The 53,704-nt window shown below is 33.3% G+C and overlaps 6 protein-coding genes across 7 annotated transcripts; 1 reads left to right on the top strand and 5 right to left on the bottom strand.

Moving 5' to 3' along the window:
* Positions 1 to 7,676: 7,676 nt before the first annotated feature.
* Positions 7,677 to 17,871, top strand: LOC122580239 (ubinuclein-1). Of its 2 annotated transcripts, none has more exons than XM_043752516.1 (13): positions 7,677 to 8,161; positions 8,822 to 8,908; positions 9,064 to 9,156; positions 9,287 to 9,363; positions 10,402 to 10,978; positions 12,762 to 12,870; positions 13,339 to 13,448; positions 13,571 to 13,657; positions 15,184 to 15,309; positions 15,842 to 15,973; positions 16,065 to 16,112; positions 16,602 to 16,700; positions 17,157 to 17,871. In XM_043752516.1, the coding sequence occupies exons 1-13, from the start codon at positions 7,820 to 7,822 to the stop codon at positions 17,631 to 17,633; spliced, it is 2,364 nt and encodes a 787-aa protein (XP_043608451.1). In that variant the 5' UTR covers positions 7,677 to 7,819; the 3' UTR covers positions 17,634 to 17,871. The 2 variants fall into 2 exon arrangements, with proteins under 2 accessions (XP_043608451.1, XP_043608452.1); XM_043752517.1 differs by having other exon boundaries at positions 7,678 to 8,161; positions 12,765 to 12,870.
* A 3,139-nt stretch (positions 17,872 to 21,010) lies between these two features.
* On the bottom strand, positions 21,011 to 25,554 carry LOC122578488 (proteasome subunit beta type-3-A). Its single transcript, XM_043750462.1, has 7 exons — positions 25,408 to 25,554; positions 24,654 to 24,835; positions 24,348 to 24,455; positions 23,783 to 23,872; positions 22,938 to 23,022; positions 21,605 to 21,699; positions 21,011 to 21,305 (listed from the first exon to the last, which is right to left on the bottom strand). The coding sequence occupies exons 1-7, from the start codon at positions 25,411 to 25,413 to the stop codon at positions 21,257 to 21,259; spliced, it is 615 nt and encodes a 204-aa protein (XP_043606397.1). The 5' UTR covers positions 25,414 to 25,554; the 3' UTR covers positions 21,011 to 21,256.
* A 2,985-nt stretch (positions 25,555 to 28,539) lies between these two features.
* LOC122578886 (probable membrane-associated 30 kDa protein, chloroplastic) lies at positions 28,540 to 35,268 on the bottom strand. Its single transcript, XM_043750935.1, has 11 exons — positions 34,856 to 35,268; positions 33,795 to 33,898; positions 33,590 to 33,700; positions 33,410 to 33,474; positions 32,938 to 33,019; positions 31,757 to 31,831; positions 31,250 to 31,320; positions 31,060 to 31,142; positions 30,153 to 30,217; positions 29,638 to 29,712; positions 28,540 to 28,814 (listed from the first exon to the last, which is right to left on the bottom strand). Exons 1-11 carry the CDS (start codon positions 34,992 to 34,994, stop codon positions 28,695 to 28,697), a joined length of 990 nt encoding a protein of 329 aa, XP_043606870.1. The 5' UTR covers positions 34,995 to 35,268; the 3' UTR covers positions 28,540 to 28,694.
* A 1,211-nt stretch (positions 35,269 to 36,479) lies between these two features.
* On the bottom strand, positions 36,480 to 42,229 carry LOC122610576 (probable membrane-associated 30 kDa protein, chloroplastic). The gene is made up of 11 exons (XM_043783553.1): positions 42,112 to 42,229; positions 40,804 to 40,907; positions 40,184 to 40,294; positions 40,015 to 40,079; positions 39,527 to 39,608; positions 38,828 to 38,902; positions 38,212 to 38,282; positions 38,010 to 38,092; positions 37,458 to 37,537; positions 36,783 to 36,845; positions 36,480 to 36,599 (listed from the first exon to the last, which is right to left on the bottom strand). Exons 1-11 carry the CDS (start codon positions 42,227 to 42,229, stop codon positions 36,480 to 36,482), a joined length of 972 nt encoding a protein of 323 aa, XP_043639488.1.
* Positions 42,230 to 43,042: 813 nt separating this feature from the next.
* On the bottom strand, positions 43,043 to 47,933 carry LOC122578982. The gene is made up of 14 exons (XM_043751055.1): positions 47,862 to 47,933; positions 47,069 to 47,472; positions 46,938 to 46,972; positions 46,776 to 46,854; positions 46,610 to 46,685; positions 46,103 to 46,186; positions 45,840 to 46,003; positions 45,647 to 45,712; positions 45,307 to 45,466; positions 44,988 to 45,207; positions 44,633 to 44,722; positions 44,371 to 44,496; positions 44,231 to 44,282; positions 43,043 to 43,378 (listed from the first exon to the last, which is right to left on the bottom strand). The coding sequence occupies exons 2-14, from the start codon at positions 47,375 to 47,377 to the stop codon at positions 43,226 to 43,228; spliced, it is 1,614 nt and encodes a 537-aa protein (XP_043606990.1). The 5' UTR covers positions 47,378 to 47,472; positions 47,862 to 47,933; the 3' UTR covers positions 43,043 to 43,225.
* A 1,334-nt stretch (positions 47,934 to 49,267) lies between these two features.
* On the bottom strand, positions 49,268 to 51,268 carry LOC122610574 (MADS-box protein defh21). The gene is made up of 6 exons (XM_043783552.1): positions 51,081 to 51,268; positions 50,278 to 50,347; positions 49,986 to 50,147; positions 49,796 to 49,837; positions 49,656 to 49,697; positions 49,268 to 49,579 (listed from the first exon to the last, which is right to left on the bottom strand). Exons 1-6 carry the CDS (start codon positions 51,266 to 51,268, stop codon positions 49,268 to 49,270), a joined length of 816 nt encoding a protein of 271 aa, XP_043639487.1.
* Between the last annotated feature and the right edge of the window lie 2,436 nt (positions 51,269 to 53,704).

Here is a 53,704-nt window from a genome sequence, read left to right as displayed (position 1 = left end):
ACAGGGCTCTTACCACATTTCTCATCGTATTTTAATAGATTTTGTGTATTTAATAGGTTTCTTGGCGAGTTATTTAACATGTTTGATGGTTTAAATCTAGGATTTTTGTCAACATGTCACTTATCAGATTTTTATCGTGTAACATGTTAAATATCGTGTCGATTTCATGTTTGGAAAAATTGACACGATTAGTTATTGTGTCGTCTTCGTGTTTGTGTTTGGTCCTCATAGGTTCGTGTTTTATTGTAACACCCCGAGCTAGAGCTCGAAATACTACGGAAATTTTATAGCACACGGTGGAATTAATGTAGGCAAACTAAATGATAATAAGTGAATTCAGTGAATCCAACACAAGTCAAATATTCATACAAAATGCATAAGGAGCAAACGACCATCAAAGTTTACAAAAAAAAAAAATCAAGAGATGGCTATCGATCCTAAGCATAATGCAAAAAGTGGGTATATGGATCCTTGATCCACGTAAGTCCAAACCCGAGTCAAAAGCTAGCAACTACCATGCATCCATCCTTGATTCACTTGATTCCCTGAAAAGTGTACTAAACAAGTCAACACGAGGTTGGTGAGTTCGTAGTAATGGTTCACGAGGAACCAACGTCAATAATCACAATGTGTATAAGTAAAGAAATCAAGTACATACAAGTAGCCTTTGTGTGTCACACATTCAATACAACGAGATTACACGACAAGTAAAGCGTGTGTAGTAAATAAACACAAGTGATGTCAACATCAAGATATGTGTCGTATGAATGTCAATGTCATAATGCATATCATACGTGTAACCATCAAGTCAACAATGCAACGATCCTCCCATGTCATCACAATGAACAATGTGGCATCTCAAAATCATTGGCGTATATACGTCTATATACCCGAAGTCATGTACGTTCATCAAATCAACACAAGTGCATACGTCTATACACTCGGATGTACTCATTTGTCTAATCAACAATTATATCATTATATATGCGTGTGTGTTTTAATCACGAGTCCATAACTATCAAACCAACCACAATGATGCGTACATACACTTAGGTTGATTCTACCTTCAATGAGTTATTGATGCTTATATATAGGGTCACCCGCAGCCTTCCCACCACATCTCAAACCCTTTGAAGGCATAACCGACCTTTATGTGTGTACGACTATCCTAAATAATCATCCAATCATATCCATATGTGTAAACCAAGCTCAAGTCGTACATTCAATATCACAATCAAACAATCAAACATATAAGCGTACATTTTTCAGCCCGAATCTCAATTGAGTAGGGAGCTACAGAACTCACCTTGAGCGGCTATGACAAGTTAAGATTGGGCTACAAGCGTAAGATATTCGTCACACGTTCACAACCTATAGTTATACATACATACATATTAATATACGTTCATACGTTCATGATTCGAGACTCGTTTGATCATAAGAATCCAAAATTATGTTTGTTGGATGGCTATGAGATTAGGGGGATGTTAGGAATTGACTTGACATGGATTAAAACAAGTTAAAGACATAAAGGGAAAAAGCGGGCAGCAACATGGGCAAGAATAGTTTGACTAAAAAGTCAAAATTTTCCAATAACATCCAAACCCTAATTCGACACTTGAAATCCGATTTTTGTGAGATTCAAGACTCAATTCGACATATAATCAACATGATTGAACATAACAAACATAACCCTTTCATAATTTCATTCCTTAACATCACTTTAACTCAATATTTGTTATTGACCCATTTTGACCTCACAAAACCCTAATTCGACCTAGATCTCGATTTGAAGAGTGTCAAGACATGTTTTGAGCATAATTTGACATAAGTAATGTGTATGAAACTAACCCATACTTTAAAAATCACTCCATAACTTCAATTAAGCCTTAAATCCGATTTTGACCTAATTTATCCAAGTTGTAAACCCTAAAATCGACCCGTTAAGATTTTAAACCAAAAATTGACTAAGGGTTGTTTAGGTTAGACTTGAAACATGATTATAAACATAAAATGGTGAATTTGAGATGAGTTTTACTTACCAAAATTACCTTCAAAGAGTCAAACCCGAATTTGAGCTAGATGGAAGGATTTCTTAGACTTTGACCTTCAAATCCTTGGTATGATGCTTAAATGATGATGAATTTAAGACTAATCTAGCTTGAATAACGTTTATTGATGATGATTTGTTAGAGAAAGAGTGAGGGAGTATGTTGGGTCTTGCCTTCAATGTGTGTGTGAGAGAGAGATGAAATGAAAGGAGTGGATGAGATGAGGGAAGACTTGGATTAGGTGGGGTTTGGATAGAGTTGGGGTCAAAGGTAAATTATCTCCTTTTTTTTTCCAGCACTTTTAGACTATTACCCCACGAATTAGTCTTATTCTGTTTATTTCCCATTTTCGCCTCTTTTAGACTAATACCCCACGAATTAGTCTTATTCTGTCTATTTCCCATTTTCACCTCTTTTAGACTAATACCTCATGAATTAGTCTTATTCTGTCTATTTCCCATTTTCGCCTATTTTAGACTAATACCCCACGAATTAGTCTTATTCTGTCTATTTCCCATTTTTGCCACTTTTAGACTATTACCCAGAGAATTAGTAGCACGAGTTACACACATGAAGGGTGAATCCGAAAAGAAAAGGGAAATATTACATACATAATTAACGAAAGTCAATGGGTCCAACACCACGAATGTTACAATTAATCACATAGTCAACAAAAGTCAAACATCACACTTTTTCAATCCATATTCACTTTCAATGAATGCCTCACCGATCTCTCTTCATCCTCTCCCAACATGGTAAAAGACAAAAGACAATATAAGAATAAACAAAAGATATATAAGGTGATGGTGGTGAGAGAACCGGGCACTATGGTCACCATGTAGCTCTCCACCCAACTGGCACCGATAGGTCGAGGTGGTGTTCCACCTGGTGACCAGGCTGGTGACCAACCCCTCTACAACGCACTCGATCCATCCTTACTATCTTGTTTCTTCATGTTGCCTTTAATGTACAAAAACAACCTTAGTTTAAATCTTGTTATTATTATTATTAACATTGATAGATTAAGAAAAAAAATTATGATTATGATGATTGTAGATGAAAGACAAAACGACGTTGTTTGAGGAATGGAAATCGACATTGGTTCCATCTTTAAACAAATAACGATGTGAGTATTATTGCCATTGAGATTCAAGGTGGTAATGTCATTAAAACCAGGGAGAATTGAAAGAACCACACATGGTAACTATATAGTTTGTGATTACGCCACTTTGTTTTTTACCGTTCTTAATCCATAATTAAATTGGCGGAAATGATATACAATCGATCAATTGATTGATGGAAATAGGGTTTAAAAAAAAAATTATTATTATTATTTTGTTTAATCAGCATAATGGGATATTTGTTTAAGGAATTTGGGTATTTGCACAATTTTATTAGATTTGGCGTTATTTGATTAATCCACTTGAAAGTTATATTCTATGTTTGTTTTAACAAATTTGTTATCTTAAGCCAGTAATCAGATATAACACTAGTTTTATATAAGAGTATACATCTAGATATACGAGGATGTAGATTTGTGTGTAATGTACAATATTTCATCATGTTAGCAAAAAATCCCTTTAGAATATTAGGTATCGTTACCAAATGTCGATGATTTTAAAGATCATATCAGTACCACATCGATTTTTTTTTAACTTTACCAATTTTATCTTTGTTATTGTTGTTGGGTAATTTGTACATATAAAACGTGTGCAAAAGAGAAAGTGTTAGTGCATTTTTGACATTATTATATAAACGTAATGTCTCTTATTTTAATGATGATTAATGATATTCAAGACGAATGTAAAATGGACTTATACATACATACATACATTATTTGCACGAGGAATCAACTTTGTCAAAAACTCAAGTAGCTTTAGTACAATACACAGACGCTGACACTGACCATTTATAGTTGGCGTTTGTGCTTCTTTGTCTTACAACAACAACGACCAATTCGAGCACTAAGCGATATTTTCTAGGTCTGAAACTAATAAGAAACTAATGAGGCATTCTTACAATTGCATTTAAGTAAATTATTGTTCTTGAATTTTGCATTTTATCAAAAATTTTTATTTTTTTTATATTTTTTTTTTTGCACATGATTGATATAAAAATTTAAAAGTTTTTAGATACCTAAGTTTGGTCAATGGTTAGATAAAACTTAAAAATCACTTTCAATCAACCGTTTTAAAGACAAAACTTATGCAAATCATATTTCATTGGAAAAACACTTTGATTTGAGCTTTTAAATATTTTTGACATTACTTTACCATATGTGATCTCGTGGCTTTGTTTTCTTCAAAAATTCGAAACAAAGATGTACAGGTGTATGAAACTTTTACTCGCTTAACATATCGCCTAAATATTGCAAGAAAGATAACAACAACCGAAATAGAGCGAACTTGAACGAGATTATGTCTTTTGCTAATAACAAAATGGCGAAAGTGATAATAAAGGCAATGACGGTGAGCACGAACTTTCAACACCCAGTTAAGCCAACGAATTTTTGAGATTCTTTCTTTACATGCTCACACTTGTTGATCATTGTTTTTCACCTATTGCAAACATGATAACCTACCGATATATAAAGTGATTCTTAGCATGTCGATATTTTTTTTCTTTTTATTCTAGTGAGGAATATTTGTATAAATTTACAATATCTACAATATTAATTTATTTTCATACCAATGGGTGTGAGGAGTTGTGAAAATCTTGATGGATAGGTTTTCTTGGGTGTAATTCACCCTCTAGTGGTTAGAGGAGTTTCATTATTGAAGTATGAATATTAAGTATCACCCTAGTGATTGTGAATTGTTGATTGCTCTTTAAGTGTCAAGACAACTTGTATTTCGGACTCTTTACCGTAATTATGTATTATAATGAACTCCCGATTGTGAATCAGGGAGTGGATTCAGGCGAATGCGTTAACATTCTCCCCAACCACTGTATATCGATGTGCTGTAATGATATATTCCCTTCCCCATCTTATTATTGTTTAACATGTTTTATTCATAATTATTGTTTACATTTATTATAAGTTGTGCACAAATAGTTTTTCAAATCTATTTTTAGATTACGAGAGAAAATACTCGTGCGTTGCAGTTGTGAAATGATGGGGATGATAGGTCATAGAAACTGATAAGTCATATAGTGTGATAGCCAAATGCTTTAGGCGTACGGGCTCCGCATTTGGATTTAAAAGTTCGTCGAAAGTATACCGAATGACATCTCTAATAAAAGAGCATGAATTTTTAAGAACATCCAATTATTTTTATTATTTATCGATATACGATTTTTGAGATAAAAGATTTTGAATGAATCAGAGGAATAAAATGGTTTATGGAGGAGAGAAAAAAAATGAGTGGTTGAAATATAAGGGCATTATAGGTATATTAGGTAGAGATGTTTAAATTAGTGAATAAAGAAGTGGACTAAGTTAGGTAGTTCAAAGTTGTAATTTGAGATTTAGAAAAAAGGGCTCGTCTATTATCTAAGAGTAAAGATAAGTATTACATTAATTTATAAATCGATAGGTTTGTTTCCAGGGAAAGTATAAAAAAAAGAGATGTTGATGAGTAAAAAGACGTTAAACCTAAAGAATACGAACACTCCAAAGTGGAACTGATCACCCCTAGACCACTAGCCGGTCGGTACCATTAGATTACTATCAACCTATATACTAGTAAGACCATTCGTAACCATACATTCTTTTCACATATTTGTTTTCCAGCCATATCAACATTATTTTCTTAGCTCTTTTACTTTTTCCTTTTTCTTCTTAATCATACACCTAAAACCAACTGGGTTGGATCAGTGGTTGGAGCTCATGCCTCTGGAAACAGAGGTCATGGGTTCGATCTTCATGCCCAGCAAGGTTGGAGGTCCTTTTCTACTTATGGTAGAACCTGGAAGCAGCCTCTCTGCCTTTGGTAGGGGTAAGGCTGTTTACATATCAACCTCCCCCATACACCGTCGAATACGGTATTGGGACCCAAAACCCGTGAAAGACGGCATTGGGAGTTACTTACTTACTTACTTCTTAATCATACACCTACCATTCGGGTCTCACTTTTTATTTAATTAAGAACACAATATATTTAAACTTAAAATAACATATTTCATTAATATATAAAATAAAACTACATCATATCATATTAAAACCATTACATTAATTAAAAAAAGACATTAATAGTTAGATCATTAGATTAACATCAAGACCTTTCGTAATCGTTCACTTTTTTTACTTACATTTTTTTCAGGCACATCACCACCACTTTCTTTCACCTTTTTTTTCCTCTTAATTTATATACCTACCATTTGGGTCCTACTTTTATCTATACTATATTATAAAACAAATTAGCTCTGTCTAAATTTTAACTTTCAACATTTACTTTCTTAAAAAACTCCTCTTATATATTCAATATTTACCTAAATTAACTATACTACTCTTTCTCTCTCCTCAAATTTCAACCAATCATTTTTTTTCTCTATAATCCATAAATCATTTATTCTTCAAATTCATTCAAAATCTTTATCTCAAAAACCGTACATTGATAAATCATAAAAATTATATGGGTGTTTTTAAAATTTCATGCTTTTTCATTAGAGATGTCATTTGATATACTTATTGACGAATTTTTAAATCCAAAGACGGAACCCGTGCGGCTAAGACATTTGGCTATCACACTATATGACCTATCACCTCCTATGACATATCACTCTCTATGACCTATCACCCCACCATCTCACCGCCACAACGCACGAATACTTGCTCTCGTTTAGTTAAAAACACAATATATATAAATTAAAATAACATATTTCATTTCATTAATATATAAAATAAAACTACTTTTTATTAAAACCATAATAAAAGTTCATATTATTATCATAGTAAAACTAAATTATAAGAGATCCTAACAAATTACACAAGACTTATTATTTCCAACAACTATTATAAGGCTTAAAAAAGAAATAAAAATAGTAAAATTTCTAGAGATGGATAATCTTTATAAAGGAGTATAGATAAAAAATATACTTTATAAAAATATTACACTCTCTTTCCTAACATTTATTCTCTTTCATAAAAATGTCCATATGTGAAATGACCATTTCACTCTTAATGAATTAATTATTTTTCTTTTATTCATTAATTTAAACATATAATATTTTTAAAGAAATAATTTATAACAAAGACCCATCAACTCCTAAGTTAACTACATTACACTTTTTACATTAATAATGTTTACAACAATAACCACACCGCCGCCACCCGTCACACCACTACCACTACCACACCACCGCTATTACCATCACCGTTGAATTATGCGGGTAAAATGCTAATAGTTAATTTTACAAACATACCTTTACAGCTGTACTGTTCACCTAGTGTTTAAGAATTTACGAATGGTCAAAGGGTTCCTCACTAGTCAGTCGTCACTAGAGCTATTTTTGCCACGTTAGAAATCTGGGCCTGGGCTGATGTATGTGGGCCATAGTAAAATTGGTTATTTTTGGGTAAAAGACACATTTATCATTTAATTTAACCACTTTATTACATTAAATAAAAATTAAATATTTTCCCTTTAACAGATTCATAAAACAAAAATACAGATTAAAAAAATTTATTAGGCGCCTATTATTACACCCCAAAAATAACCAAATTTAATTCACTAAAATTAGGGTTTATTCATTTTCAATTTTCATCACATAGTAAATGTAAATTAAATCAATCGCATACAAAATATTAAAAACTTCAATTTACAGCGATGGAGGACGGCGGAACCACCGGCAAAGGTTCGTCATCGTCGTCGTCGCCACCGGTGACAGTGTTGCACGGCGGAGGACGGCAGCGGTTTGAGATTGAGCTCCGGCCAGGAGAAACAACAATTGTTTCATGGAAGAAGTGTATGAAGGAGGCTAATAAAATTGCCGCCGAGAAAAATGAGAATAATAATAATAATGAAAATGAAAATAATAATAATAATAATAAGAATAAAAATATAGATACAGAAAAAGTGGTTAATTCTGTATCTATAGCTGGTGATCAACCTCAATCCGTTGCTGTTATTCCTTCTGCTCTTGATTCTCGCATTGCGCCTTCTCTTCCTGTAATGTGTTATTTTTTTCAAAATATTTTTTTTGAATTTTTTTTGTTTAATTTTGTAATCTAATTGATTATTTTAGGTTAAATTTATTATTATTATTTTTTTAATGGCTGTATGCATAGTAATTATTATTAGTCAATTTTTTTTTTTTTGGTAAAATTAATTTTTTTGAATTGAGCTATTGATTTCGGTTTTAATTTTGGGTTAAATAAGTTAGGGTTTAATCATAATTTTTGTTTGTTCGATTGTCGTTAAAATAAATGTTTTATTCATTTATTTTTGAACTGAATTTTTGAATATATGTTTATGCTATGTAATTGATGATTGTAAATTAGGGTTTTGTTGGAATTTAATTGATTTAATTTATTTTATCCGGGTTTATGCCGAATTGCTTAAGCACTTCTTCAACAGAATCAGACCATTAGTTCTTTGTTTTTTGCGTGGAATGTATAGTTTGTGGGAATTGGTTGCCTATTATGTATTTGTTGGTAGAAGTACATTTCGGGTTTTTTTTTGGTGCAGTAGTTTTAGGCATGGGAAACCTAGGTGAAGAACGTTTGGAGTTTTTTATGTATCGGTCTTAATTTGTTTACTTTTGGGAGATTTTTTTTTTTTTAATGTTTGTGTGGCAAACTTCTTTGATAGTTATTTTGGATTTTGCAGGGAGATAAGCCTGAAAATGAAGGAAATGATGCACCTCCTGGTAGCAGATTTAGTGCAGTCATTGAGAAGATTGAACGTTTATACATGGTATGGTCTTATGGTCATTTTGCTATCGATGATCCATATTGTTTTCATCTGTAAATATGTAGAATTGCATATTCGAATTACTTTTGACTACATAGGAAATATGATCTGGAATCTTCTGTGTGATTATATTATGGTGCTATGTTTTATACGTCTAGGGTAAAAATAGCAGCGACGAGGAAGATCTCAATGATGTTCCTGATGATGATGAGTATGACACAGACGATTCATTTATAGATGACGCCGAGCTGGTTAGTGAAGCCACTATTGCATTTTATATGTGCCATATTTTCTGATCTTATAGTACTTATCTTTTGCTGGGTCCAATTCTGTTTGCATTCGATTAGAATTAACAGTACTCATGCTCTTTCTACTTTTCAGGATGATTATTTCCAGGTTGATAATTCAGCAATAAAGCATGATGGATTTTTTGTCAACCGCGGGAAGTTGGAGCGCATGTCAGTTTCTCTTTATACCCTTTTGCAATTAAACCTTTTACCTTTGTCGCTCATCATGGATTTTTTCGCATGATTATATCTTACATATTGTGCGTTTTAATGGCATATCTTGTTGATCTCATATAGTTGTTGATGCCTATGGGTGGTCTTGAGTGTTATTAACTTTTGTTCACATCTACATATCATTAATCAGGTTATATAAGATCCATAAAAGAAATCCAGTAGGTCATGTGACTAGTATATAGTTTTCTAACTGGTTGTATGGTGCTTGGTAATAGTTTAATTGTTCACTAGGAGAACGAGCAGATGTTTGCACTTGTCCTATTATTGGGAGATTTACATATATATCCCACTTTTAAGATATAATTACATATCTATCCAAAGCACGCTTTGGAAGCATTGTATTTATGCATTAAAAACTCGCACTTTGGATAAATATGTAATTATGTCTCTTAAGTAGGATGTATATGTAAATTTTCCCTTATTTTTCGTTTATATCTTCATCTTCTTCAAGTAGTTTCAGCTTTCAAGCTTCTAGTATTTAAATAGTGCTTATTACAATTGAAAAATATTGATAATGTTAGCCATAGCATAAATGTTTAGTCTTTCTTGTTAAATGGGAGGACTAATCTAAAAAGCCCTTTAAGGTACTCTTTGTTCAGATAACATTGAACTTTTTACGTCATTCTTTTTTGTTTAGGTTTTGTCATATTTATATCTTTAGAAAAAAATCTTGTCTCTTAAGCATGTTCTGATCTTCATAAAGAGTAATATATATTGTCACAGATGTGGACACTCATGGTATATTGGTATTATACACATGAACTATATTTTTGATGTTCTTAGAAAAAACAACAGAAGAGAATCAGTAGTTAAGGAGAACTACATGAATCAATGTACAACAACTAAGTTTTGTATGGTTTTGGGTTTGTTAGACATTTGAGGTTTGTGATGATAACTGGCATTTTTAAATGCAGCGAACTTTTGGATTATTTTATTTCTGCTTCTTTGCCGATTCCAGTTTGTTTTTCTTAATAGGAACGAGCCCGCTGCTTTGCCAGTTGAGCAACCCAAAAAGAGGAGACGGAAGGACTTAACAAAAGGTTTTAGTGAAGACAATGATGGAAATGTGCCAAATAAACACATGAAAGTTAGTAAGAAGGAAGGGAAGAAATTAGTGACATCAGTAGACAAGAACTCCACCACTCCATCCCGTAGTATTACTTCACCGAATGTAAACTCTGAAGGTTTGAAATACCAGAGTCCAATAATAGCTCTTGGAACCGTTGTGAAGAAACCTTCTGATTCTAAAAATTTAACGGATCCGTCTCCAACAAGGGTATACAACGGTGAAGCTAAGCAGGCAGCAAAGAAAGTTGACAAGCAGAAAACTGGGGCTCTTCCGTCCAAAAAACATGGTTCCAAATTGAAAGATGGAAGTCCTTCTCCTGCACTTCCCAGTCAAAGGACCATTGACAAGGGTACTGATGTGCAACCGAAGTCTCAAGGACAAATGCCTAACTCAGAGGAGTTGAATCAATCAGCTTTGTCAAGGGAGAGAGATGTAACTCATCAACAGGCAGACACCAAGGCTTCAGAGATTGCCCAGCAACCGGTGAATATCTTTCCTCATTTGGATGCCAATTGATGTAGTTTATGCTTGTTTTTACTTTATTCTTACATGTTTCCTTTGAATTATGATGCATATCCACCTATGTGAGATGACATAGACATGAACCCTTAACAATGCCTATAACTTGCAAGTTTTGCTTATATTATTATAGGCAAACATGCCTTGAAATAGTAGGTGAGATTAATGCCCAGAGGGTGCACAGCAATAAAAATTTCCTCACCAGCATATTAGCACATATTGTTGCCTTGGTTGTCAATGGGCTAAGGTAAGGTGGTCACTGAGGAATCCAAGGAGAAATGAAAAAAAAGATGTGTGCCTCGACGTTGTCATAAGGCACTAAGGTTAAATGTATTAATCCTTATATATACATAATCCTAGCTTATATAAGTGTTGACCTACTCTATAGAAAAAAAATGACTTTTGACATTGCTTCTTCACAATTGTAAGTATTAATTTGTTCCTAATAAGTTTATAACTACCGTATCTATCTATTTTATATTTTGGGGAAGTTAAATCAACTACGGCTTTCAATCCTTGATGCGTCACCGGAAATCCAATGATCCAATTTGGAGAAAACCATTAGATAACTAGCTTTCCTTGCAAGTCTAGAGTCTTTTTAAGATTCAATTTGCTGACAACCGGAACCTAGTTACTTTTGACAAATAAGATGCTCAGGGAAGACAGTGGTGATACTGAAAATGAAATTGCTTGCCCTTATTACATGTTACATGAATGATCCCATATATCCTGTAAATTACACCCAATTATTGAATCAATTGAAATTTCTAATCAGTCAGGGTCTTTTGAAGATTTTACCCTCATTAGACACAATAAGGAGTTAGATAAGAGATAATTGTAGATAAACACTTGTCACCCTTTTTATATAGGCTAACATTATTTTGATTGTTACACCTGATTTGTAATAGCGAAGTGCTTTAATAGCCAGTGGAGTACAAAAAAGGCCAAAAATAAGACCCTCCTAGCTAGAATTGAAGTAATTTGTTTGGTAATAACATAATTATTCACGTGTAGGGTATCACGTGTGATATATCTCAAATAACATTAAATATAATGCAACTAATAAATCAGTTAAAGTTTATTTTTTAAGACTTATTAGATATTTATTCATTATTATTATTATTTTTGGTATTATGTGCTAATATGTTTGTACATATGAATTTTGAAACATTTACGTCATGGTATCTGACCGGTTCATCATATAATGCGTGGACAAAAAAAAAGTAAGGCACGTCAGATATGTCACGTGATGATAGGAGTGACAATTGATAATAAAAATGTGACGACGACAAATACACTGTAGGTTACATCTAAATTTTAGAGCTGTATGGAATACATTACTATAGTAGTTTATGGTTTATTAATGCTATCAGGAGACACCCTTGAGAGAAATATGATTACGTGCTTATGTTATAGAAGTTTTGCTATTTCCCCTTCTTCATCACTCGATTTTGTATGTCTTGTTAAGTTATTAGCTGACGATTACGAGAATGTGTTTGTGGCTTTTAATTCAGATGCCATGTCTGTAAAAACAATACAGATTTTCGTGTATAAATGTCCTGTACCAATGTGCTTTTTTGGTATATTATCTTTTCCTTTACAATAAAAATCATTAATTGTTACTTTATTACCGAGATCTTTTATTGAGTTATAGAGTGCTAAAGATTCTAATAATCAGGCTGCTTTTGCCTTGCTATAAAGGAAATATATTGCGAATTATAATATTGATCTGGATGTTATTTTCAAGCAGAAAACTCCGCAAACGGCAAGAAAGGAAGGTTCAAGCACAAAACCTAAAGGTACAAGTTTGATGCTTGAAAAAGCTATCAGGGATTTGGAGAAGACAGTTGCAGAAAGTAAGTTTCACAATTACCTTGGTCATTCTTAATTTTGACTAGAGGCGGGCAATATAGACCCTTTAACTTATGAATTAGCCGTTTTGGGTTATGAAGGGTCAAACAGGTCGGAATTTTATCAGCTTGAAAGTATACGGGTCAAAAGTGTCGAATTGAATTTCTAATGAATAAGGGCATAAAACCTTCATGTGTATTCTATTGTCATAAAAGTTATTACTGAAATAATATGATTTGTGAAATCCTATATAATAGCAGTTATTTAAAAGATTGTATTCTTTGACTGAAGATCTAAAGTTTATTCAGATCAACCCTACTTACCCAACCTGTTTTGATCTTCACACATACTGATTTGTGATCACCTGTTACCTTGTACGGCCGGTCTGCCTATTTCGCCATATTTAGTTTCGATTAATACTTGATAGTAGATAAAGGTTTTCTTTTATTAATCATATGTTGAAATCACTACAGTAAGGCCAGCAAGTATGGAGGTTCCTGAAGCTGACAATGCATCTCAGGTTGTCAAAAGGAGAATGCCCCCCGAAATAAAGCAAAAGCTGGCTAAAGTTGCTAGGGTGGCGGTAATTTACACTCCATTTTTTGTATTTTAAATAAAATTATGTCTTTTTTCGTTTCTTTTGCAGCTGTTTGTCTTTGTACCATACAGTACATAACTAAAATGTTACATTTTTGTATTTTGTAGCATACTATATATGGAAAACTGTCAAAGGAGTTACTTAATCGTTTGATGAGCATCCTTGGTCATCTGATACAGATCAGATCATTGAAGGTATAACATATATCATTCTCACTTCATGTACTGAATGTTTTGTCATTGGCCTATGTTTCATAGTTAAATTTATCTGGGGGCGTATTCTATTTATGTATGGGTGGATCTTGGTTATGTTTTACCTCTACTGAGTAAATAAAACTCTAGCTAAATAGGAAGCAAGTCAAATGTGTTGAACCGTCAAATACTCAAATGGGTTATAATTCACCTAAGTTATATTTGGAATGCATAAAGTCTCAAAATTCATCTATTAAATAAGATCTATCATCTATGTTGAAATATTATACTTTTGTAATCATATCTGACACATTAACTGTAAAAAAAAGCTTTTATTATCAGAGTATTTGGTTCAACCCAAACCTAGTAGTGTAAAAAATCTACCTCTTTTGATCAATAACCAACCTGCCCATTGCAGTCCCAACTTTCACTAAATGTAATGCAATGAATTGTTGTATATTTCATGTCTCTTGGCCAGATAGGGATGGTTTTTGGTACGGAACCATACCGAAACCGACTAGAACCGATACCGAAAGTAGCCCAAAGTGAAAACCGAATACCGTACCGATTACATAGGTACGGTACCGTTTCGATATCGGTACCGGTTTGGGTATTTCGGTATTGTCCCTATTGGATACCGAATTTTCACAATTTTTGAGTATGATAAGAAGTTTGGTAGTGTTTCTTTGCTGGCATATAATCCTCTTACTTAAATATGCTTTCTGAGTATATGGTCTAGGACCTAAATGCTAATCAAGTGCAACGTTTTAGGAATCCACTGGATGTATAGAAATAAGATAATAAGTCAAGAAGCTTTTGTATGTAGATCTACCTGCAACATTTTTGAACACTAATCCTATCAAATAAAACCGTATTTATTTTATTATAGTTACACAACAATTAATACTTGCTTATTAGAATACATATTGTGTTGTCCCATTCCTACCAGATGCCCATGAAAACGTTTTTGGTACACAATTCGGTTTCCTCGGTACCGAACCGATTGGTACCAAAACCAAGAACAACTCATACTAAATACCGATACCGAGACCGAATCCCCATCGGTACTGGTACCGGCTTGGTTTCGGCATTTCGGTAATGTTGCTCATTCCTAATCAACATATTTGAATCAGTTTAGATATTGAAATAATAGCGCTATTAGATCAGTGTTTGGCTGGTGTGAACATCCCAATTTGCTTTTTTATTTTTATTTTATCCGTATAAATATATTTATTGCATATGTCAATAAACTAAACATATACAATGAAATTCTGACAATTTTGAGTGAGGCATATAGCTAGGTGCTATAAGATATCTTTCTTTGTGTAGCTTTTTTTCACATAGACACTGGTTAATTACTTATTTGGCTGACTAACAACGATAAAAGTTATTGAAAGATTCATCCCATGAATATGTTTCTGAGTTTAATCTATAGTATCTGAGCATCCTTCTCTTTTACTGCACCTTGATAAGCTAATATGCATTGTTCCAATTGCTTTGGTCTTTTCTTATTTGTTAAATTGTTTCAGAGAAATCTTCAAAACATGGTTGAAATGGGACTGACTGCCAAACAAGAGAAAGATGCAAAGTTACAGCAGTTAAAGAAAGAAGTAATTGATATGGTTAAGATACGGGCTCCGCTGCTGAAAGTTGAGGTATTCTTTCACTAGATTGCATATTGGTGGCATGCATCTGCAGTTGGTAAAAAGGCATTTGTAAAGTAGATGTGCCAATTTTGATCCATTTAATTATCAATGTGCCGAGTACAGTTGTATTTTATTTTGAATTGGCATATGGCTTAGGCATAAAAACATACTTAGAACACACACAGGTCGAACAGTTCAATCAAGGCGAAAATCACACTGAGTCTCAAAATGATGAAGTCAAATATATTGCATAAAAGCTCCTGGATTGTTTTATTAAAAAACTTTTGGTTATATAATGGACTAAATTGTGATGGCGGGTCAAGCCAAACTGACTGGCCCGAATCTCACCAAAAAGAATGAACTCTTTGGGCTCGAGCTTGTTTCACCCATTAACAGATGTCATGGTTGATATGATAATTATACATGTTAAAACTCCTTTTGGTAGATTTCATTCTAAATATTTTGGCACAAACATTATAATTCCACACTGACAAAAGTTATCATGGTTTACTGTTGCACTAATATGTTCTTTTTGTGTCAGGCTATTGAGCAGCAGGCTGGTTCATCTGATGATTTCCAGGAAACTAGCACCAAAGAAAAAGTTAAAAACAAATTTACTACAGATGAGGCTTTAGAGGATAAAATTTGCGATCTTTATGATCAATATGTTGATGTACTTTACCCCAACTCTTAATCCTAAGTAGTTTTTCCTTTTGCAATTCCTTTCCAGAGTATCTTACTTGATAGATTCATATATTCACCAGGGCCTCGATGAAGATGCTGGTCCCCAACTTAGAAAGCTTTACGTAGAGGTAAGCATGTATTAGAATTGCTATCTTATTGTTGTTCCTTTGCGCTCATCCGACTCTTCAGCAGTACATTTTGTTAATCTGATAGTGCGTAATCGTTTTTGTATTTGTTGGCTCTTTTTTGTGCATTTGGCAATTGCCCCCATTTAATTATTGGTTATGTTTTATCTGTAATTTAATAGTACTTGTAGTTAAGAAGGAAACAGATGGGTATATAGTTGCCCAAAATTCGTTTTTATGCATAAGACCTGTAAGATTGTTTCATTCGATAAGGTGGTTTTACATGAATTTTTGTAGCCTTGTAGGTTCATCTGAAACATTAGATTCACATTGTTGTTTGGGTAAAAGGGTTCACTCTGGTTAACTCACTAGATTCACGTTTTAATTCATGGTATTTGCTATGAAACATTGCAAACAGTGGTGAACTTTTGATTTGTTACTCGCATTGAACAAGGTTAAAAGATATTTACATGTCTTGTGTCTATATTGCAGCTTGCAGAACTGTGGCCGAAAGGCTGTATGGATAACCACGGGATAAAACGAGCAATTTGTAGGGCAAAAGAAAGAAGAAAATCATTACAGAGGCGCAAGGTATTAATAAGGAAAAATGTTAATAGTCTTCTTTTACAGTGGTGACAAAATGGGTGAGTCGGTGGGTCTGGCAACGGGTACAAATAAGGTTTTGATGTATGGTTGGAATGCATTGGGTTTGGATGATGAGAAACTTTTTCTTCTTGAAAGTTATAGTTTTCCATGATATAGTTTCTGTATCAAATGTCAGTAATAATTTGTTATTAGATACAGAGGTTTAGAAGATTTTAGCGCAGTAAAAAATACTCTTCAGGGCGATTATCAACTCCTTAGCTTTTATTTTTCAATTTAGTTGTTTGAACTGTTAAATACTCTATATAAAACATAATCTGAATGAACCCATTCACATGTAAATGGGTCGAAGTTGCCACCGCTTCTTACAAGTTACAAGTGTACCTGATTGTGCTGACGCTTTTAGCTAACATGGGATCAATTTTTGTTTTCTTCTAATTAAAGGACCAGGAGAACATTATGAGGAAAAAGTTACCCGCCCCAAAAGCAGAGGCTATTACGGTTGACCCTGCTGCTAGTCGGGTGCAACACCCCTCTAATAAGCTAGTCAATGATTCAAGTGCACCCATCAGATCAATATCCAACACAATGGCTTCTAATACTGCTGCACAGCCACCTAATTCTGTGCATACAGACAAGCCAAAACAGGAGAAGCTAAAGGGTAGTGCTAACAATCAGAACAAAACAGTAACGGAAGTGGTGGTAAAGAAAAAGGCAAAAAGGAAGCCCGAGACCGAGTTGTTTGATGGTCGAGCTCAACCTGAGAGGTTGACTTTAGCACAAGGAGATGAAAAACGGAAGTCAAATAAGCAAATGCTTGGTGGTCCTGTAAAGTCTGTCGCTCAGCCACCTGTTACTCCTGCTTCTGTTAGCGCACCACTTGCAAAGGCACCAGAGAATAGTTCAGTTGACAGGGTTTAACTTGAGGTAACTGACTAAATCTAGGGCAACAATGTTAAAATGAATTGTACTTCATGGTTGTTCTGGATTTGGCATTTTGAGCTCCAAACGCTGACTTAGTATAAAGTTTATAGATTTAGGATGTTGGGTTACTCATATAGCCAGCCACCTTTTTTTAGTGGTTTTTGTTTTTATTTATCTTTCTCTTTTGAGCTACATAGATTCTCAAGTAAATGACGTAGTATATGAGTTTTTGTTATGTTAACTGTGCAATCCTTTTTTGCGGTGACATAATGGTTTTCTTGAGCTAAAAGTGTAGGTAGGTAAAGTTTCATGTAAACTTATTAGTCTCTGCAGGCAAATGGGAGAAAAAAAACCCAAGAGAACCCACCTCGTGCATTGGGTTTGGTGTGTTAGGCCACAGCCCTGGAGATCCAGTCCAGGCCCCTGTTCGATCCACAAGGATCAAGATCAAATGAACGCTTATTCTCCCTTGTAAAAGTTTATAGTTGAGAGTTGAGACTCTTCTAGTGTTTGGATGTATTTTTTTAAGGAAAATGACTAATCCTCCTAACAAAATAGCCTAAAAATCCTCCTAACACTCTAAGAGGATGATATGTGGTATCTACTAATTTTATTTTCTAATCTTGTCCCTTGATTTTTTCACATGTAATAATCCAATAATTAAGAGGATTTTTAGGCTATTTTGTTAAGAGGATTAATCATTTTCTTTTTTTTTTTTTTTAAGAAAAAGACCTAGGATTGTTAGGCAAAAGCTTGTAGCTAGTAGCCTAGAATCGGTGGCTCAAGCAGTCGAGCTTGTGGCTGACTTTATTGTTTAGAGTTGGCCGTTGATGTTTTTTTTCTCTAAAAATGTTAAATACGATTGTTGTATCCTTTCTTTAAAAGCTTTTTATGCGTTTACAAAAAGCTTTAGAGGTTATGAAAATAATGAAATCTCATATAATCAAACCTAATTCAGTTGGTTAAGGGTATAATTGTTAGTCTAAAAAATATTATCTTTCGTTTAATGTTAGTTAATAAATATTAAAGTTTCTAATTTTACATTTAATTAAGTTCTAGATATGCCTTTCAAAAAAAAATAAAAAAAATAAAATAAAGTTGTTGATACTTTCACTTGATAATTAATATATTGCCAATTAATCAAATAGTTAGAGCCTCTATCTCTATAGATAAAAGTAAAAGGTTTGATTTTAATGTCCAAGAGACTGAAGTTCCTTCCTTTGTTAGAAGATGAAAGTCCCTCTACTTTAAATAGGGCCAATATAATGAAAGTTTTATTCAGTCGTTCGCAGTATGACGTGTTTGTTGTGATAATGAACTGCAACGTTTTGAAGATAATTTTATCAAGCCATCCTTGGGAAATAAAAAAGTTGGTTAACAAAGCTGAAGATACATTCCGCCCGAATACAACCAACATTCGGGAACCTCGAATTGAAAAAAAAAAGTTGACGAATATTGTTCAACCAGATATACTTGTTTAATCATGCTTTACTTTTTTGATTCGATTACGGAGCCTACCAAACACACTTCATTGAAATTTGATTTGAACAACGAGCCAATGATAGACTCGAACGAGGTCCCATATGAGTTTGAGGGTTCACACATGATGGACTTAAACGAAGAGTTACCATAAAGTGGTTTAAATATAATAGAGATATTCTAAAATGATTTCATCCATACGACCATACATAACAAACATGCAAAATGGTGACGGAGATGGAAATTGTGGATATCGAGTACTAGTTGTTTGTCTTAGACTCTGAGAGACAATTTTCATGAGTATATTCGACAATAAATGAGAGAAGAGTTACAAAATCGATATGATATCTTTTTACTCGAATATATTTGTTGTCGATATAAATTCATTGTATCATGACTTGTGTTTCTTTGGCTCGTCTTGTCCATATGAACACTAGATGAAAATGTCCAATGCGGGTGTTATGATTGCTAATAAGTTTGGTGTGATCGTTCATTCTTTAGACAAAAGAGACAATACAACATTTTTCCCATTCTAGAATGGTTCAGAAGATATTCAACATCACAAAGCTTTCACAATTGCCCTGAAAATAAAGATTATAAGGACAATAATTAATGTCTGTTATCACCTCTTATTGGAATTTTGACCAAAACCTATGAGAAACCAAATATAGACCGTGTCTAGAATTATATACCCAATTTTGTTTCACGAGTGGTTTTGTCAATACAGGTAATTAATTATTTTAGTTTTTATACTTTTATATTATTTGTTTTAATAACTATATTAAAAGAGTAAAAATATTATAAATAGTTAGAAAAATAAATAAAATAGAATAGAGTAAAAACATTAATTTTTATCTAACATAATCATTAGTTTTATTTATCCAAAAAGGTTAATAATGGTAAATATATTGACTTATGGGTCTACTAAACAAAAAAAATATTAGTCCATTTATCACATCTCATGATACAAATGAAGACCAATTTGATAGGGCCTTTCAAACTTGCTTTCCTTCTCAAAGGTGTGAAAAAAAAAGCAACAATGACCCACCGCCCACGAGCTTCGAAAAGCATTATGCAAGCAGCACAAGGATATCCCAAATCTTACGGCTCTTACCCAAATGCAATTGCAAGAACAGGTTCTTAATAACTATGGTTTGCAGGTGAGTCGAGGGCTCGAGGGACAATAGTTACACGGTCTTTAGAGTATTTTACACTTTCCTCCCCCAAAAATAGTGATGTTAAGCGACGCACTGATTAGTGCAAATACAATTGCCACCTGTTTTCTGTCGTTGTAAACTTCAATTAACAGATAATATGGCTTTTAGAAACAGGTAGGTGGTGAAAACACTAAAGAACTCTAAAATTTGATCAAGGATTTAAGTTATCACAATGTTGTGGATGTCAAAGATGTCTAAACCACAGAGGAAAATATAGTTGCACAGATGTTGAGTGACAATTATTGAGAGCTTTTTAGCAGGTTATGAAGTAGATGATGAAAGTTCTATGCTGGGGGCAAAAGAGAGCTATGAAAGCAGCAATCACATTGAACAATTTGTTGTTAACCTATGACAAAATAACACAGAAGTTCTTACGATGATAGGAAAATTAAAAACATTTAAATTGCAACTATTTTCAACAAGAAACAAAGAGAGTTCAGTTATTTGTCAAGAAACATTTATATGACATTCACGTGATTTTAAGTTCATAAAAAATTATTAACTTATATCTTGTATGGGGTCTCTATAAGAATTACTATATTACCTTATAAATTTAACGAATTATTAGTTTACCATCTCATCCCAATTCTTAATTAATCAAGAATTAATCTATCGAGTTTCTACTGTATTAGTAGATAGGACAGAGAGATTGAACATTAAATATTCAAGGACGCAAAGTTGAAGGAAAACATTCTTGGAGAGACATGAAATGACTGTTACAGAACATTACCATACAAGTCTAAAATTTGGTCAAATTTTCAAGCCAAAAACACAAGACTACCTTCATAGTTTTATAAGATACCAGACACCAATACAATAACCTCATCAAATCAGTGCCCCAGCTTACTCACCTCCAATCCGAATGCCAAATTGTTCGTATCACTAATCATACAGATTCGAGGCTAATAGTTCTTTGTGACAAGCTCAATCCATTCTACCCTTCAGGATTCTTTCTGTCACTTCAGTTGGTGTACTGCAATAAAACCATGTTGTATCACATCAATATCTTAAATAATATGCACCATGTGTGATCATTAAAGGAGATAGTTTCAACCTCTTTATATACAGATGCTCTGATTTGGGATATGTTTACCTATACCCCCCACCCCCACCCAAGAAAAAAAGCATTTTAAGGTCGTCCCGACTGGACCGGTTTTATTTTGGCATGTACTAAACGACGCCCACTTTGACCCGTTACCCATGCACCTCGTTCATTTTGCCATGTCTAAATACAAAACATGGAAGAAGCAATATACGTGGCAAGAAACTTACACAACATATACATGCCCTCCCCAACCACTCAAACAATCACGGTCAACAGATGATAGAAGAGCTTGGGAGATGGTCTCGAACAACTCCTCTTGTTCCTGCAAACAGTAACGCTTGAGATTAATATATAAAGCATTTCGGGAACAAATTACATATTAGCTAGTGGTATACATCTGTGGATTTCAGTGGGTTTGGATTTGGCAAGCAATACAAAACTTTGAATTAGCTACCCCTTTTTCATGGATATAAGTAGATTAAAATCCCCCATACTTCTACATCCCAATTTAAATAATTAAACATTTCCATTTAGTTTGTTCCAATGAGATATTAGCTTTTAAAAGTAGATTAGCAAAATTGGCATCCCAGTCTTAAGAAAATCGTCAAATACACTTGAAATTTTGGGGTTTTTATATCCCCTAAGCAATTTTCCACAAAAATATGAAAACAGAGAGCTTTTTGTATTCCCATACGCAAAAAAAGACAATAAGGTGACACTTGAAATTTTGGGGTTTTTATATCCCCTAAGCAATTTTCCACAAAAATATGAAAACAGAGAGCTTTTTGTATTCCCATACGCAAAAAAAGACAATAAGGTGACACTTGAAATTTTGGGGTTTTTATATCCCCTAAGCAATTTTCCACAAAAATATGAAAACAGAGAGCTTTTTGTATTCCCATACGCAAAAAAAGACAATAAGGAATATTTGGACGTACGACATGTCGATTGATTATATGTATTAGACATAGGTTTAACAAATCTTCACTATACTTCAATTGGTGATTCCTAGGCGAGTATTGCTTATTACTTACAACCCTTACCCTTATGTTCTTTTTGCAGAAATGATCCATTTAAATATTATAGCACAGGTACAAAACAAGTGGGTCTTTGGATTTGTAACGGGTCCAAATGGATCAAGCAAAAGAGGTGGCTCGGATTGGATTGACACGTTAACAGTTTATGTTGATAAATAAATAGTGCCATTAAATGTGATAATCAGAGCTATATCATAAATATACTTGGTTTTCAAATAAAATGTATTACGAGGTTTAAAACACTTGCATACAGTGTCCCATTACTTTATAATTATAGCTCACTTTTCTATTTCACCTTTTATTAAGAAAATACAACCCAAGTTGTTGACATGTTCATGTCAATGGTCTAAAACTTCAACACCCAGATTAGAAGGCCACTTTTCAAAAAGTATAGCAAAAATTTCATAAAACTGGGTATTTTTAATGGCTCGTGACATAAAGAATTACACAGGACCAGTTACAATTAATCATTGATATCACTAAATTAAACAAAAAGCTAAAGAACTGTAACATAAAAACATACCATGTCAGGTTTGAACATCGACTCACATGCACCATAAAGAGACTCTGATGCTGTCCCAGCAACAACAAAATCTTTTGCAAGCTCTCTATGATTGATTTCAAAAATAAAAGATAATGAATTAGTACCAGCTTCACATGCTTCTCAATTCCATCAAATAAAATGACCATAATTCAGACATTTAATTAAGATATAAGTTAACACTGTAAAAAACAAATCATTGCATTCTTTCTAAATGACAATTAGAAAGAAGAGAATATGAGAATATCAATACAAAAGAAAACTGGATTAGCAAGAATAATTATTGAAGTCAATTGTCGAGTGATCTGACCCCATGCCAAAAAAAGGAGCAATATACCTCATCAGTAATCGATCCTAAACAATAACTTTTAGATAGCTATAAGAATTGTAGCACATAGTGACTTTTACAAAAAAAAAAATAAAAAAAATGGTCATGTCACATCCAGAAACTTGTATAGGCTAGAGTGGTTCAGAACTCATGGATGTTGTCAGCATTTTAGTGGGAGAAGAACTAACCACAGCTTTGGAAGCACAAAAAAAAAAAAAAACCTCCAAGTAATAATGTATAATATATATTCCAACTTAAAGCAAACTCGTTGACAAAGACCGACTTGGCTTTCACATTTTAACTACTATTAAACAAACCCAAAATGTCTAGTTTTCCTATTACAATTGCATCTTACATCATAATCACATTACCATTACCCTGTGACTTCAAGTATATATGTAGACATGAGTGCACGTGTAATTTTAAAATGAAAACTCTAAAGGAGTCTGGTTATCATAAAAGTATGACTAACAAAACGATTCATAAGTAGTAGACTTACTTTGCTCCAATAGAGTCCATTGTGCAGATGAATGGCTTGTCATCCTCTCCCAATCCAGCGATCACAGGTTGGCAGAAATAAGGACCAAACCTACACAGAATGATAGATTTTAATTTAACATTTACATAGCTTAGTGAAGCTAAAGGCGGCCATAACTCATATGATCAAAGCATATACAGGACTTCAAGAATGTAACAGTAAAAACTTATTCAGAGGATAAAAAGAACTTCTTGCATACAAAACAACACAACCTTTCATTAAAAGAAAATACCATTATCAGCATATGATGATTTTCATTATTCAGATTGTCAGACACGTTATTCAGAATTGATTCATTTACAAAAAAATTACAGAGTAGTTATTCAAAAAACCACTTGCATCTAGAAAATAACATGATTCAGGCATGAATAAGATTTGATTATCTTGAATATTTTAAAAGCTCAGTGTTCAAAAATGTCTTTAATCCAAAATATGATGAAATACAGTGGAGTATGCATCTGTTACATAGGCATAGAGATTTAAAACACAGACCAAATACGAAAGATAAAGTTGTGGTGATTCCAACCTTTTCTCATAGAGAATGGCAGATACAAGACTGGCAAAAGTTTCAGGCTTCATATCCCTTTCTTCACGAAGCTCGTACAGTTTGTGGCGAAACACAAGACGCTGATGCCTAAAATGACAAAATAACAGAAACGTAAAAAAAAAAATGTAATTTACACACCCAAATCAGCCAAGCATAAATGCAGTCATGAACCATGTAAAAGTCGAAAACTTTCCCTTCAGCGCATATGCAAAAAGATAACGAAAGGGTAGTATCGTGATGGTGAAACCGTAAAGCAAAGCAACGGCATGAACAATTGATACTTACAGAGTTTGCACGTCAGAGCCGAGGCCAGAAAGACCAAGAAAAAGCTTGTCATGAATCTTGAAAATCCTTTGAAAGTCAGTGGCGACGGTTTGAAGCTGAACACCGAGCCTCCGATCACTAGCAATAGCAAAGCAATTTTTACCTACCATTGCTACTAGAGCACTCCCATTATACTCAAATATCTGTTAATAAAACATCATTAAATAGCAAGTATAAACGGTGGCTTAAGTCTAAAACAGCTAAAGCTCCTTTTATACTCTCTCTCTCTCTCTCTCTCTCTATATATATATATATATATATATCTCTGGAAACAGAGGTCATGGGTTCAATCCTCATGCCCAGCAAGGCTGGGGGTCCTTTTCTACCTATGGTAGAACCTGGAAGCAGCCTCTCTACCTTTGGTAGGGGTGAGGCTGTCTACATATCAACCTCCCCCATACACCGTCGAAGACGGTATTGGGACCCAAAACCCGTGGAAGACGGCATTGGGAGTTACTTTTTTTATGTCTCTCTCTCTCTATATATATATACACACACACATATGTGGTTACATGTCTAAGCTGTCCCGAGGTCTTAGGTCAGATTTTATCATCCATATATTTCTATACAACAAATACTTAGAAGAAAATACCAATTTATACATATGATAAAAACCACTTTTTGGTAAACAATTGAAGAGGAGACAGTAAATAAACAGATATAGGTTTTGTATATACAATTGACAAATAATAGATATAAAAATGTGGGGGCTTACCGACATCGATTGATTGAGATTAACACCAGAAAAACAAACAAAGATGATAATTAAAATTTTTTTTTTTTTATGTGAATTTGGTTTGGTTTGGTAGATCGATCGGGAGGAGTGATAAATAGAAAAACTAAATTTGAGAGTAGCTTGGAGAGCCGGTAACCCTCCTCCTGCGTTCTTATAAATTTGCTAGTTTTACCAAAATAGACCTTGGTGACTTCAATGTTGACACTTGAAACCCCTCACAATTATTTTATTTGGTTAGAGCTAAAGTGTCAAGGTGTAAACTAATCTTTAGGTTGTGTTTGGTAAGCAGCAACGATATCTATCTATCTATAATAAAACTAAAAGATGAGGTTAGAGTACACTTGACACCCTTAATCCTCCTCCTTAGTCTAAAAATCTCTCCTTATTAATCATCTATTTTTTTTAAACTTTTTTTAATTATTAAGTCTATAGGCATACCTTATTATTAATAAAAAAAAATTTATTCTTAAAAGTCTCCTAAAATTTATATAATAATTATATATCCTCAACAAAAAACAAAAACCTATAACCAAAACAAAAAAATAGTCGCCTACCAAGAAGTCGACTACCAAGAGGGTTTTTTTTTTTTAATATACTTTGTTCATATTTAATCATTATTATTATTATTTAACATTAAATTCTTATGTTATTATTATCCCTATTAATTTAGTTTGTTGTCCATTATAGGTTTATCGTGGCTTCTTTTTCAATAATCAAAAACTAAACCACATTAGTTCATCTTGAAGATCTTAAGCCAACACAAGTTAACCATCATCTACGACTCTGTGTTGTGCATGTATGAACTGTTTAGGAGTAGAACAACCCAAATAAAATCAAAACGCTCGAGATGGTCTTTGTTGATGAATTGATATGTACTTTTCAAATTATATATTTTTCTTTAGTTTTCATAATTATAGTCTAAAATTGTTGTTTGTATTTGTCTTAAGTTTAGATATAACAAACTACAAATTTTTTGTTTAACTAAAGTTGGAAAAAAAGGGGGTTAACTAAATTCAATATTTATATGGAGTTAATTTTCATATGTTTCCCTTTTTAGTTTTCGTAATTATAAAAGAGTAGCTTGGAGAGCCGGTAACCCCTTCTATGCGTTCTTATAAAATTTCTTGTTTTCCAAAAAGAGACCTTGTTGACTTTAGTGAGGTACACTTAAAGCCCCCCAACGATTATTTTATTTAATGGGCGTCGAAGTGTGTCATATCTGTGCACGGAAGGCCCGACGACCGCTCAGTTGTTCGAGCACATTGTAGTGGTATTGGTTCCGATTCGACAAAGTTAGAATGCCTTGTCTAAGGTCTAGTGCAAAGTCTTTATGAGATTTTCAAAATTGCATAGAGATTTTGGAATTTTGCACAATTTCAATCATAACAATTTTCAATATCTCATTACGATTTTGTCAGCTTATTCCGACTTTGGTGACTATTTTGTGAAAATTCAAACAACTTTTGGCTAATTTGATATAGTCTTGGTCAGATTTGTGATTTTCTCTTAATTTTATTTACACAATTAACTTAAACGATAACCCTAGCCTTTTATTCACTAAAAAAACAAAAGACGTTGTTGCTGCCAGTGATTCATTTTTTATTGAACACTCAAACTTTATTGATGATATCTGAAATCTAGCAAGTAGAGATTACATATACAAAAAAAGAGATAGTAAGACTGAGCTAATAAACAGAGATAAACTTATTGCCAGTCTTCTTATTTAGCATATAAAGGTTTTTTGTTTCCAATACACTTTCCTTTCATCTATGTGAGTAAGAATCCTTCCTCTTTTACATCTTCATCTTATCAATACTCCTTGTTTGCCCGCTTAGATTAGGCTTCCTTTAACGGATTTGATCGACATTTTGTGCTTGTAGTCCTGCTGAATTCGACCTTTTACCAGGGTAGCTTAGCAAGGGTAGATGCCAACTAGAAGAGTTGTTTCTTTTCTTTTTTATATATCAATACTTCTTGTTTGCCCGCTTAGATTAGGCTTCCTTTAACGGATTTGATCGGCATTTTGTGCTTGCAGTCCTGCTGAATTCAACCTTTTATCAGGGTAGCGTAGTAAGGGTAGATGCCAACTAGAAGAGTTGTTTCTTTTCTTTTTTATATATTTATTTCTTCATCTTGGGCTACAAAATCAGTCAGTTCTGGCCATTGACTATCATTGACCGACCGCTTAAGCTACCTGGTCTAGTCCGACCGCTTGATTTTCTGATTTTTGACGAAATTTCTATTGATGATGATTTTAATCACCTTAAAATCAAACTGAAAGATATAAAAGTTGCCACGAATGACTTTAGTGATAATCCAAATGGTAATGGTGGGTTTGGAAATGTTTATAAAGGAAATCTCTTATACTGCATTCTCGAGTTTTATGATAGGAAAAGATTAGATAAGAATGGATTTGGGGAAATTTAAAAACGTGTTTAGCTGTAAACTAGAATCCTCTCACCATCATCATTGCAATGGCCATAAAGAGAGATAAGACTTTCATGCATGTATCGAGAAAGCATTATTACTTTTTTCCAAAACTCATTATCCCCCTAGCCATATTTACGATCTAAGCGCTTAAAAACAACTATTTTCTTTCCTCCATTCGGGAGTAACACTACATTCTTGACTTTTATTTTGAAAAGATAAAAAAAGAAAGCCTTAGAATTTTTTTGCTTTTGTATTCTTGAATATCAAGACGACATCAAATCAGATTGAAGGGAAGAATTCTTCACTTTGGTGTTCTAATTAGGAAAAGGATATTTTGGTAAACAAGGATGAATTCCTTGGAATGTTTAAGCATTCCAGCAAGTTTATGAAGGAATTGCAAATTCCATGTTTTAAGGAATTTGATGGAATTTTTTGAATTCCAATTCCATATTTTTCTCAACCAAACAAGTGAAAATATAGAATTTGGATTCCAATTCCTATAAATTTTTAGGAATTCCAATGAACCAAACACCCCCAAGATATAAAACTCTACAAACTCAGGAAAAACTCAGTATAAACAGTGTCATCATACAAATACTACTTCTCATGTAATGATAACGAGACTGTAATGTCAATTCCAAATTTTGGATGAGAAAATTGACAGTAGGAGAAAACTAGAACTTATTAAAACTAACGGTAAATTACTAATTTTATAGCAATTTTCTCAGTAAATCGTATGCACAATCTTCCCATATCCAATTTGCAAAAACAAAATATGAACTCTGTAATAAGCCTAATGTTTGATTCTTTACGTCTGCTGCAAAGGGAATGAATCTCTAGAGGTCCCTGGTTCTTTGCCTTAACTCATTTAGCTCTTTCTCAACTTCAAGATCAGGAAATGGGTAGGCTGCTTTTGAGTTGGAAGTTGTCGATCTACCTGGTGGAAGATCTCCTTTCTGTTCCAAATAAGAGTTGATAAAAAACATGAACATAAAAGAAGCACACACTGCACATGACTACATACCAAATCCCAAAAAATGTCTATCTCACACTTCAGCATGTGTCAACTCCCCAGCTTTCACTTCTTGTTTAGTGTATGATGCCATATTAGAGAAGGCGTGACAGGTTGGATTGGGTAAAGGGTTAAAAACAGTTGACTTTTATATGTAGATCAAAAAGCAGGTGGGTGGGTTCGTTATTTAACTAATTATACTTATAACAATTTAATGTCTAAGTAATAGATCAAATGCATTAAAATTTCTTTCACCCCAGGCAAGTTATTTAACCCATTTGACCGTTTTCACCTTTGCCTAAACTTTTTGTATAACCCAATTGACCTGTCAAAGATGAAACATACCTATATCAACTTAGTCATAACTCATAAGTACAGTGGCTGAAAAAAATGGCCGCCTCTAAGTAACGACATTAATAAAAGGCAATTAGAAAGTAAATGGGTTAAAAAAAGCCACCCCTTTTGAGGGATTGCCCTTTAATATATCTTTGGTGATTTTGGTCAGACTTAATACTGCATACTCACTTCATAATATTCTTCAGGTATAATTACCAAATTTCAAGATGCCTTTACAAAAATAAGATTAATATCTTCGAGATAATGATGGACGTTATTCTTAATTTTAACTTCATCTTATTTTGGAGTGAATCTCCAAACTATTAATTTTTATCATGGTAGTGTGAAGTTGTAAACAATGTATATATAGTGGATAATGTCTACTGATGCATGCGTTTTGGGGTTTAAGGTAAAAGAAGTGACCAGATTACCTTTGTGGTTCCAGATAGTTCCTTCTTCAAACTTGCAAGATCATCATCAACAGATGAGCTTTCCAGCATAGCAAACTGCACAAAACACAACATTTTTTGTTCCATCAAAAACCACTAATACATCTCTGTACAAGGGGTTGGACGTAGGCCCCCCAAAATCCCAAATCGCCCCACTTTACTAAATATTGCAAAAGAGAAGTGATAATCATGCTAACCCTATTAAACATTGGTAATCGGAACTTGGAAGACATGTTAGAAAAGCAATCAAAACCAATTCAAGAAATCTTAAGCCCATATTAAAACTTTTTCCCATCTTTGGTTACTTGTCACTTAAAACCAAATTTTAGACCCAAATGCAAACTGCCCTGAGCCCCTGATGCCAAAGACATAGGGAAAAAAAGGTATGCTTTGGAGTAAATGAATCAGTAGGTGTATATTTTTAGAAGGTTAGATAGCTGCATTGAGAAATGAAAATATGCAATTCAGGAAAAAATGTGGTCATGAGAAGTGTGTACCTTTCCTTCAAGATCATCAGTTGTTAGCTGATTAAGGGCATCTGCTTGGGACTCCATTGTCATAACTATCACCAGATAACATAAAACAAAGTTAAGATTACAACAATAATGCAATCATTCTTCTTATTTAAAACTGGATATTATCAATACTTGAATTTGTAAACCAAATAAAATTTAATATCCGTATACTGCAATATTTATGTTGAGGCCTGCACGAGAATCAATATTTAAGGGTAGTTAAAGATTTATTTAGTAACTAGCACTTCTGCAAACTAATTGCCAAATAAAACTACTCGTAATAACTATGAGAGTAATTTACAGGCAGTGCTTCCAATATGTTCCACAGGAAAGCCTTAGAGCAATAGTACTCTATATATGTAATCCATTAATGTTTGATTACTAGTAAAATGCCACATACGCCTTCAAAAATTTTAACCAAACATATACTTTTCTTTAAAAAAGATAGCCTGTTAATCAAAATGAGGTGTAGCTAAAAAGGCAGGTTGGGTGGGTCAGGTAAGAGGCAAACATTACTTTTTCAGTACTGGTCAAGCCAGGATGGGTTAACTTAATTTGGGTAATGAGAATTATCCCGCTAAACTTTCAATAAAATGGTTGGGCCAGCTTAACTATCCGGTAACAAATTATTTATTCTTCCTTTGTGAACTCTATAAATAACAAAGGTGCTAAATATGATTACTAATCCAATACTCCACTATTCAGTTTTTTCTTCAAAATAAAGTGCTTTCGACGGTTTATGCATTTGATTGCATTTCAGATTACTTCAAACCTGCCCAGCCCCTTTCCTTTTTGATTAACCCATTTAACGTGTTAGAGATGGAACATCAAAATTTTTAAGCGTAACGCAACAAAATTTTGTTTTAATATCAGAAGACATTGGGGAAACCTTTTTCTTCCATCTTCTCAAATGCTGAAAGAGCACTGCTTGTATTGACATTCCCCAACATTTCACTCACTTTTGTTGCGGTCCTGGTTCATAACGTGTACATTAATTCCAAGAAGCGGGCTATCTTCCCATGATCAAAAAGCATAATATAACAGATAAAAAAATGATAGCATAGGGTTTGAGAACATACTTTGCAGATTGTGCACGCGCTTTTAGAGTATCTTTCTTTGACTTAGCTTCTTGTATCTTGCTTTCCAGAAGCTTTAAGAAAAAGGGAGGCCCTCAAACAACAATGTAAATGTATTCGACAATATGCAAGCATTTAAATATGATTTTTGTACAATACAGAGGTGGCAAATAGAGTGGGTTGGGTAACAGATCAAAATAAAGAAGATTTTTTAATGAGACGAAAAGGGTCAGGTGAGGCCACAAAATGTGTTCAATACGATTAAATTAACCTATACCATTACAATGATGATTACAACATAATGTTTGAAGACACTTTAGGGCCAAAATATGTTACCATATTAGCTAACCTTTTTAAAATTCTATCTCTTGACTTGCCATAACAAAGCACTATCCAATTGTTCATTAACAGATTGTTAATTGCCACCTCTAGTACAAAGAAAGAATGCAGATCTTTAAAACTTTATTTAAGAGCAGGAATAGACATAAAAGCTGTATAATTAATACCCACCCGTGTATTGTTGACCAGATTCTCTACAACACCTTTCTGTTGATCAAGTTGAGTCCTCAAAGAAGCTGCATTGTCCTGTTAAATAATTTAGATGAGTCCTAAAAGATACATACACATTTGGTACATGTTATGACGTTCACATAGAAATTGCAATGGACAATTGGTAGCCAGGAAATGTTCAATATTTCCTATTCTAAAAAGTTTTCTAGCTACATTAGCTATGTGCCCATTATAATCATCAAAATGAATAGAATGATTAACAAATTTCCACAGACAAGATATCATTACTTTGTACTTATCGAAGTTGAAGGGTATTTTGGATATATGAAAAAGAGTCGAACAATACTTTTAGACTATATGACAAATTAAAAGTTAAAAATGAAGTTCCTTTGCATGAAAGGAGATTATTTTGTTGAGTAAAAACAGATGCGTGCTTCAACCACAAACATTACCTGTATGGCTGTATTTAGAATATACCAAAGGCGTTTGTCTATGGTCACTAAGATGCCTGACTCATCACTACTGATAATATGACATTTGACTTCCTTTTTTAGTTGATGTGTAACAAAGGCGTATATTACTCGATTATTGCCTCCATACCACTTATGTGCTTCATTATGCAGTATGCACAAAATTTAACAAACAAACGACTCACACATTTGCAGGTTTACCCATGTCCCATCATTGAAAAGATAAAAGTAATAACAAAATGTTTTCGAAGGTTAGGTTACTCGATTAATTCAGAACATCTAGAGGAAATGAGATTCAAGATGAAATGGATATAGTGAAGTGCAGATTTTTCATACATTTCTTCCTTTCTCCTCTAGAAAAACTCAAGATATTTGATTTTCATGTTGTATTATGTATCAGGTCACACAACCCATAACATAGTTTGTGGATTTAAGATTATTAACCAAGGTTTGCGTTATGCCATTATCATAATATTTTTTCCTTCAAGGAAGCAGTTCAGTTGCAACATTTTATATATACATATATTTACACTACCAGCATCCAAGTTATATGCATACCGAGTGGAGGTCGCTTCTTAATATACATGGAGATATCACATCTTGGAGTCCATTTTCATCTTCATAATGGTACGGATATTTTCATAATTATATCAAAGTATTTCATTTTATAGCTCTAAGACATTTCTTCCAAAAAATAAAATGAAATCTTACAGCATAAGATTTACGTCTCTTTAACGCTTCACGTGCAAGATCCTCGTCTCCCTTACCAAGAGCAAGCTGTGCTCTTTTGTACCTACGGAATTAGATAAGATCATTATCGGACATGGTCCCCCTCATTTATTCTGAATTACATCATAGGATTGACTATCTGATTATTATGATTTGAAGTCACAATAATCAACATTTAATGTTTTAACTTCCAATAAACAGGTGATGCTTATTACTATTTAGGAGTTGGTTAATCAAGATGACTATCAATGAATGAACTATAAAATTACTAACTCGTTCCCCAATTTGAGAATCTTTTATTTTATGTCATCAAATCCTCCATAATTTCAGTACAATATCTTTTCTTGGCATTTTATTGGCCCTTTCTTAATAAGCAGAATTTAGGAAACAACTTTTACAATCATACAACTTCAAACAGCAACAATTCAATGCCCAAAAAAATTAAGACACTCACCAATCATCAGAAGCTTGCTCGGCAGCTTTATATTTGTTCTCCAACCGCTTTTGAGATGCCAAAACCTTCATAAAGAAGAAGTCAGCCATAATAGTTATATTATTTTTCTTATATTGTTTGTAATTGCGAAATGATTTAGGATTCACGTCCAAAAGTATAGCTTAAAACAAGAATGCATACTTGTGCTGTAGCCTGACGCATCTTCACTAGATCATCATTCATTTCTGTAACAGCTTGCTCTAAAATCTTTTCTGGGTCTTCAAAGGTACTAATGAGTGCATTTGCATACGACTATTCTTGTAACAAATCAAAGCAAAATAATTAGATATATAGCAGAGCATATGGACTGCTATGAGGACCCAAAATACATATGACATAAAATAACCTTGACAACACGTGAAAAACGGTCAAACAGATTCGACCGGATGCTGTTACATCTTGTAGTATTGGGATGAGATAGACGTATTCCTCTAACCTTTAGGGTTCCAACTTCAAGAGAAATGGGTAAAAACAAAAAATAATCAGAAACCAGACTATTGGTCATACCGATCCTGATAAAGTAATGAAGAGCAAGAACAGGGGGAGGGGGTTAGGTTACAAAGATGCATGATAGGCAGATTAGTCATTACAAGAACTCTAAACAAACAAAAAACATTAAATTTACATATTAAGATTCCGATGGGGGGAATGTGCTTCATATCTGATTATCACCTCTTAAAAGTTGCAATAAAAAGCATTTGGGTAAAGTGATAACGATTTTTAAAGTATCAGAGGTTTAGGTTGGAGAAACAAGTACGAAATGAATAAACATGATGGATCATTTGGACAAATGTAAAATTTTAGCTCTACCTCTAATCAACCAAGTATATGACTTTTTATTAACATAGTCTGTTAAATGAACCTTCTACTGTATCATAAATAAAGCTCATGTTCTCTGCATTTGTGCATTCAACGTATGATTAACTGATTCAAGAAGGTTACTTTATTAAAGTACACCAACATATCGCCCACAATACTGCTTTAGATTATATGCACTTATTGAATTCATACTGCAATGATATTTTGTCACTTCTTTTGTTTGATATTATCATCATTAAATTAAGTTTTAAATAAATATTCATAAAATTCCACGCCAATCTCCAATTTCAATCAACCGTCTACATCAAATTTTCGTTCCACAAATCTAACGCTAAACGAAATCCTCAACAAATAATGATAGTAACAAAAAAAGCAAACTTTTTTCCGGTCATCGTGGTATATAAATTAAATTCTACATAGTCTAGAAACAACTAACTAGCACAACTCTAATATATTGGAAATGTACAAATATATGTTATAACATCAACAATTCTCAATACAAAAAATGATAACCACAACATAAACTAATATATGTTATATATACATATAAGTAATACAAATTATATATATATATATATATATATATACCTCCAGAACCGAGGAAGGAAGTAGTGAAAGTTGGAAACTTGGAAACACCAATTCTATTAGAAGAAGAAGAAGAAGAAAGTGGGGCTGTTGTTGAAGCCATACTAAATCCTCCATTAATTGGTGCTCTAATTAACGCCATTTTTTATGTTTTTTATTTTTAAATAAGTAAAACCCAGCTATAATTTTGCAATATATGAGAAAAAGATAGAATCTTTAATTGCAAATAATAATAATAATAAGTGGGACAAATTTTTCTTTTAATATACACAGAAGAAGGGGAGAAGGAAATTGATTGACAAAAAAGAAGGGGGGGTTTTTCTTTTTTCTTTTAATATTTATTATGAATTTTTTGTCCCGCTGTTGATTGGGGGTGGGTTTTCGTATGATTTGTGGTGGTGAAATGAGGAGCCACCAGCCATGGTGCCACATTTTATTTCATTTTATTCTCTATCCGGATTACTTAAAAAACTTAAAAAATAATAAAATTTACTCGTAAATAAAAAGACACGAATAGCATTATAAACAAATGGGTTAAATGCAAATTCAGTCCCTTTAGTTTTTCTAGAAACCGTTTTTCATCTTGCCTGCAACTTTGAGTTTATTATAGGTCTGAATTCCACTAAATCATTTTGTTCCTGTCGTTAACTCTCCTCACATGCAAATATTTTAAAGACATTTTAGTCATTTCACCTATCTTCATCGACCAAAACTTAGAGATTTTTGTTTACCGTCATCATTGCAAGAAAATATGATCAAAATCTAAGGGAGTTATCTAATTCCACTATATGGGTCTCGGAGGTGAGTTTTTCCCAAGGTATTGAGTACGAGTTTTAGGTTTCTCATCTCAAGGTATTTTCCATGAGGAGGAGGTTGGAGATCCAGTAAATCATTGGTTAAAATTGCCTCCAGCACGTCTAAATCGAAACTAACTTTATAAAAAAAAAGTGATACACAATTTTACCTTTTTTGAAATAATATATACGATAAACAGGAACGGAATTTTATTTCTAAACTACACAAATGTTTGGGCATGTCATGATATTTGTATGTAAATAACGAGTGGTGATTGTGAAAAATGTAAGAATATGGAAGAGTTTTTTCAGATATAACGTGACAACTTTTTTTTTTTTTTAACATTAAACATCAAATTTTCATTAAATATACTAGCGAGTAGCTAGCAAAGTTAACAAAATACAATAGTGGATATTCAGGTGAAATTAGGAAGCACTCAACATTACACGGGTTATACTATTGTGTGGGTTCCTGGAAATACAAACAATTTGATTGACTCGGACTCCCTTACCGGGTTTTATTGGTTGTATAGCCTCGGGTTGTATTCGTTTTCGAGAATGCAATATACCACCCATTTGTCATTCCAAAAGCTATAGTGTTATACGCCTATACCCCATAGTCTTCATGAAGACGAAGTGTTTATCTTTACGAACTGAAGACAAATGGCATGCAATCACACGACAGTATGTATTATAATGCAATATATACCGAGTACAACTTAAGAAAAAAACACACATTACCAGAAAGAAAAATTAATCGACTTTCTGTAACACAATGAAATGCAATCCTAATGTTTTATTCTATAAATGTACGTGGTTGCATATATTAATCTCTAGAAGTCTTCGGTCCTTTCTCTTAAGTCATTTAACTCTTTCTCGACTCCAGGATCTGGAAATGGATATGCTTCTTTTGAGTTAGAAACCGTTGTTCTCCCTGGCGGAAGTTCTCCTTTCTGTTCCAACCAAGAGTTAGTATCGGTATCATGAAAATTATTAGTACATTTCATTCTATAATGATGAGTATATTGGTTTATAATGTCATTTGCAAATGATTTTGCTTATCATAATGCATACAACTAATTAAAATCATGGACATCTTTTTATGTGTTTTGAGAAGAAATGGTTCAAGAGGATACCTTTGTGGTCTCAAATAGTTTCTTCTTCAAGCTTGCAAGATCTTCATCAATATCCGTACTTTCCTGCATTGCAGACAACAAAATGCACACGAGAAAAGGCTATTTAGATGACAAAAAAGAGAATATATTATGCAAAGTTATATTAACAGTTAGCGAACCGACTTCAAAATAATTTCAGAATACACTGCAAAAAGGCTTCCAGCCTGCCAAATTTAGATTTAGCCCATAAGTGTAGATATCTGGATTTTATGTCTTATATCTTCCAGTGTCGGGTATGGGTTTGAGCTCATAAAGTGTTCCCTTAAACCGACACCATTACTATTTACATGATTCAAGAAAAAGATTGGACAAAAAGTAATTACGGGTTTGACCCAACCCAATCAAACATGTTTTCATCTCTACTTAAGATAACCATTGTTTATAGAATTAAAGAAAGCAATGACAAAAGAGTGATTACCGGTTGACTACCTGACCCAAGCTACATCGACCAGCACTAAAAATACCCCTTTTGACCCATCACCCAACCCGCCCATTTTTGCCACTTCTAGGGATATGTATGCAAAGCATTAAAAATGTGTGTTTTGGATTTAATAAATCAGTTTTTAGTTCACTTTATTGGCATGCTAATAAGCTACTAACAAGAAAATATGGAAGTTTAAGACGGAAACTGGTAGCAATAATAGGTACCTTTCCTTTAGTATCATTCACAGGTACCCACCGGTCAGGCCCTGCTGCTATGAACTCCATGCTATTAACTAACATCAGTAGAAATTACACAAAGTCGGAATCAGAACAGTTATGCACTTATGCTAATATTTTCTTTATATAGACCTGGGTATTTTAGTAGTTGCAATAATGTGTTGTTGGCCCACTAAGATTCAATATCCAGAGTTAGTTTAGATATATGATTAATAGTTAAACACTTCAACAAGACTACATGAAAAATCAAACTTTATAAGGATAAGGTAATTTTCAGTTATTGCTTCTAAGAAAACTCAATACGAAAGCCAGCCATAGTGCGAATAGTAGTTTAACAATGTAATCAGGATATGTTTAACTACTAGAAAATGTCACAAAGCACTTTGATAATGACAACTGCTTAAAACTTATGATTTAAAATTGGTATCTTGCTTTCAAGAAGCTGTTAAACTAATGGAAATGGGCAAATTGGTATTGGTAATCCTATAAAAAAATGTTGCTGTAAGATTAGGGAAACAAGGAGAAAACCTTTTTCCTCCATCCTTGCAAAAGCGGAAAGAGCACTGCTTGTATCAACATTGGCCAACATTTCATTTACCTTTGTTGTGGTCCTAGATATAAGAGATATAAGCGGGTAAATTAATTCCATGTGATGGACTATCTTGACAACTTCGAAGGAGAAAGAAACAGAAAGAATCAGATAGTGACAAGATTAGAAATGTGAACAAACTTTGCAGATTGTGCACGTGCTTTAAGCGTATCCTTATTTGACTTAGCTTCTTGGATCTTACTTTCGAGAAGCTGTTAAAAGAAAGAATGCAGTCAAAAGATCAATGAAAAAGTACTTGGAATAGTGAAAGACTGTTGTATGCATTTGGAAATGACGAATATTCGTTAGAGCTAGCAAGATAAGAGATCAAGCAGGTTATGTAAATGATCAAAACGAGTTTCGATTAAAACTTGTCATTTTATAGTTCAGTCAGAACATGCCAGGTTGACCCGCAAACACACTTTGGTCCATTTTCTGTTTTTTCTCAATTATAACTTTAATGGGTTAAACGTGATCACTAATAAAAATTATTACAATAATAAACCAAATATTTGATACAAACAATTAGGAAGTTGTACGCATCAAAAACAGACTTCAGGGGAGCTTTCAACCCATTTCCCTTTCGGCTAAATTTTTGAATTTACCCATTTGACCCATATAAGAAAAGCCAAATCAACCCCTTCATTAGTAAATGGTCAAAAGTCCCATGTCCAATATTTATGCAAATCCAAGATAGCAGATCTTGTAGACATCATTTTGGAGTCAAGGATCAGATGCATTATTAAGGAATACCCACGCGTATATTGTTAATGAGATTCTCTGTGACACCCTTCTGCTTAACTAGTTCAGTCTTCAGAGAAACTGCATTGTCCTGTAAAATAGCTTAGTTGTAAGTGTCTAGTGATGATTCAGAAGACCAATTTCAAGTTAAATTCATAACGTAACATATTAATAGTCACACTTTTTCATAAAATAGAAAAAAAAGGGTCAAAACTCTAGGAAGAAGATTTATTTCGTTGAGTAAAGACAGATGCTGGTTTTGACAGTAAATCAAAGCAAACCTTTACTTGCTTCTAAAAAGCATACAATATTAAAACTTATAAGATTAATAAATTCTACCAAGACCAATTGTAATTTCTTGTACGACACATACAACTAATGCAAATTATACAATCAATTTCTCCATTCAACATTTTTTCTTTCAAGAATGCGAAAAAAACCCTTCGATTATGTATGGGCTATTGTGGTAACGTTTTTGCTAAAAATAATAATCACACAGCCATTATTTGTCCAACGCTTCTCATCCTTGAATATGGTAACGTTTTTCTCCTGATGCAAAAAAAGGATGATTTGGTTGCAACAAAAGGCCGTATATGATTATTCAAAGTGTTATATACTCATTGTAGTTCATTGAGTAGTTCTACAAATTTTAATCTTACATTTTTATTCTAATTATAATGAAAACTCGCTTAAGATAGATGGAATGAAATCTTACAGCATACATTTTACGTCGCATTAAAGCTTCGCGTGCAAGATCCTCATCTCCCTTAAGAAGAGCAGATTGTGCTCTTTTGTACCTAATAGATCAGTCAATAAGAATGTTATTGGGAGCCGGAACCTAAATTTTAAACTTGATGTGGGAATTATCGCATCCACTTAATAATGGGTTGATGTGGGTTGTATTTTATGTCAAACACGTCAGATGAGTTAAAACTTCCAAAAGCTAATTTCCTGTGCCATAGGTTGTAACCATTATTATCCAAATATTCAGACTATTATAGTAATAATATTGTTTTCGTAATTTGTTACTAAGAATAAAATAGAAATAGATAAAAGTGCATAAGGATCAACTCAAACTGGCCCGTTTTGACATGAAGAACAAGTGATTTGTTTCAACTGAACCCATTTTGACCCATTATCCAACCCACCCAATTTGTCACCACTATGTAAAACAGTTAATGAAAAAGATCTCAAGACACTCACCATTCCTCAGAAGCTTCCTCGGCAGATTCATATTTCTTTTCCATCATCTTTTGAGACGCAAAAACCTTCCAAATAAAAAGAGAAACAAAATAATAGACACACCAAAATCAATCTTCTGAATTGTTTTAAGTTTCACGTCCAAAACTATAGATAAACTAAGAACACATACTTGGGCTGTAGCTTGGCGCATCTTTGCAAGCTCTTCATTCATGTCGTGAACAGCTTGCTCTAAGATCTTTTCCGGGTCTTCAAAGCTGCTAATCAGTGCTTCTACATATGACTATGCTCGTAACAGGCCAAAAAAATACATTCAATCATAAGTAGAGCATGTTAAACAAACATGAAAGCCGAACATACCATAAAAAACTTGAGGTCACAAAAAGGAATGGTAAGTGGTTGAAACGGGTTTGGTCAAAACAGTGCAAAAAGGGTTCAGGTTTGAATGGATCAGAATGAGGTTTTGTTGGCATAGCTCAGGATTTTAAATATATATAGTCAAGAATTGATGTTAACGGTGGTTGCTTGACTGGGAGGAGCCAACTGGAAAAAGTCTGATGATTTAACCTCTGGTAGGAGGGGGTCGGACACCCTAGTCCCTTTACTAGCTCTTCCTCTGCTAATGCTATATTGTTAGTTTACTATAAGTGTAACGAAACCAAATCCTTTTTGATAACTGATTGAGGAGGTTGTATGCGTTTAGATACCCTTCGAACGAATTTCAACACATTTATTTCTGGCTAGAAATCAACATAACACAAAAGTACTCAATTTCAACACAATCCGGCTAACCTTGAAAACCCGTGAAACACGGTCTAAAAGACTCATCTGGACGCTGTTACATCGCACAGACCTAGGATGAGCTAGCTGTATACCTCTAACCTTTAAGGGTGCAACTGCAAAACAAATGAAGAAATGAACAATAAATCAGAAAGATAGTTCTAGCTGATCATACTAAGCATCTATTTCAATATATGATATTGATTGTACATTATACTAGGTATAGTGATCATTTAACAATATGTTCTTTTTTTATAGCAAACTACTCGTATCACTTAGTGCTTGGGTACAGTGAGTATGATTCTCCCTTAGACCATCTTTAACCCAATACACTCAATTACTCAAACTCAGTGTATTGTAGCCGCATCACCAAAACACTGACTTACCACATTGAACTATTTTTATTATTAACTCCCACACTGAAATCTCAATTTATTAGTGTCACATCATCATTTATATAAATACTAGAATTAACATTATATATTTAATTGAAAGTACACATTTTGTTAAATCATAAAACATGTAATCTTAATTAAAAAAAACACTATGTTAACTTTTTTAATAAAATCATGAAATAGATAAAAACTTATATTTAAATTATATGATAACTTATTTGTAAACTTTAGTATTTGATGGATTTAAAATGAAAATAGGTAGCAAATAATAGTAAATAAAATGAACACAAAAGGACAAAAATCACAACTTTACTTTCTTCTTCAATGAATTGAAGACGGCGAGCGAAGACACATACATACAACCATTGAACTATACAGGTGAGCTTCTTTCTTTTCCTTCTAAACCTTTAATTATCACAATAAAAATAAAATAAAAAGAAAATAAATCAGCTCAAATACATCAAAGTTACAGCGTATTGACCACCAATTTGGGGGAATACGCCGGAGGCAATAACCGCTCACGCCGGAAAGTCGGCGTTTTTAGCTGAATACGCTGGGAATACATCCCGCGTAAAAGATGGTCTTAGTGATCATCTTTTCGCCTTAAATTTTATTTCCGCGATGATTCAGTCTCTAAATTTCTTTAAATTTGGATTTAACCAACTAGCCAACTTTCATCATTCTATCGACCAAGTCTCTAAGAGATGTCCGTACGTAGATACCAAAAGATTACAATAAAAAGACCGAAAAAGAATCTAAACCGGCCACTGGACGTAAAGGAGTTTTGGATACTGCATGTGTAGAGACTTGTTGCAGTAGTTCAGGTGAGTAATTGTATTGAATCATAGAAACACTGAAAACTATATATATAACCTCCTCGTTTATTATGCTATGAGAATAAAAGACAAAAAAGAAAACATTGTACCTCCAGAACCAAAAAAAGATGGTCTGTTTGTTGGGGACATGCAAAATTCTATTCTGCTAGAAGAAACTGTTTTTGTTGAGGCCATACTAAGACATGTAACAGGTGCTCTTAATGCCATTATAAATCTAATAATGTTAGTAATAACGTAATTTTCTGATCAAAATTCAAGCAAAACCCAAAGCTTTGTGTATGATTCAACAATGGAAGGGTTTGTTATTTCCGATAGTTATGTAGGTGGCCTTGGCCAGATAATATCGTAATGAGCCATAATGGCCCATTTAGGGGTCTAATGGCCCTAACTATTTCTCAAAACATCTTATTATTAAACCAGTATAATTCATACATTAATCTATAAATCCTTATAAAAGTTTTATATATATTTTTTATTTAAAATGCTAGTTACACTCCTAAGCAAAAAATCTAAAATATCCTTCAAATTTTAACATATACTAGATGGGGATCTGAGTGATACGGTGGTGGTGGTGCTGCCGGCAACGACCAATGGTGATGGAGATGGCAACGAGTATTATATTGTATTTAACACACGTTTACTATTATTTTTTTACTTTCATTAAATGGAAAATTCTGATAGAAACAAGAACGTTAAGTTTAACTAGATCAAATTCCTCTTGATAGTTGTTGAGTATGACCCGCAGTTACCATATGGTATGGTTTGCATTTCTTTTAGTTCAAAATTTTCTTTATAGTTGATACAGAAAAAATTAGGCTAAAATGAGTAGCCTATAATGAGAGTTCGGCTTGCACATCACAACTACCAAAGAGATAATATACATTCAGTATTCACTACTTGTGTTCACAAAGTTTTGGTTCCCGTGGAGCACAGTTTTGTGTCATTTAAGCCGGATGCTCCTTAACACATGTTGAATTTGTGACCATAACTATGTCCTATGATCTTCAGAAAGAAAACATCTTGACTAAAACCATTCGAACCACATCTTTACAAAAGACCTGTAATGTATGATTACATGATCATGACAGATTGACAGATATGATCAGCAGCAAAAAGAAAAAGAAAAAGAAAAACAAACTAGAAACTACTTTCTTTCAATATGAAGTTACAAAATTTGAATTTTGCAGGAACAAGATTATTTATTCAATCAGCATCTCCAAGGCCATCGCTTCCATCTCCTCTTTTGGATATTGGGGAATAGTTTGAATCCGGCTTCTTCCTCAATGAAGCAATTTCAGCATTTTTCCTTAGAACTGCACCAGGTGATGGATAAGGTCGTTGCTGAAATAGAGGACCCTGAAATTTGCCAGAACGTAGAACGTCAATTCAAAGTTCGAACCTCACGCATCATAGATTGAAGCCATGTGCAAACTATTTTCATCATTAACCAGCGCACTCTTTACTTTTAGTATAACTTTAAACGTAAAATTGCATCATAATATACATTTTTTAGAGATATCAAGTTTGAACCATTTACTTTTAAACATGTTAATTAGGGCTATATTTTATCTCCAACGGTCAAAACACAAAAATATATGCTGAATAGAAAAGGGTGATAATTGGTCGAATTGGTTGAAAGTGGAACAAACTATTTTTAACCACCAGTCTTCAGATCGAGTAGTATCAAACCCCCAACACAAATGCTTTTTGAGGCCACTATGGGGGACTTTGCTACAAATAGGCCGCGGGTTCAAATCTGTTTCCAACTCCATAGGGAGGTATCCAAAGACAGGTAATCATTGCATGGGCTGGTCCTTGAGAAATGGTCAGTTGGCCAGTTGGGTTCAACGGACCATGGGGTAAGGGGTTCTCTGTCTATCTAAACCTACTTAGTGTCATCATTTTGATAGACTGTAGGGAATCAACAAATATTGATTGTTTGAAGGAAAGACTTCTATACACATACACTTTTAGCTCAATGAGCTATCATTCTAAAGGTTATCTGAAATATGACCAAACCATATCTAGAGTGGCCATCACTAATGTATTATATGATGTACTATACCCGTATAGCATTCAGATGACCTACATAATTACAAATACAGAGCCACACTATACATTGGCCTTGACATGTATCTAAACATTTCAACACTACAAGTATATTAAAATCATCTCGAAACTGAAAGTAGTTTATTCGATATAACATACCGTTGCAGTAGTATCTGCTGCTCGTGGCTGTACTCCTTTCAGGCCAACTACCCTGCAAATGAGTAACATGGATCATGAAAGTGATTTGTTTTTGAATATATAAGAGATCAAAATAAATATAGAATATGATAATATCATACCAGCCTCCACGTGGAGCATCTGAATATGAACTTGGATCCATTGGATCCAACTCATCATCATCAGCGTGAGCACGTTTCCTGCTGTCTTTTTTATTTCCTTTTCCTAACGGGGGTTTCATACTTGACCTACACATCAAACAAGTTAATATGTCAATGATTAACTAAAAGTAAGCATTGTAGACACGTGAAAGTGCTTGAGTCGGTGACAATTAAACTCGAATATTGCCTATAAATAAGTTGGGATTTTAAAAAGGCATGATACCTTGGCTTGGTATTAGTTGCATCATTGGTAGCTTGACGTTGGCTTGCTGTCATCATAGAAAGGTATTGGCGTTCTGGAAGGTCGAGGACCCTAAATTCAAAACAAATTGAAGTAGTTATAGAAATAAATAATTTCTTGATCACAAGTATAAACTACAAAAGTTTATACAACTTTTTGATATTATGAAAGATCAGACTATTCATTAGGGTTCCCGGTTCCGAGAAACAATTTCAAGAACGACCTAAAGATGTAGACACAATCCCTAACGTTATGTTCTATTATAACCAAAAAGTGAGAAGAAAAAATGGCTTCAGTAAAAAAGTTATAATCGCAGATGAAAGACAGCTGAATATACCGTGTGCAGTGACAACAATAACCCCATGACTGTACAAGGCCTACTCCCCAACCACCACATCCAGAGCATTTATGTTGTTCTAATGACTTGTCACTGAACTTAGGGTTAGTTGCATTTCCAGAATAGAGGTTGACTTCTTGTCCCAAAGCTGGCTTCTGTGATGAACCAGGATGTTCCCACTGTGATATATTCGTTTTTGAATTGTAGTAATACTTACAACCTGCTTAGATGAATAACAAACCACGATACTTAGAAACAAATAATAGTCCATGATATCTACATAACTGGTTGAGTTAAAACGACAAAGTGCATTACATACCACTTGTCTCGTCTAGTACCTCTTGCCAGTCATCTAAAAGTAATGAGGATGATGGTGACTGTGAGTTCAAGGAAGTCATCACAGGTTTTTCCCACTGACTTTTTCCAGACTTCTCGTTGTAATAGAAGACACAACCACTTGTTGGGTCCTTAGATTCGATCTACAATCATAGATTATATCTGGAGTTGAGAGATTATGTATGCACAATTTCTTGGATATTATTGATAGTGGTCGTAAATTACAATTCTAGGGTCACACAACTGAATAATATTGAAAGTAGAAACTTAATCAGATTAGTTCCATATAAAAAATTTAAAAGTAGTTATACGCTTATACTCACCCATCCTGGTGGTAACGTTGAAGGAACCATGGCTTCAGGAGATTGCTTAACTTGATTTTGCGATCTCTACAACATAACATAGAAGAAGAATAGAATCAACATTCAACAGCATATATAATAGTAATCAAAGATCATTATCTAAGTGGTCAACATATAGAAAGGTAAATAAAAAAGGAAAAAGAGATTAACTTACAGTATCAGATGCAGCGGTATCATTCTTGGCTTGCTCGTCTTTTAGAATTCCCCTGGCTCTCAGCTTTTGCTTGAGGAACTCTGGCAAATCATTTGTATTAGGGTTTTGTTTAGGCTGTTCATAAATGCTTTGGCCAGGTTCATGCTTTTCATTGCCATTGCTTCCTGTGATTAAAATCAACCATAAGCGATAAAAAATACACACATATGAAAAACGAAAAAGATGCATATGTCCTTAGTTATACCATATTACCATGGGCTTACCAGATGAAAGAGTGCCGGGCCTTGAAGCACCATAATAAGCGCCTCCACCAGGTACACCATAACCGTTCCCAATTTCCAAGTTACCTACAAGCATGGTGAAAACTTAGCCTAAGCTCTTCAGAGTGAAGGTATTTGACAGCTATCTGTAACGAACATACATGCAGTACACAGAAAACCAATTTACTAATTATCTAAAGTTCTAAACTACCAGATCTAAACTTGGAAAGAAATATAAAAACCAAATTTCACATGTCTCTACAGATTGATATAAACATTGCGGTGCAAGATCACATATATAGGGTTTTGTTAGTTTTCGCATATATTGGCACCACAAATTTTCATCCAAAAGCAAACTTCATAGTGTGGGGAAGCTTAAATTAAACAATTTTGTCAGATAATGAATAACTGTTTAAAGTTTATAGCATACACATTCCTCTCAAACAGCACCCCATCCCATAACTGTTAAATAGGTAACTGCATCTAATAAAACCGAAATATAGAACTAACCTTCTGAAGAGGCAGGCTTGCCACGCTTTGATGCCATCTGAGAACGATGATCAGTTGTCATCTTTAGTAAATGTTCCTGTGTGAAAAAGTTCAAATAGCAGACTTAGTAAATTATGTGCATAGTATAGTAGAATAATAACTATTAGAATATTGCTGCAGTAAACACCTTTATAGCATTAGGATCATGACGCCCTGCAAAAATGTCCGAGTTCTCTTCATGCAGTCCACTTGCAGCCCTTGCTTCTCTAGTTCACAAAGTAGCATTTTAGATATCATCACGTTACAATTATTTCCACAAAATTACTACAGCAAAGAAAATATATCATACCTTTGATCAATTATAACTTTCTGCATCGCAATATCCTAAGCAAAGAATCAACATTATTTCCCCGAATCAGAAAATTGCAAATGAGAACATATAACAAGCAGGGTGAAGTAAAGGAGCGTATTTGGGCGTACCTGTTCACGCAGAACAGCATCCTGGGCAGCAGTTTCAATATCATTGGAATTTCCCACATACTGCTGATCATTTGTAGGATGTCGTTGTTGAGAAATTAATGGAGGTGCATACGGGACCTGTTGAGGTGAACTATACGGTGGACGGAAGATACCAGGAGTGTGGGCCACATTAGGTGGTTGCATATTACTGTAATTTTGGTACGGCTGAGAAAGATACTGGGCAGGTTGATTTGAAGAGGCTAATTGTGGCAAAAAATTCGATACACATTGAACACCAGGAGGCAGAGGTTCGTCATAGTTATTAGCCATGAATTCTCGATTCCTATACTAAACTTATCCAACAATCTAACAGTATGGTATATATTTATTTAAACAGATGGGGATGACAGTTAAGCAGAACTCGCCTGCAAAACATTTCGAAGATAAGTTACTCTTATCGAATATAATATAAGAAAACGGAACAATAACCGACTTTTCGCAGTGATCAGTTCCGGTTTCGGTTATGTTAGAATCAAGATACTACCTTTGACAAACAGATTTTAGCATTAAATAATTTTAATTATTTTTTTGTATTCCTTTATTCTGATTCTAATTACTTATATATTACAGTATACAAAAAATATATACATATATATACGATACGATCATATATGTATATAATTTGCAGAGACAAACCACAGTTCAAAGGCAGTAGGTACACCCTAGATTCAAATTTTAGCATATATATATACATATATATTTGTGTGTGTGTGTGTGTGTATAATGTAAAGAATTAGGTACAAAATAGACGAACCTGATAAAATTCCAGAAGCAAAAAAAATGAAATTTGTGTAGGAATTGTAGCTTTAGGGCAGAAATTGGGGAAGAAGATACGAATTGGGGATTTTGGTAAGTTTGCAAATTTGGTCCTTGTAAATTACCAAATATGAAAGAAAGGTCCGATTCCAGGACTTCGGTTTTTTACTTTTAAAGCCTCTTTTAAAATTATTTTCAACCAAATAAATTCGAGACTTGCTAAATACGAGTAATTGAATTGCTTGTGAGAGTGAAGCTAGGAGAAAGTATAGAAATATAAAAGTTGTTATTAAGGAATTGATGTTACCAAATATTTAAGAATGATTATACTTTGTATTCGTTTTTCGTATTAGGGAAGGGAAATCACCAATTTTGTCACTAGACGTACTCTTGCCTTTATTAAGGATATATATTCAAGCCTCTTAACTCTATCGATACGGTTGCAATACTTTATTAGCTAGGTTGATATCGATATATTATATTCTTATCGAAATACATGTCTCATATCAAGTTATTGACTTGTTATAATGTGTAATCTTGAGTCAATGTACGTACATGCAATAAAAGTATTATGACCAACTCGATCCATCTATTATATGTAACCAATTAAATAATATTGTTTCAAATAATATTGAGAGTTATGGACTGTTTATGACATTCGCAGATATAGCGATCAGATTTTTTTTTGGGGATATATAGTGTTTTTTTTTTATGAACATTTGTAAAAGTGGACTTTCAACCCATAAAATGTGAAACTAGCTAGTAAAACATAATGATGAAAAACATCACCTACGACAATTAAGCAACTTATGTATCATGTACCATACCAATGACTCTTGATTACAGTTATTATATATATGTAAATTATATATAAATCCAAGCTAACTGATCAAATTAATTAATTAATTAATACATCAGTAGTATGATCTTTTACACACTCAAGAAATGCATATATATACACATGCATGCATGGTATATAATTAATTAAGCTGTATAATAAAGTGTCTTCGCCCATAATAATAGTAATCATTGTCCATACAAATATATATAAAAAAGTTGGTTTCCACAGCAACGCTATCAGTCTGCAAAAAAAGAGCCAAATAAAGTCTTAATTAATAATGAGCCTTCCAAAACTAATTACTTAAATATCATGAATGATATGTAAATTACCGTTAATATATACATGTACATTATGTAACTTAAATGTTTTTCATAAATTATATATTAATAGGTACTAATCGTAATGAAGGTTTTAATTAATAGATCTCTAGAATAATAAACCATGAATATTATATCCTTAAACTATATACTAATTAATAATTGGTCACTAGAATTGTTTTTTTTTTATAATAGCTATAGCTATATATATATAGGATAGCTATATAGGTTGCTGCTATGTATAAATTAATCAGAAAATAATAAGGAATAGAATAATGGATTTAAGCACCATATATAGATGTCATGATGAGGTGCACTAGTGGATTGATCAGGCTGCAGGTTGGGTTGAGCAGCTGGGTGGAGGCGGAATGATGGGTATGAGTGCAGTTGAAGGTCAGGCTGAAGAACACTAGCAGTGTTTGCAGGCTGTTCATCTACTGATCCATAAAACGGAAACTGTTCAAACAATTGATGTTGATCTTGTCCTACTAGTCTCAGCTCAGTCATTGCTGCTACTTGTTGCTGCTGGTTCACCTGCTCTTCTTGTCTACTCATCAGCTGCATGTACGTAGTTTGGTTGATAAATTAATTAAGGCCCGAAAAATAATAAGCAAACAAATCTTAATTTAATTACCCAATGATACATGTCCTCATTTTCCTTCTCCAACGCTTTTTCCTGCATTCATAGATTCATTGTATTAAAATTGGATGTGGATTAATACAGTCATATGCGACTTTATGTATGACGTACATACGATCCATAAAGAAGGTTACCGTGCGTTGAAGATTGTCCACTTGCTGTTGCAACAGCTGAAACTGCCCACGCAAAAAAATTTAAATAAATTTTGTCATGTATATATAACACAAGAAAATTTTGGTATACAAGTGTTAAGTTGGTTTTTAAATTTTTATTTGAAATTAGATCACACCTTAATTGGATGCAATAATAATAATACGTATGTACCTTTCTAGCGCGGACCTTCTGGACGGAAAGCTCCAACTGTTGCTCAAGTTGATTAAGCTCCTCAAGCTGTACGGCATTCAAGTCACTGCCTTTGTATCTTTGGAGGCTTAGTTGAAGGTTTAAAGTCTCCTTCTTCATCCTTGACAGCTCACTATTCATTTGCTCCTTCAATTTTTTTTATTGATAACAAAATTGCAATTTTATCAAGTAATTCTACTAACATCTTATACTAATCAGTTTTTGAACAATTAAAATGAATCTACACCATGATAATTAATTGATATATAGTTACCCGGTTATTCATATGTTCGGGAATCCGAGCACCGGTTGCTATCAGATATTTGTCTATGATTTGAGCCATGCTGTAATAATATTTTGGCAAGATTTGAAGTTAGCACCGAATCCTTCATATCATTATACATCAAATATTCATTTATATCAATTTAATTATGAAAATATATATATATATATATATATATATATATGTCATGGCTTATTGCACAAATTCAAAAGAGATCTAGAAAACCCTAATATATACAAGATAAATATTGAAATAGGAGTATATAAGATAAATAATATAGATGGTCCCAATTAAGTATTTAAATTGGTCAATGCTAATGATAAACCAACTGCATGTGTTCATATGAAACATTCTACTTCTAGTAGGTAATGATATTTTGCCAAATTGTGTATCTTTATATATAATCACTTTCTTTGTAAATTCAAGATCTTGAAGAGATCATCTTTTTGTTTGTTTACATAGAAAACACAAACAAATTAGATATAGTGAGAAAAAATTAAACTGAAACCGGCCAGTGAAAATTGTGCAACAAAAATTTAGTATAAATGACACCATATATTAAAATTTTATTTTCATGTCTAATTCGAAAAGTAACCAACGAACTAATAATTAAACTAGATCTCTAATGAACAAAATCTGAAACCAGAGGTTGTACAAGAAAAATTCAGTATAAATGACACCATCAAATTCGAAAAGCAACCAACGAACTACGAGTAATACTTATTAAGGAACAAATATTTTTTCTTTTTCTTCAAAAAACAAATTAAAGGAACAAATTGATAGAAGGGATTGACCTGAGAGGGTGACTTGTGTACTCATAGAGTTTCCCTTTGTTGGAGAAGACAATGAGGCCAATCTGCGCATCACACAATACTGATAATTCGTGTGTTTTCTTGAGCAGCCCGGTACGTCTCTTAGAAAACGTTACCTGTCTGCTAGTATTATTTTCGATTCGCTTTACTTCGATCTTGCCTCTACCCATTATGCTACGCACTACGGTGTTAGTAACTCTTACAACTAGCTACCTAGAAAACCAAATATAATTAGTATCTTCAAATTAAGATGAGCTGCCAACAAACCCTAGCTATCTAGAAATACATTATAAACTGCCAATAATATATGTGATGTGTGTGTGTGTATATATGAGAATTAAAAGTGATGATTTGTTTGGAGAAGTAATTAAATTAGATACAATTTCTTTAATAATGAGGATATGGTCACATGGTGTATGATCATAATTGGAAAGTCAGATAGCAGTGAACAAAACCCTCAAATGACAAACATCCATACATATATACTGTGCAGAAGTAATTGAGTGTTGTAAGAGGATAAAAGAAGAAAATTTGGAAGACTTTTTAAGATGGTATAAGTCATGTATATATATAAGTTATATACTACTACTTCATTATTTATTTTTACTTGTATTATTAGGGTTTGGACAATATAAGAACGTTTCTATACATTTTTGAAAAATAAAACATCTGTTTCATGTGATAAATTTAAACAAAAAGATTGATCATGAATATATTATGTGACAAAACCTGATGAAAGACAACTAAACACAAAATGACCTTTTGGGCTAATATGACTTGTGTATGTATATTTTTATTTAAAGGAAAATTTTATTGAAACAAGCGGGTAAGCGCACATCTAGTACTGGATAATATAACGCATCATGCATGTTAAAGCATGCTGTTCAAGTAAGGTCGTATTTTATTTTGTTGATTACATAGCTGCTTAATTGCTATGTCTCTCATATATATACACGTACACTACAACAAAAACGTACACTACCCTCCCGTTTTAACTAAGCGTTTACATTTCTATTTAATTTGTCATATTTTACGTGTCTATATATTTTCAAAAAGTATAACTTTTTCTATAAAGGTAAATTTGGATATTATCGTGTCACGAGTGATCCCACCCGATCATATCCCTCTAAGCTTAACAACAATGTCTATATACTTATCAAGAAGAAAACTCAATAACTATGAGAAAACCCCCTTTGTAAGATTTGAACTCACAACCTTAATTATTGCTTCTACTTTCTATACCTTATCTCTCCACCAAGATCGATGTCATGTTAGGCTATTAAACCATTGTCTTTCAAAAGTAAAATTAAGTTTCATAATAACCTTTAATCGTTTAGCACGATAAAATATATAATTTCATTTTCAAACAACTTCTATTCAAACACCAGTTAGTGTATATAAATGTCATTTTGTCAATTAAAAAATGAAAAGTTTGACTTTTCTTAAACTTTATACTAGTCAAATATGAACAGGTACATGGGATGAAATTAAGAAGGTATTTTGTTTCTACATATTTTTCGTATCCTTAAAAGAGTGCAAATTTAATTTCATTTTACCAATCCACGAGGCTCTAAGTGTTCGAAACTGTTACTTTGGGCGGTCCTTGGTCTGCGGGTTATATGGAAGAAAGGATGAAAGTGCTGATCATTTGTTCTGTTCATGTGAAGTACTTGTCTTTGGAAGTCTGACGTCGCCAGCATATTGGGAGTTGGTGTAAGTCTCCTCGATCCGTTGTTTCTAATTTCTGTTTCCGACCTTTTTGAATTACACAATGGCGTACGTCGTTTTTGGTGAGAAGTCTAGAAAGAGTTTTAAATGAGTAGTGTTAGTTACATGCTGGTGTGTTTGGGAAACACGCAATGAGAAGGTGTTTGTCAAAGCTTCTTTGTGGTATATGAATAGAGGGAATAATTATAGCTCGATCACTTGGAACAATGTACTGGTGTAAATTCGATCGATTTGATGTAAATTATGTTGGCGCCCTACTAATTGGTATGTGTTGGTTGTGTAAATAAAGTTTAATTTTCAAACACAAATAAATAAATCATTTCTAGTATAAATCAGTTTTTATCCCAATTTTAACCAATGGAATGTATAATAATTCTTTGCATTACAGGTATAAACAAATTGATAAAAAAAAAAAAAAAATTCATGTATTTTCAAAGGAATTTTCTAACGGGTGCCCCATAGTCATTGGATAACAAGCAATTAATTATCTATGACTTTTTCCTTGGGCCAATTTTACCCTTCCTACCAAAGCTGCTTTAATTTCTCCGTATAATACCTCTAAATTTATTAACAGAATAAATTTCTTCCAATATTTGATTGACCAAATCACTTACCTCCTCTTCATAGTTTAATTATTTATAAATTCTATAATTCCCTCCATAATTTATCATTCCCTCCATAAATATCTTGTTCGGTAAATTCCCACTAAAAATTTTCTGTTCTTTTTATAAAACGATTTTCCAGCCTCTAATTTCTTTATCATTTGTATGTAGATCACAATAATTGATTTAGTTTTGCAAAACAAGTGTACGTAGTATCTGTAATGTATTACTCAATAATGATTTTTACTTTTTTATGACTGATCATATATGATAAAT

This window comes from Erigeron canadensis, chromosome 8 (assembly GCF_010389155.1).
Source record: "Erigeron canadensis isolate Cc75 chromosome 8, C_canadensis_v1, whole genome shotgun sequence".
Lineage (NCBI taxonomy): Eukaryota > Viridiplantae > Streptophyta > Magnoliopsida > Asterales > Asteraceae > Erigeron > Erigeron canadensis.
Note: the sequence above shows the minus strand (reverse complement) of the source record. Positions and strands in the feature narration are given on the sequence as shown.

Bases quoted from the DNA above. Each gene is read 5' to 3' on its own strand.
- LOC122610574 (XM_043783552.1), bottom strand. From the start codon at position 51,268: ATGGGTAGAGGCAAGATCGAAGTAAAGCGAATCGAAAATAATACTAGC. The intron at 50,148-50,277 runs GTAACTATATAT...AAATTGAAGGAG, and splicing joins CCGAACATATGAATAACCGG to CAAATGAATAGTGAGCTGTC. The intron at 49,698-49,795 runs GTAACCTTCTTT...CTATGAATGCAG, and splicing joins TGGACAATCTTCAACGCACG to GAAAAAGCGTTGGAGAAGGA.
- LOC122610576 (XM_043783553.1), bottom strand. From the start codon at position 42,229: ATGGCATTAAGAGCACCTGTTACATGTCTTAGTATGGCCTCAACAAAA. The intron at 38,903-39,526 runs GTAAGATTTCAT...GCTATTTTACAG, and splicing joins TGCGACGTAAAATGTATGCT to GACAATGCAGTTTCTCTGAA. The intron at 36,846-37,457 runs GCTACCAGTTTC...TCTGCAATGCAG, and splicing joins AAGGAAAGGTACCTATTATT to GAAAGTACGGATATTGATGA.
- LOC122578886 (XM_043750935.1), bottom strand. From the start codon at position 34,994: ATGGCGTTAATTAGAGCACCAATTAATGGAGGATTTAGTATGGCTTCA. The intron at 33,475-33,589 runs GTATGCATTCTT...TTCTTTATGAAG, and splicing joins TGCGTCAGGCTACAGCACAA to GTTTTGGCATCTCAAAAGCG. The intron at 30,218-31,059 runs GTTTCCCCAATG...ATCTGGTGATAG, and splicing joins TGAGAAGATGGAAGAAAAAG to TTATGACAATGGAGTCCCAA.
- LOC122578982 (XM_043751055.1), bottom strand. From the start codon at position 47,377: ATGGCTAATAACTATGACGAACCTCTGCCTCCTGGTGTTCAATGTGTA. The intron at 46,187-46,609 runs GTTAGTTCTATA...CCATGCTTGTAG, and splicing joins CAAGCCTGCCTCTTCAGAAG to GTAACTTGGAAATTGGGAAC. The intron at 43,379-44,230 runs GTATGTTATATC...GGCAAATTTCAG, and splicing joins CAGCAGATACTACTGCAACG to GGTCCTCTATTTCAGCAACG.
- LOC122580239 (XM_043752516.1), top strand. From the start codon at position 7,820: ATGGAGGACGGCGGAACCACCGGCAAAGGTTCGTCATCGTCGTCGTCG. The intron at 8,909-9,063 runs GTATGGTCTTAT...TTATACGTCTAG, and splicing joins AGATTGAACGTTTATACATG to GGTAAAAATAGCAGCGACGA. The intron at 15,310-15,841 runs GTATTCTTTCAC...TTTTTGTGTCAG, and splicing joins CTCCGCTGCTGAAAGTTGAG to GCTATTGAGCAGCAGGCTGG.
- LOC122578488 (XM_043750462.1), bottom strand. The intron at 23,873-24,347 runs GTTGGAATCACC...CATTCTGTGTAG, and splicing joins GCCATTCTCTATGAGAAAAG to GTTTGGTCCTTATTTCTGCC. The intron at 21,700-22,937 runs GTATGTTTTTAT...TACTGTTTGCAG, and splicing joins CGATGTTCAAACCTGACATG to GAACAAGAGGAGTTGTTCGA.